We start from the raw sequence: 72089 nt of genomic DNA on the forward strand, positions 1-72089 counted from the left end.
TTCTATTTGGATAGTATGCGAGGAACAGTAATTGAGTTATCTGCAACATATTTTATGTCCATATTTGCATTCCACATCTTCAAAATGACTGGATTGTAATCATTAATGTACTTCGATTCTTCTGTTCCTTTTATATTATAGGTATTTTTGAGTGATTTTCGAGTGATAGTATGCCTCACTGCTGACATAAAGCTGTTCACTCTTCCTTGCGATGACTTATGGTGCACTGGGTTTGTAGTACCTTTGGTGCTCAGCGTGTATGTACCCTGCGATGATGCGTGGTCCGGGGGGGCTGCACTCGGAGAAATGTCTTTTGTCTATTGAATTCTGCCTCAGTAAGGCCACATGTCGATGACTTGTGGTGCACTGAGTTAGTGGTACCTTTGGCGTTCAGCGTGTGCGCACCCTCACATGATGCGTGGTCCGAGAGGGCCACACAGGGAGCAATGTATCTCTCGTACTGGACTGCATCATATGCAATCGCTACTCCATGTGAATTGTGATGCCTGCTGTCTGCAGTGTAGATCAAAGGCAGTAGTCGGTACAGACATAAGTCTGTGGTGCTGTGCCGCTGGGTTCTCAGGGGGCCTGTGTCGAGGAGACCTGCAGTCATGGTGGCAGCCTTGTGGCAGGGTGAGGCCTGCCGCTGTGGCACAGTTGTTGGTCTTCACAGTTCACAAGTCAACCTCGCCCAGACTGAGCCCCAGCCTATTTATTCACACTCCTACGCTGAAGTGGCGTACGTCGGACCAGCCCACTCTGGTTAGGTTTATGCTTACAGGGGGGACGATACAGCTACATGACTGAGATCGTCCCTAGTGTTTGACGTAACATGGTTGGGTCCACTGTCCATAACACTACAGCACCAGTAGTATTTGTGCACATAGAGAGGTGTGTGTTGCATTGTGTACATTGTTATTCATGGGTGAATTGCTTCCTTCACATATAGTTTGTTCACACCTGTCCCAATATTTAGCTATTGTGTGGCTGAGGGGCCATGCAGTTTTCAGACAGTTTGCTGTCTTGTTCTGCGCTGCCTTGGTGGTTGGGGGGTCCTGGAGGTGGTGGTGGGGGTTGTGGCATTCTTGGGTGTCGGAGCTGCTTGATCAGTAGGTCTATGACATGTGTTGGTCTTCAGATGTGGCTCTGGGCTGGGCTCCCTTTTATACTGTATGTAGTTGTTTAATATTTAAAAAACAGGAAGACATTAAATAATACATAAAAAAATACAAAAACAATTTTTAGGATGTTAAAGTTACAAAATATCAATTTTTTTTTCAAAATTACTGAGATAAACATAGGTTTTACGAACATTATAATTAGAAATTAGTATTTAAATAACCTTTGAAATTCACAAAAAAAATAGGTCTCAGGAACGTTAAAATTAGAAATTTGCATTTAAAAAACCTTTGAAATTCACTGTAAAAACCATAGTTTTCAGGCACGTTATAATTAGAAATTAGCTAAAAAAACTTTGAAATTCACTGAAAAAAACCAAAGGTTTCAGGCACGTTATAGTTCGAAATGAGCATTTAAAAAACCATAGGTTTCAGGCACCTTATAGTTAGAAATTAGCATTCAAAAAACCTTAGAAATTCACAGAAAAAAACATAGGTTTCAGGCACGTTATAGTTAGTTGGACATTTGACTCATATAAAACCAGAGTGATGACATCACATATTACATTATTCATGACGTGGTCAGTGACATCACTCATGAAATCACTCATGACATCTCAAACGACATCACTCACTACATCACTGATGACATCATCCACGTGATAGTCAGACACATCTCCTCACACTCTAATATAACCTTTGATACACGTACTCTAAAATACATGCTACCATTTTCGAAACCATAGACACACCAATACCAGATACTAGATACCCATCCACTGATTCTTATCTATATATTGTGAGCTAGACATACACTCATACAGTCACTCATACATGCTGTCACTCATCATTACATCAGTATTATATCCACTCATACACCTATACATACATTCACACAGTGCTACTGATCCATAGAGTTACTCACATATCTACTCAGTCATGCCAAAAATCAATCATACACCCATGTACTCACCTATGCAGATATATACACACCAACTGACTTATTTATACACACATCACCTCCCTTATTTATATAGATACTAACACATACTTACTCTCTTACACAATCACTAATAAAAGTATACATTTATGTATGTAGACCCTCTTGCAATCACTCTCTCTCACATATAGTCAATTATACACCCCAACACTCACATATACTGTCTAAAAACATATATAGCTACTCACAAATATGCAACTGAGACATCAATTCACTAATCTACACACCTGTGCACATAGTCTGCTACCCATACAGCCCTTCCGAGATGCACTTTTAGATCCATACAACCAGTAAATCAGCAATTCAGACATGTATACACAGAGTCAGATACCCCCCACCCACCCACATAGAAACTCAGACACCCATACAGATACTCATACAATCAATCAATAACCCATATAGACAATGATGTAGCTACTCACCAACCCATGCACCTGCTTACACATCAAGTGAGAGACTAATATAGACATTCATAAAGTTTAGTTACTAACCCATGCATTCAGTAACATACGTTAAATCAGTGACATAATCCATTCGGGCACTTCTACTTCCACTCACTCTTCAAAAGACCTTGGCGTAGATATATATGAAAAATATGTAAACTTTACAGAAACACACATTCACTGGATGATGTCATCAGTGATGTCATTTGAGATGTCATCAGTGATGTCATCACCAGTGCATTGCAGGTGCACAAGTTTTAGTTAGCTCAACGAACTATAACGGGCAAATTTATTTGGTTTTATATGAGTCAAATGTCCAACTAACCTATGTTTTTTCAGTGAATATCTAAGGTTCTTTTAAATGCTAATTTCTAACTATAACGTGCCTGAAACCTATGTTTTTATTCAGTGAAAAAAAAATTAATATATATATATATATTCACTGAAAAAACCAAAGGTTTCAGGGGCGTTATAGTTAGGGATTGGCATTTAAAAAACCTTTGAAATTCACTGAAAAAACCACAGATTTCATGCATGTTATAGTTAGGAATTGGCATTTAAAAAACCTTAGAAATTCACTGAAAAAACCATATGTTTCAGGGGTGTTATAGTTAGCTGGACATTTCCCTCATACAAAACCCTAGAAATTCCCCTGATATAGTTATTTCAGCTAACTATAACTTGTGCCCCCGCAATGCACTGCTGATGACGTCACATATTACATCACTCATGACATGGTCAGTGACATCACTGATGACATCACTGATGACATCACTGATGACGTCATCCATGTGATAAATTAGTGCATCTTCTCACACCCTAATATAACCTTTGATACACCGACTCAAAATTTCAGACGGCTATTTTGATAACCATAGATACTCCAATACCAATAACTACTCACCCACTCATTGACTTTTCAGTGAATTTCATTACAAGACCGGAGGCTACCATTATGCTTTACACTTTTAATTGCGTCACCAGGACAGCCACATACATCACAAAGGAAGTATTCCAAATAGAACATTAACAACAGTAAAAGGCATGAGCCCACAGTATTCTGCCTCTTTTAAATGCGGCTCCAGGACAGATAATTTCTCTTTTGTGATCCTTATCTAACTTGCTTCTATATTGTCTTGTTCAATTTATGCGATGCTCTTAGAATGTTTTAATCCATTTTGATGTATTTTACATGTACCCGTTGATGTAGTTTACTGGGTGTCTTTCCCTATACCCTGCGCGCTCGCAATATGGTGTTATCGTGCCTCTGCACCTTTCATACGCTGTTTCGGGACTCCCCCCCCCCCTCGCGCTTCCGCACCTTTCTCACGCTGTTTCGGGACTTTTTCTCCCTCCCTCAGCGCCGTTTCTATCCCTTCCGCCTCCAATTTATGGAGGTTGGACCCTACCTTGCACTGGTGCCGTTTCCCGACGCTCATAGCCGATTTGCGATTTTCGATTTTACATCCTGCAGTCCGCCCCACGGTACACTCCGTTACTCTGCATGTTCTGTCCTTTTGGGGGCTTTCAGCGGTACATTTCCCCTCCTTCAATAGAGGAATGAACCTTGGCAACGCGTCGCTAACGTCGTCGTGTGGCCAAGTAACATTCCTCTCTCCTTTCAGCCTGTATTACACGCGTCATGCTCGTCATGACAACCAGGCCATAAACAACCTCCGGTGATCGCGCTCGAGCGCATTTCGATCACCGGAGGAAGACAGTTGTTTACCAGATAGCGTTTTCTCTCCAGCCTACGCTCCCTCTAGATTAATAAGCAGACTGCACTGCGGATTTAAATTAACAGACTGTTGAGCTATTCCCCAATCAATTTATGTTTCAACCTTATTTTAAAAAATTAATTTAAAAAAAAAAAAAAAAAAATCTAACTCAATATTATTATTTACATCCCCATCATTATATTTATTAAAAAAAAAAAGAGAGAGAGAGAGTGAGTATTTTATTTATTAATATTTAATTATTAAGTTAATATTAGCCCTACCTTCATCTATCATGTCTGAGTTCGACTCAGACGAAGCAGAGGCTAGTGCGCCTACCCCCAATTTAAATAATGAGGCTTTTAAAGACATCATTCACGAGAAAATGAGATCATGTATGTTGGAGACCTTGTCCAAAGTGATGACTTCTAAAAGATCTTTCCTATCTGATGAAGAGATTAGCTCCCTTGACCAACATACTCTCTCTAATGATGATCTCACTCACACAAGGGGAAAAAGAACTAGGCCTGGGCAAAATTTCCGTTCCGTTCGCGGAATTTGCGATAATTTGGCATTTCCGCGTTCCGCGGAGAGCGCGGAAATGTCAAAATTTCCGCATTCCGCAGCTTTGCGATAATTTGGTTCTTGCTCGCGCTGTAAAATAATACATTCTCGCGCGCGCGCGATCGCCTTACCTGAATCCCCGTGTTCGCCGACAAGTTTTCCCGATCCGGTCGCGTTCTCCATGAGATGTTGTATTGTTTTAGCCATTTGCGCTGTCTCGCGACAGTTCGCGTCCGCAGTGACGTCATGCGTCGCGCGATCACGTCTTTTTTCTCGCGATCATGCACCGCGAGACAACTGAAAACAAGATGGCCGCGCCCGCAAGCAACCACATGGGTAAGTTGGCGACCCGCAACCATGCAGAAAATCTCGCGAACATGCCGGAAAAAAACTTCTGCATCTTCGCGATATTTCCGCTTGTTTGCGGAGATTTTTAACATTTTCGCGATAATTTTCAGAAGTCGCTTCCGCAAATTCCGCCCACCCCTAAAAAGAACCAAAAAAAGTAAGAACATAGAATTTTTCCCCAAGAGCACTGAAGGGGCTAGTACCTCTACTTTTACGGGAGGTCATCGTACCTCTTTTTCCCTGGGTGTCCCTAGCGGCACAACATATAAAGGTGTCCCTAGCGGCACAACACATAAAGGTGTCCTCAGCGGCACAAAATATCATGGTGTCCCCTGCGGCACAAAATATCAAAGTGCTCTAAACAATGACCTCGCTACTGATGATGATCTCTACATTGATGACGCCTCTGACTCTCCGGACGAATATGTCCTAGACCTAGATCAAGACGATCTTGAATTCAACTCTCTAGATGAAGACCTCTCTCACTCAAAAGATACCATCTTAGACCCTTTGGGCCAAGAGATGTTTTTCTGCTCTCAACATTAAACACCCCAGGAGCTCAGATTGGTTTCCTCACGACCATGTGAGCAAATTTATAAACAAATGGCTGAGAAACCCCCTTGATAGAGATGCTCGGAATCTACTAAGAGCTGAATGCTCTCGTCCTTCCATTGCAGATAAGACTTGCCAGACTCCTAATAAGTACCTCTTCAAACTCGGAAGAGATCCTAGAAAGGGTATGGAGAGGTCCTTAAAAGGCTGCCAGGATAGGGTCCTTGACATTCTGGACCCACTGGCAAGAATCATCGATATTTCGGAAGAAAGCCATATTAATGGCACTCCCCTCGACACAGAACTCATTAGGGCACTTAGTCAGAGAGCCCTTGTTCTGTTAGGCAACGCTAATGCCAGCCTGAATTCTGAGAGGAGAAGAGTGGTCCTAACCAAGATTAGCCCGAAACTCAGTGATCTAGCAGACAAAGAGCCTTCTGCCAACCCTAAAGGCTTGCTTTTCGGGGAAGACCTGATTAAGACCCTAGGGATATACGTTTCTACGTTCACAGCCCTTGATAAAGCACATCAGAATATGAAGAGAGTGTTTAACTCTAATAACCTTTTCGGAAGGGCCGGTAGACGGGGCCAGTCTTCCGGCCGATTCAACAGAAGGCCCTATCCTAGAGGAAGAGGATATGCCGGAAGAGGCTTCTTCAACCCAAACACTCCCCAATTCTTTCCGCAAAGAGGAAGAGGGTTTCGTTCAAGAAGCTTCAGATCCCGCGGACCATCTACCGACAACAGCAACCAAAGTGAGTATAATTTCTACCTTTTCCCCTCACTCCCCTATCCCCAAAGTGGGTGGAAGACTCAAACTCTTTTTCAACAACTGGAAGTTGATAACACAAGACCCATGGGTTTTAAATACCGTGAAGGGATTCATGATAGACTTTATCCAAACTCCTTACCAATCTTCTTTCCCAAAAGAAATGCCTCTTTCCCTAGATCAGGAAAAGATTATAGAGGAGGAGATCTCCTCTATGCTTCAGAAGGGTGCTATAGTAGAAGTCCCCTTAGAGATGCTAAAATTCATAAGCACCCTGTTCCTTGTCAAGAAAAAAGACAAACGGTGGAGACCCGTCATAAATTTAAGAGCCCTCAACAAATTCCTTGTCTACAGACACTTCAAGATGGAAGGTATTCACCTTCTGAGGGATTTACTTCTAAAAGACGACTGGCTTGTAAAGTTAGACCTAAAAGACGCCTACTTCACGATTCCTATGGCCAAAACCCACCAACCCTTCCTTCAATTTCTTTGGAAAAACCGTCTTTTCCAATTCAAGGCTCTCCCCTTCGGACTTTCTTCAGCCCCCTGGTGTTTCACCAAGGTAATGAGATCATTCGCTTCCTGTTTAAGAAAAAAAGGTATTCGCATGATAGTTTATCTAGACGATATCCTCATCCTCTCTCAGGACCATTCTCAAATTCTCAAAGATCTAAATACTGTGATGGACCTTTTGGAAAACCTGGGGTTTATTATAAACAGAGAAAAATCCATCCTTTCACCTTCAAAAAAACTAGAATTCCTTGGTTTTTCAGTTACTACCACAAGTTGTCTACTACTCCTTCCTCCAAAAAAGATATCCAAAATAAAAAAAGAAATAAGACATATCCTAAAACTTCAGAGTTTTCCCCTAAGGGAATTAGCCAGATTACTAGGTCTCCTTTCCTCTTCGATTCGAGCCATCTTCCCAGGCCCTCTAAATTACCGTGCACTTCAGAGGGTGAAAGCGAGGGCCCTTCAATCGGGCCTCTGGTACGGAGACCTTATCTCGCTAGACCAGGAGGCCAAGGTAGAACTGACCTGGTGGTTAGACAAAATAGAGGCATGGAATGGGAAAGCAATTTTTGGCTCAACTACATAATTCGTTTTAGAATCAGATGCCAGCCTTCATGGCTGGGGAGCATGCTTTCAAGGCCAGAACACTGGTGGAATTTGGTCTCTGGAAGAATCCTTACATCATATAAATTTTCTGGAATTGACAGCTGGTCTTTACGCCTTGATGAGTTTCAAGCAATTCATTCAGGGCAGGTCTATCATCCTGAAAATGGACAATATTTCCGCCGTCGCCTACATAAATCGGCTAGGTGGAACCAAATCTGCCGACCTCTCCAATCTTGCCAAGAAACTTTGGATGTTCTGCTTGGAACACAAAATCGCCTTAAGAGCCGAATATCTCCCAGGCAAATCCAATGTATCGGCAGACTGGAATTCAAGGTTCCTTATGGACTTCAGCGATTGGAAACTCAACGTCTCCGTCTTCAATTCCCTCAACTTCTATTGGGGACCTCTGGTTTTAGACCTCTTTGCCAGCAGACTAACCTTCCAAATCGAGAATTATTACAGTTGGATGCCAGATCCGGGTACTCTGGCAGTGAATGCCTTCCTCCAACCTTGGCAAGGCAGAAACAGCTACGCCTTTCCCCCCTTTTCCATGATTCAGAGAGTGCTTCAGAAAGTCAGACTCCACCAATGCTCAATCGTGTTAATCACTCCCTTCTGGCCCTCTCAAGCCTGGTTCCCAACTGCCCTAGAGATGAGCTACGACTCCCCATTCCTAATTCCCTTCCTTGCGGACCTTCTTACAGACATAGACGGTCATCTTCACCCCATGGTTCAATCAGGGAAACTGAACCTTCTTTCCTGGAGAGTGTCAGGAGATCCAATGATCTCTCAGGACTTTCGTCAACAGCTTCAACTCTCCTCGGCGAATCCTGGGCCCCTGGCACACACTACCGTTACAACAACATTTGGAAATCGTGGGTTCGTTGGTGCTTGGAAAGGAATCTGGATTCCGTTCAGGCACCTATCGTTGACATAATCAACTTTCTAGTGGAACAATTTGAAAGAGGCCTTAGTTATAGATCTATCAATTGTTATAGATCTGCCATCTCCACCGGCCACTCCCTCGTCAACGGTAAAACTATTGGTAAAAATGCAATTATTTGCAGGGTTCTTAAAAGTATCAGACTCAGAAGACCTCCTAGACCCAGATATCAATCCTTTTGGGATGTGAACCTAATCCTTGTCCTTTTTTCAGATTGGCCCATTAATTCACTCTTAGACAATAAAAAACTTTCTATTAAACTAGCTACTTTACTTTGCTTAATTTCCTGTCGTAGAGTCTCTGATGTCAAGGCTCTGGAGATATCTAATAGATCTTATAGCATGTTCGGAGTAAACTTTGAGCTCTTCAGAAGAACAAAGACCATGTCCAATTCTATTTTTTACCCTCGTTTTGATGATTATCCCAAACTCTGTGTAGTTGACTGTATGAAATAATACAACTCTAGAATGAATTCTCTTCGACCTCCTAGTGCAAACCAATTGCTCATTTCCTTCGTTAAACCACATAAGCCTGTTTCTTCCAGTTCTATCTCTAGATGGGTTAAAATTGTGATGAACCTAGCAGGTATCGACCTTATTTTTTTAAACCACACTCTATCAGAGGAGCTATGGCCAGTAAGTCCTTCTTGTCCGGAGGTAAGTTGGATGATATCCTCAAGGCTGCTGATTGGTCTAATGCTCGGACCTTTGCTCATCATTACTGTAAACCTATCCCGCATGTGTCTGACGTAGTATTACAAAGCTACCAATAAGCATAATGGTAGCCTCCGGTCTTGTAATGAAATTGCGATTCTCCTATTAACAGGACCAGAGAATCTGGATTTCATTAAAGACACGGAGGCTAACATTATCCCCCCCTCCTCTTTCCCTTTGGAGGTTGTTATGCTTCTATAGAAATTAATCTAATGTTTATTATTATATTCTATAGATATTATATTGTTGACTTGACTTGTTATTGTTGACTTGACATACTCTTCATGCCTTTTATACATTTTTGTTTTACATGAGTCTTTTGCTCTTATTATACTTGCACTAATTCTCTCTCTTTTGCAGATGCTCTCTAAAGAATTTTTGGATTTGAGTTTCTTCTTCTTCTCCACCTTCGGTGTCCTTCCTTCTACGAATTCCTACATTTCACCAAGACGTTTTTTCTTCACTTACTAAGTTCAAAGGATTTTATCGAACTTTTCCTGTTGTTTTTCGCGATTTAAAAGAGGCAGAATACTGTGGGCTCATGCCTTTTACTGGTGTTAATGTTCTATTTGGAATACTTCCTTTGTGATGTATGCGGCTGTCCTGGTGACGCAATTAAAAATGTAAAGCATAATGTTAGCCTACGTGTCTTTAATGAAATCCAGATTCGCTGGTCATGTTAATAGGAGAATCGCAATTTCAAAGGTTTTTAAATGCCAGTTCCTAACTATAACGTGCATGAAACCTATGGTTTTTTCAGTGAATTTCAAAGGTTTTTTAAATGCTAATTCCTATCTATAACTTATCTCTAAAGATATCATGTTTAATGATTTTGATTGGATTTCTATATGTTTCAAATTCAGTGTGTCAATTTCATTATTTTTTTTTTTTTTAAATACTTTTTTATCACCATTTTTTAAACATATTTCTTCAATTAATTCTTTTAAAAATTCAAAAATAATATTTGAACTTAATGGGTTTTTCAAACATACTTTTTTATATTTTTCAAAATATTTTTTAAACTATAAGTGCAAAACTTTATTTTAGATATATTTTTTTTCAATGCTTTTGGATTCGTGCACCCTAAGCTCACTGTTCACGATCCGTACGCGATAGCATCCGCGCATGGTATGCGTTGGGTACGTTTTTAGTGCGCGATCGCTATGCGACCGGTATGTGACTCCCAGCCTACACGCGATACGTTCGATGTACGTAACGCGACGTCTACGCGCTTCCGCGATGCGTCATATGCGTCCGAGTAACCTCTTTAATTGTAGTGTGCTGTAGTACTTCCGAAGCACAGGGATGCAACATATGTACATAAATATGTTGCAAATCTATGCTTCTCTCTGCACGGCTGCTTAACCCCTTGTATGCCCATGACGAGCTGGACTCGTCATAGAGCACAGTCGCGCTGTGCCCATGACGAGTCCAGCTCGTCATGAGGCATACCCTAGGGAATCCCTCTGGTGCAGGCACCAGAGGGATTCCCTTTCTGCAAAAATAGCCTCGGGAGCTGGGGAAGAGCTTCCCCAGCACCCGAGGCCCCCCCCTTTCACTGTAATGACGATCGGCGCGCACGTCGCGCCGACGTCATTACAGTGAAAGTGAAACTGAAATGAGCCAAGAGGCTCATTTCAGGTTTCACTTTGTACATGCTCAGGGGGCTTTCTCACCCCCCTGAGCACGTAGAAAGACGGGAGAGGTATCGTTGGAAAGGGGAGAATCTCCCCAGTGGATCCCTGCTTGGGGATCGCCACAGGAGGGCGATCTCCAAGCAGGGATCCAACCACTAGACACCAGGGAGGGGGGAGCGGCCCCTTGGGCAAGGGCCTTTGCTCCCCCTGTTTATTTTTGGCAATTTTAGTCTTTTTGCCCCCCCTGGGGGGCGTATTCGGGCATTAGCCCCCAATCTGCCCCCCCGGTGGGGTAAAAGCCCCCTAGACACCAGGGAAGTTTTGTAAAAAAAAAAATATGGGTGGGGGCTGCCCAAAACGGGCAGGCTCATGCTCTCAGCCCCCCCAATTACTACAGTCTTTCTGCCCCCCCCGGGGGGGCAGATGGGGCATTGGCCCGTAATCTACCCCTCCAGGGGGGCAAAAAGCCCACTAAACACCAGGCATTAGTTTTTAGTTTTATTTTTAGGGTGGGGGCTGCCCGCAATGGGCACGCCAATGCCCCAACCCACCCGCCACCATTACAGCCTTTCTGCCCCCCCGGGGGCAGATGGTGCATCGGCCCCCAATCTGCCCCCCGGGGGGCAAACAGCCCACTAGACACCAGGGAATTGTAAAAAAAAAAAAAAAAATAGGGGTGGGGGCTGCCCAAAATGGGCAGGCCCATGCCCCCCCCAATTACTACAGTCTTTCTGCCCCCCCAGGGGTAGATGGGGCATTGGCCCCTAATGTGCCCCTTTGGGGGGGCAGAAAGCCCACTAAACACCAGGGATTAGTTTTTAGTTTTATTTTTAGGGTGGGGGCTGCCCGCAATGGGCAAGCCAATGCCCCCACCCACCCGCCACCATTACAGCCTTTTTGCCCTTCCTGGGGGGCAGATGGGGCATCGGCCCCCAATCTGCCCCCCCGGGGGGGCAAAAGGCCCACTGGACACCAGGGAATTGTAAAAAAAAAAGAAAATAGGGGTGGGGGCTGCCCAAAACGGGCAGGCCCATACCCCCACCCCACCCCACCCCCCAATTATTACAGTCTTTCTGCCCCCCCGGGGGGCAGATGGGGCATTGGCCCCTAATCTGCCCCTTCGGGGGGGGCAGAAAGCCCACTAAACACCAGGGATTTTTTTTGCGCAATTGTTTTTAGGGTGTGGGCTGCCCGAAACGGGCCCGCCAATGCCCCCACTCTCCCCCCCACAAAAATGTCAGTCTTTCTGCCCCCCAGGAGGCAGATGGGAGCTGTAGCCCCCAATCTGGCCCCCCCTGGGGGCGCAGAATGCCCACTAGAAACCATGGATTTTTTTGTTTTATTAGTGTAGGGGTAGGGGCTACCCAAAATGGGCATGACAATACCCCACCCCACCCCCAGAGAAATTCCAGTCTTTCTGCCCCCCCGGGAGGGCAGATGGTGGCAGTGGCCCCTGATCTGCCACCTGGGGGGCAGAAATCCCAGTAGGCGCCAGCGAGTATGCAGGCTTTTTTTATGCATGGCGTGGGGGCTGCCCAAAATGGTCATACCAATGCCCCCACCCCCACAAAAAATAGCCACAGTCTTTCTGCCACTTTGGGGGCATATCAGGATGAAACCCCCTTCCCGATTCCCCCCCAGGGCGGCAGAAAGCCCACTGGGCTCTGATTTTTTTTTAGCAATGTGCATACCTGTGGATTTTGGGACCTAGCGCAGTTGGCACGTAGGCAAACCTTGCAAAACTGTACATTCTTTAAAACTAGACACCGAGGGGAATCCTGGATGGGGTGACTTCACTGGCTCTCACCAGGTTCTGTTACCCAGAATCCATTGCAAACCTAAAAATGTGTTCAAAATAACACATTTTCCTCACATTTCTTTGTCGGAAAGTTCTGGAATCTGCGTGGGTCCACAAAATTCCACCCACCCTGCGTTCCCCAAAGTCTTCAGTGAAAAATGGTACCTCACTTGCGTGGGTAGGCCTAGTGCCCGCGTCAGGCAAGGGCCCAGAACCTATTGAGGAGACATCAAAATTACCTATCACAAAACAACCTGGTTTTGCAAAGGGGTCCCATGCGTTTTTGGCCCCGGGCTTGGTGGCTATCTAGGGAAACCTACCAAACCCACACATTTCTGAAAACTAGACACCCGGGGGATTCCAGGGAGGTATGGCTTGCGTGGATACCACCCAGCGTTCCCCCGGGTCTCACGATAAAAACGGTGCCTCACTCGTGTGTGAGGCCCAAGTACTCGCGACAGGCAAGGCCCCAAAACGTATAGAGGCGACATGAAAATTGCCTACCTCAAAACGACCTGGTTTTGCAAGGGGGGTCACCTGGGTTTTTGGCCCGGTACTCGGCGGCCACCTAGGGGAACCTACCAAACCCACACATTTCTGAAAACTAGACACCCGGGGGATTCTAGGGAGGTATGGCTTGCGTGGATCCCCCAATGTTTCCTTACCCAGAATGCCCTGCAAACCTCAAATTTAGCTGAAAAAATCACCTTTTTCACACATTTTTGTGTGGGAAAGTTGTGGCATCACCGGGCTGACACAAATTTCCTACCACCCAGCGTTCCCCCGGGTCTCCTGATAAAAACGGTGCCTCACTCGTGTGGGAGGCCTGTTGGACTTGGCCCTTTTTTGCAGGGTCATCCCTAAACTTTTTGCCTTCCTCCTGTATTTCATCTGACCTGTTGTTGGCTGTTTTATGACTCTGGGCACCTTACCACTGCTGATCAGTGCTAAAGTGCATATGCTCTCCCTATGGTAAAATGTATACATTGATTGGTTTCCATGATTGGCTTATTTGGTTTACTATCAGCCCCTAGTAAAGTGCACCAGGAGTGCCAGGGCTTGTAAATACAAATGCTGCTGGTGGGCTTGCAGCACTGGTTGTGCCACCCACAGAAGCGGCCTAGCAAAATGTGTCTAAGGTCTGCCACTGCATAGCCTGTGTGCAGTCTGGTACTGTCGCGCTGACTGCGCAAGTGCACCCACTTGCCAGTCCCTACACCTTCCCTTACCTACATGTTAGTCACCCCTCTGGTAGGCCCAAGGACAGGGTGCATTGTAGGCATAAGGTAGGACATGCCCTGATGTGTGTGGCTTGTCCTAATAGTGAATTACAGCCATTTTCGTTTTTCACTATTGAAGGCTACCTGCTCTCCATAGGCCAGAATGGGCTGCTGGGGTTACTACACGCTGTAATCACAGTGGACTCATAGAGCATGGTAGAAAGTCAAGTTTAGTATGCCTGAACTCAGAATAATAAAATACTTCTTTTAGTAAAGTTTATTTTAATATCCTGTGTTTGTAAATACTACTTTTAGAAAGTTAGTATTTCCTGACCTGGCCATTTCAGTCCGCCTCTGCTTTGTGTGTGTGTGTGCTGCCTAGTTTCATGGGGAGCAGGGCTGGGGAATTCCAGGAGACAGGCTGGCTGCCAGGTGGTGGGTAGAGAGATTACACCAGGATGGGTGGGAGGAGTACACCTTGACTCTGAATAGACCTGTGCTCTGCCACCACAAAGCTGGCTCCGCCCCCTGTGGAGCGGCTGATGTCTCTGCCCTGCTGCTGAAAGGAAAGAGCAGAGTCACCATAGCAAAGTGCTCCAGAACTGGACTGAGCCAGGCCCAGGCCCCCTGGCGAAAAAGAACAAAAGAAATGTGATATAAAAGAAGGAGCCCTGCTCCTAATAAATCAGATCAGATCCTGCTGAAACAAGAAGAACCTCTGCCAGAAGAGAAGGAACTGGGAAAGCTGTAGGAGGAGTAACTGTCCCTGACCTGGGGGATTGGCCTGCAGTGGTTGCCTTGCTGCTGAAGGAGAGGAGAAAAGACTACAAAGACTTTTATTTCAACTTGTGCTTGAAGATCTCCAAGGGCATGAACTGAGCTTGCCCCCTGAACGAAGTCCAAGGACCAGTGGACTTCACCCCCAGCTCCCCAGAGTCTTTTGGAAGTGCCTGCTGCTGTTGTTCGGCCTTCTGAGGGACTGCGTGCCGCCGTCGGAGCTGTTGCTGTCGCATCTCGCAGAGAGTGTCGCAGCTACAGCAGATTTAAATGAAATAGTTAATTTACAAATAATAATTGATAGTTGAATAATTAATAAATACATTCATACCCTACACCCCTACTAACTGAGCAGCCCACAACTAAAACATGTGTAAAATATATAGGATTCCATATATTACATAATTAATACTCAAATAAATAATACATTAACACTTAATAATTAATTGATTTTTATTACTTAGTTACTTCCCCACCTAAATTCCTACAATCCTAAATTACATAATTTACATAATAAATAACAATCCTTTTTTTAAATTGGTACAGTGCTTAGGTACATAACATGGAACAAATAAGAAAAGAGATCCGATAACTCATTCAGAAAGTGGGAGAGGTCAGTGCATAATATGTATACATACTTGATTTACCATCTCAACAATCTGAAATACGGAGACTACAATGTCTAAACAATCCGTTATCTTTCTAAACCAATATATTCGAAACAAAACCCAACGTACCGCTGTTTACAATTAGACTAAACCTCTTTTTCCGCCCTCCCTCTAGTCCTGTGTAGGAGAAAAACATATATGTTTATGTAATGTCTTATTCATGACACAGACCAGCAATGCTCATCACTGTATCTACAGTTTAACAGGGTAAACATCATCTGTACATGATATTTGCATACATTTAGTTCGGGTGGGTTGTCCCTCTTTTATGATTGTGTATTAATATGGGTATCGCTAGGGTCTAAGTCTAGTGTTTTTAGGGCTTCCAGCATGATGTCTCATTCCATAGCTATTGGGAGTTTACGTAAACCTTTAGCTTCCTCCCGTCTTATTGGAGCACTTTTGGCGCTGCCTCAACGGATTAGCTCGCTATGCCAAGCTTGTTCCGCGGGCAGTTTCTTTGATTTCCATCGCATAGTGATGGCTCATTTCGCTAGAACGAGTGCCAGATTCACAAATTTGTATTGTACTTTGAGTTTGGATGAATTTTTATGTAGGCCCAGAATACATTCCTCCATTTTGTTGCCTATTTCTCTTTGTGTGGCAGCCCGTATATGTCGCCTAATAGAGTCCCAGAACCCTCGTATGAATTAAAATTATACATTTCTGGATACCTTCTTGGGGTGTTCTATGATTTTTTCCCATTCCTTATCATCTAGATCCCGCTCCATGTCCTCTGTCCAAGTGTTGCGCAATGTATTAAGTTTTGTAGCTGCATGTGCACGTATCCCTATGTAAAGCCACTTGATTAAGTGTCTGCCTCTACCCATGTGGTATAATATTTTTACTAGTTCATGCGTGGGGGTTCCTGTCGCTGCGGAGCCCATTGTGTCTTAATATAATGTAATGTATAATGTAGACATGTGCATTGTAACGTCGCTTTCTAGCGCTGCAGTGCTGTGTGCAGTAACGGTGGGAGGTTCTGGGGGTTTTGCAACGCAGTAATAACAATGTATGCAGGGCTCCCCGATCTATATCATGTGTGGTGTATTCTAATTCTTGTAGATTACGTCCAGCTGTCAAATACGAGAGCCACTGCAATTGGCTTGCATAGTAATAGGCTCTAAGGTCCGGTACTCTCAAGCCTCCCCTGTCTGCCGAGTTGTAGTTTTTTAAGGCTTATTCTCTGCCTACCGGCCCCCCATATAAGGTCTATAAGCATGGTGTACAATAATTTAAAAGTAGTGTGTGTTATGAGAATTGGTAAATTGGTAAAATAATATATCAGTCGTGGGAGGACCACCATTTTGGATATGGCTGGTTTGCCAATGACTGACAGCTGTAAGGTAGTCCAGAAGGCAATACTAGAGCGTGTAGCTCTGATCGCTCTGTTGAGGTTGCAATCTAGCATGTCTGTATGTGTTCGATATACTTGGATGCCCAAATATTTGAAGGTGTGTTGTTCTACCAGGAGCGCATAAGATCCAAACGCAATTTCTGTAGGGTACTCATTCTCCTGAAAGAAGGCATGAGACTTTGATGGGTTAATGGCTAGACCCAAAATTTGTTCAAAATGTTGAAAAATATTGGAGATAGGATCTAGGGTGGCCGGAGGTCTCAGATATACAGACTAATGTCATGTGCATAGGCGGAAAACAAATGTGTTGTGGCCTCTACCTTTATACCCAGAGCACGTGTGTCTGTGCGTTCTAATGCCTGTATGAACAGGAGTGTGACAGTGGGCGTCGCTGTCTCGTGCCCCTGTGTATCAAGTGTTCTGTCAAAATATGTCCCCCTGTGCGAGCGCGGGCAGTAGGGGCATCATAAAATAACCGGAGCCATTTAAGGTATTCCGCGGGTAGCCCACATTTCTTCAGAGCCTTGAACATGTAGTCCCAGTTGATTGTGTCAAACATTTGACACAAATCCAATGATATACAACCTGCATGTTCATGTTGCTCTGGGGCAATTGACATGAGATGATGGAGCCGTCTAGTGTTCAGTGATGTGCTTCTGGCAGGGAGAAAAACATTTTGGTCTGTATAAATCTGTTTATGTAGTGTTGGCAGACGTCTATTAGCTAGTACCTTGCTGAGTATTTTATACTCCATCGCCAGTAATGACAGTGGATGGTAGCTTTCCATTTCTGTGAGATCCCTACCGGGCTTCGGGAGTGATACCACCAGAGCCTGTGCCATAGTAAGGGGTAAGCTACCCAGTCCCAGTGCTTTATAATATAGGATTTCTAATTGGGGGATAAGGGAGTCTGCATACGTGTCATAGAATTCCGCCAGCATCCCATCTAGACTGGGGGTGTTATTGCGTGGGAGTCCGTTTATTGCAATTTTAACTTCAGATCTAGTAATGGGGACTATTAACTCCTTCTAGGCTGCCACAGTCAGTTGTGGGTATGGAAGGACAGACAAGAATTCTTCTGAGTGTATGCTCTCTGTTCTATCAGGTTTACTATATTATGAGGCGTAATAGTGGCGGAAAGCGGCATTAATGTCCCATTGGGTATGGGCTTTAACTCCCGTGAGGGTGGTGACTTCGCTAATGATAATAGTGGGGGGTTGTTTTGTAACAGTTTGGCCAGGTGTGTACCAGATTTTTCAGCTTCTGTGTGGCACATCTGCGTATACATTTGGTGGTCTATAACTCAGAGGGTCTCTAATAATTCTCCGTGTTGGATTCGATCTTCTTGTAGTGGGGCTTGTTTGTCAGTGTCATGTGTGGCTTCCTGTTCCAGCTTATTCATTTTGTGTTCTGTATCAACAAGATTTCTGTGTACTTCCTGCCTGGCACACACGATCGCACTAATTGCCTTTCCCTGTATAACCGTCTTGAAGGCGTTCCTTTCAATCAGGCTATTGAATGCAGTGTTACTATTTTCCGTGAAGTATTGAGTGATCATGTCAGCTATGGTGATGTGGAATACGGCATCCTCTAGTGTTTGTGGCCACATTCTCCAGGTGGGTACCGGGGTAGGTATTCTGCCCCAGTTTATGGCTATATCCAATGGATTGTGGTCTGAGAAATGTTTTGCCAGGTAGGCATGTGTCACTTGCATTGTGATTATGTTTGAACTGTAAATTCTGTCTATTCTCGTGTGTAGCCAGTGGAGCGGGGAATAATAAGAGTATTCTCTATGTATTGGATAACGCAGTACCACACATCGCATATGGCCCAGCCCACCGCCTACCCCCGGAGTGCCTTCGTCTGTTTAACCACACCCCCACCGTGTATAGGGGGTGAGATCTGTCTAATGGAACATCCATTACTGTATTACAATCGCCACCTATAATCCATGGATGCATCTCCCATCTTGCCAATGCCAGATTAAGGCTGGTCAAAAATTTGTCTTGCTCAAAGTTTGGGGCATAAATATTACCAAGGACCACATGTTGACCATCTAACGACACCCGTATAAAAATGTATCGACCCTGTTTGTCTACTCTCTGTTCCATCTGTGTGAAGGGTACCCCATGCCTGATCCATTTTGTGACTCCCCGTGCGAATCCGGAGTAATTCGCGTAGAAAATCTGACCTAACCATTTCTTACAGAGCTTCACTGCCTCCTGTTCTACAATGTGGGATTCCTGCAGATATACCATCAGTGCCTTTCATCTCAGCAACTATGCGTGTACCCTGTGTTGCTTCTGCATGGCACCTAAATCACGAACATTCCAAGTTATTATGTTATATGTATTAGGTGTATGCATTACAGTGCGAGGCCAGACCGCTGTTCAGCCTGTGATATATAAGTGTCTTTGTGTCTTTCTGGTCTAGTATGTATGTCAGAACTATCTCCCTCCCTAAAGTTCCCAATACTAGATCCAGTTGGGAAACTGTACCGGTCCATACAACTTAACACAACGTGTAAAATTGTGTTATGTACATAGAGTGCGTTCGCAAATAGGAGGTCATCGTCAACGCCGTTCATGTCGGGCAGTCTAACACTACTATATTCAGTTGAGCTCTATCGGAGCCCGAGGCTATGAAATAATGCAAAAGTACCCCACTATAAGACACATAATTAAAGTGCTTTGAGTTCCTGTATCGGGGCCAGCAGTGTTATTGTCTTCTAATCGAACAAACCATACACCGTCTCTGGGGTTACACTAGGGAACAGTGCCACACTGCCCTCAGAATCCGATCTGTTCATATTTTCGTCTGAGGAGACTGAGTCCTCAGCGCGTGTGTCATTTTGGAAGGTGGAAGCTGCCGCAAGCGTCTGTTTTCTGCTCTGTTGCATCTGCTGTTGCGTCGGGTTGGCCAGCTGAGTTTTCCTGCTCGTCTGCCTGCTGCGGAGGTAACCTGTTTCTTCAAAGTGTCTGAGGCTGTTAGATGAACTTTGAGAGGCGGCTTCCATTAGTGTAGATGGCTCCGTCACCTCCAACCACTCCTCAACATCTTCCGGGCTCTCAAAGAAATGTGTTTTCAGTTCGTGAATTATTTTCAATCAGGCCGGGAAGAGTAGTGTATACTTCAGTTTCAGGATTTGTAGTTTCTTCTTGACTGACATAAAAGAAGATCGCTGTTTTTGTATTAAGAGCGCATGTTATTATTATTATTTTTTTATATAATCAGTGTATAATCAGGATAGAGCGATATTGCGCTATTCTCAAATCTGATCAGAGATAATTCTCATGCCTTTTGAAGTAGTATGTCCCGGTCTCTGTAGTCCAGCAACCTGGCTATGAGAGGTCGAGGAGGGGCATCTGGCTTTGGCCGGCCGGCCGGTTGGTATTCTGTGCGCTCTTTCCACGCAGTATTGACTAGAAAGTCCCTCAGAGGTGATGTGGTCTCTAAACCATGTATCGTGGTGCATCCGTTCCTTCGCTACTTCCTGGTAGGCCAATGACGCGGATGTTATTTCGCCTTGCTCTCCCTTCGGCGTCTTCGACGCGGTCCATTAGGCTGGTGACTTGTTTCTGTAGTTGTTGTATTTGAGTTGCGTTCCGTTTATGTTGTGGAGACAGTTCCTCCAACTTGAGGGCATTAGTTTTCACCTTGTCTGCCAGCTTGCCATGGTCTGCATTGAGCAGGGTGAATTCGGTTGTGAGGGCACCAATTTGTTGCTCGATAGCCTTCCTGGAGTCCCGCACTTCTTGTAGGATTAAGTCTAGTTTATCCGCTGGACTTTCTACATTGGTAGGCTGTATGTAGCTGGGTGGCAGAGAAATGGTGATTTGCTCCGCATTCTCCAGGGTTTGGTCAGTGTTGGGGGCATTGTCTTGCTGTTTTCCTTTTCAGCACCCCATCACTATGTTTCGCAACTATGCACGAGGCTTATGACTGTCGTGCTGTTCGTTAGGGATGTGGATTCACTGGAGCACCGTGGTTCTAGTGCTTTGTAGATGTGTGACACACTTCAGCAGGGTGGCGCCTATCCCTCGACCTGGTGCTTGCTTAATGCTTTCTCCCGCTATAGGTAGTGGCCCTCTGTTTAGGCATGCGTCCGTCTGCAAGCACAGCTCTCTGGTAACCTGCTGCCCTTTCAATGTACACTCATGTCGATCGTCCAGTAGCTGAACCATGCGGTAGAATTTAGGTGCCTTCTACACAATGCGCTCCATGCAGGCCCGGGTATGTGTTTTACCATCGCCAAGATTTCCTTCTGCTCTTCAGTCAGTCTGAACTGATTAAGACTATGTAATTATTTGTAGTGTTTGAACCAAAAGTTTGAGGGTGCCTCCTTTTACTCTTCGATGAAGTCTGTATACTTGAGGGTGATGATGGTTCCTCATGATTACAAGGGCATGAAATCTAAAGAGTAAAATACAGAGCCTTGGGAGTGAGCTGTGTGTATGAGGTTTGAGGTGAAGTGGTGAGATGTGTATGTGGTTTAGGTCATGTGTATATATACCTTTCACAAGTAAACAACTAGAGAGTAAGGAAATTAAACAGGAGCTTGTCCCTTTCCCAGAGTTATACACAAAAACAATGTGTACAAGTCCTTGAAGGGTTGTGGTGTTTGTTGGGGACCTTGACCCTAGTCGAGGAATGCAGACAACTAGTGGTTATTTTAGAAGACCCCTCACCCACCTACCTAGTAGGTGGCATGCTTCATCATTGGGACCCAGCTGGACTACCGAGTGCAATCTGTGAATCTGTGCTTCAACGCCTGATTTACAGCGGAGTGGGTATTGGTGGAAAGTGAGGTGCTATGTGAAGTGTGAATAAATTATAAAAATGTCTCTAGGAAATGACCTTATAAAAGTTTTAATCGAAGGGTCCTAGGACATTCGCGACCCCATCGCGTTTTCCACATGAATTATTTTTAAAAATACTTTTTTGGGCCCTGGGGATCCTTGTGGGACCCCCTGAACAGGCCTAGGGGGTCAGGGTGATTATACCCTGTCACCTTTTCTTGTTTTTTAATAATTATTTTACTGTTTTCTTGTGGTTTGGTTCTACCGAGTCACAAGATGGCTGTCAACACTTCCTGGTTTGGAGTGTTGGCAGCCAATCAGAGTGAAGCTCGTGCTCAGGAGGGGTTGTGACTTCACCGCATCCCTAGATATCGAAACTTTTTCTTTTTCAAATTTCTCAGCTCAGGAACTACTGAACAGATTTACACCATTTAACAAAAAGGGCTCTTTCTGAACCAAGGGCTACCTTTTTGCCAAATTGGGTGTAATTCTGTTCATCGTTTCGGGCTGTAGCTTCGTCTAAAATTTCCTATGGAAAATAACATGGGGAAAACGTGTTTTGGGACCCCCTTTTTTCTCGGCCCCCGCTTGGTGAATCACCCTGAAACTTTCAAGACAGGAGCTGACTGGAGCAGATCAATAGTTTTGAAAATTTTGTTTGATTTAAATAAGGCCCCCGGGTGGCACAGGTCCCGGGGGCATTGCCCTATTCATAATTGCAGGGGCCCACTGGGCCCCCGCAGCCACCACCTCCCTGGGGCTTCTTTTTAATTAATCTGTGGGGGGCCTCCAAGGCCCCTCCAAGCCCCGGGGACCTCCACCCCCTGGGACTTTTCTTAAATATTCGTAGGGGAACAGGGCCTCCCTGCTTCCCAAGGACCGCCAGCTCCCTGGGGCTCTATTTTTAAGAAAATAACCTGTGTGGGGTGGCTCAAGTCCCTCCATACGGCCCAGGGACCACCTACTTACCCGGGGCCTTGCAATAATTAGGAAGGGGGCCACGCGATCGACCTCCTGAAGCTTTTGATGGCCCTGGGGTTTGCCACCCCCTGCAGTGTCCCCACACCGGTAACACTGCTGTTTGCTATGACAGGGCAGGAGCTGTGAAGCTCCCGCCCTGTCATTGCAAACTCTGGATTGTATTTTGGAAGCAAGAGCAGGTTTTCTGCTCTCGCTTCCAAAATACAAAGCAGATTGCTTTTCCACATGGGAAGCTGCAAGTTAGCAGCTCCCTTTGTGGAAAAGCAATTCCGGCTCTCGCAGGAGACGGGGAGCAGGCGGGACCGTGGGGGATTTGGGGCTCCCCCCATGGTTCCTAACCATGAGGCCAGGTCCTGGGGATGGGGTCCCCGGGGGAATGTAAATTAATGCTCAGTGCGGCACCCTGGTGTAAATGCGGGGGGTGTGTGGCTCCCAGCACGGCCCCCTGGTGTGATTGCAAGGGGTGTACGGCTCCTGGTGAGGGTGTGGTGTGAACGTGAAGGGTTCGAGGGGCGTGGCACTTAGCGCGGCCCCCTAGTGTGAACGTGATGGGTACACGGCCCCCTAGTATGAATGCGCTGGGTGCGTGGTGCTCAGCACGGCCCCCTAGTGTGAAAGCGATGGATGTACTGCACTCAGCATGGCACCCTAGTGTGAACGCGATGGGTGCGCGGCACTAAGTCATGCTGGGTGCGCGACTCCAAGCAAAAATAATTACCTTTTTTTATATAAACCTAGGTTATATGTTTGGTTATTGGGTGGCTCTAAAAAGAGCCCTGGTGTTTATTATGCGTTTCTTGCAGCTACATTTAAGTGCGGACGCAGAGCTTTAGGTTGGTGAGAAACACTCTGTTCCCTTCATCAGTGAAGTGTACTCCATCACTCCTGTAGATGCCCTCCATATGGAAACGTAGAATGTTGTTATATGTGGAGCCCATTTAATGGTCTCTGAGGTAAGCAGAAACAGTTTTATTGACATTCTTTCTTGTCTTCTCAATCTGAGGACAAAATATATTGGACCACTTCCCTTTCTATCTTTGGCATATGTTAGAGTATACAAAGGCAGTTTGGGGGAAAATCAACATCAATTCTGCAAAGGTGTCCTTCATTAGCATTTCCAGACCTACTACAGTCAATGTGCCTAGGTCATTGCAACCACAGTGCACAATCATGAGGTCAGGGGGTTGGAGATGCAAACATTTTTTAACCACAGGCTTCAATTGGTGCCACTTTAATCCTCTCTGTCCAATCCATTTAATGTCTAAATTTTACAAAGCTAGGTCTTTGTCAATACCTCTGTGTTCAGCATACCTTTTTCACCAGAAAACTTAGCTGTGCTCAACAATCCACACTGAAAGCATCTTGAAGTGATGACTGTAGGTAATGGAAAGATGTCTGTAGCTGAAGTAGTCAGTTGGTAGAATGAGAGATATGTAAAATGGTGGACAAGATTCTGTTTTAAAGAAATTAGAGATTTGATTGGCTGTTTAAGAACATTGTACATTCAAAAATAGGGTGCATATTACTTTGTTAAAAAAGCAAGTTTCTTTGTGGTAGTAAAACATGTTTGAAAGGTACAAAAGAAAGGATAAGGTCATGTTTTGCAACACCAACCACACTTGCTGTTCTCATTTGCAACATTGTGTGGTGAACTTGTGACCTGTGAGTTAAGTTGAATGTTGCATGACCTGTTGCTATGGAAACTGACATTAAGCAGAAGGGGTGAAGAAGTCAGTTGATAAGGGTTATTATCTCTGAACAATGGAAATGTGTTTTACAATTTGAAAATCTCTGGGAAGCAATGTCATTTGTTGCTCATGTGTATTTGTATGGAAAAAGAGAGGGAAACCTTGCCATTACTGCTTTCACCTAGCAGAGTCTGGTGATTTATTTTGACTGTGTGCAAAAGAAAATCCCGTCTGAGCGTGTGAGATTTTTCATTCAACAGATTAATTTGCAAGGTGAGTTATACATGTTTGAGGTTTATTTAAAAAAGATTTGACATTATTCTAAAACTGTGTTGTTTGAATTATATTATTAAATGTAGAGATGTATATTGGAATTAATTTAATTGTACTTGAAGTTTGTTTAAAAAACAGTCTGTACAATAATATATATATTAAGTCTGTTCAAAGGTATAGCTGAATGATGCCTCATATTTTTAGATAGTTGGTTGAAGATGTGTATTTTGAAAGATGTTCATATAAGGTGTAGTTTATTAGGCATCATTTTTAATTCTCTCTACAAAGGTATAGTTTAATGACACTGCATAATTATAGATACTTTTGAAAAGATGCAGCACAACTGTGGTGTTTGAAAGATGATCTTATAAGGTGTTATTAATTAGGTTCCTGTTATTAGTTTGTACAGAAGATAAAGTTACATTGTGGCATATAATTAAAGATAGAATGGTGAAATAAGCTGCTGTTAATTAGGTTTCTGTTTGTAGTTTAAGCAAAAGTATACTTGAATCATGCTACACAATTTTAGCTACAAAGCTGAAGATATATGTGGTTTTAAAAATGATCATTAAATGTGTTGTTAATTGCTCTTCTTTCTTAAGTCTGTTGTGAGGTATAGTTTAATGATGTTGCATATTTGTAGAATGAATTGTCAAGATGTAACTCAAAAATAAACCACCATATATTACCCTTTGTGGCATGTTGAACTTATCTACTTAACTAGATAGTATGTAATGAGTTATCTATGTGTTCAGATACTATTTATACAGTTGCATGTATGCTTAGTGTACTCATGAAATGACCCAGGCACTAACTCATGTACTTCTACAATCCAGTGAGCACTACCTATACAGTTCAGTAATTTCCCTCTTACTACCTATGCACTCCTCCAATCACCCAGTCAGTCTTATGTCCTTATCTAATCACTGTGCCAAAATCCAAGCACTTATAAATTCACCATGCACTCTCCTTGCAGCACACTAAGTGTGAGAAGTTGGCCTGGTAAATGTTGTCCACTAGTTATAGTGGCCACATTGCACCAGTCAAAAAAACATATTGATGATAGGTTAAAGGCAACCTTTATTGAAGGCTATTCTAGTGGTAGCTATGGAGAGCAGCCTTCAGGCTAAGTCTAGACGGAATGTAAATCAGCTTGTTTTGCCAGTCTATAATCTATTGAGTAGCTAAAAGTGAAAGAAGACCACACCAGGTATATGTATAAAATATATGTATTTACTACTAAACATACCCCTCTAGTCTCTTTATGAAGCTAGAGGCGAAAGCACATAAGTTACACTTCCAATACTACAGTAAATTAGCAAAATACACGTTAGGCCCTAGGGGCGGACCAAACCATATACAAAGAAACTGGTATAAGAACCACAACTTAAGTGAACACAAGGCCTAGAGCCTGTAGAATCTCTGGGACCCCAAGGAACCACCCAAGGTAGTGACACAGGGGACCCACAGGGACCGTGTGTAGTGTGTGAACACAGCCACGAGCTCCCGTTAGCTTTTATGTGGAAAGTCGTGGTTAGAATTTTAAAGTTTAAGGACAATTAGAAGTGGACGAGAAACAAACCCTTTTGGAATTAGATGGTTCTAGGGCCAACACCCACGGGAGCACCGGAGTACTCATGTTACCTCACCCAGGTAAGCCGGGTGCATAGGTGTCAAATTATGTTGGGTTGCGTCATCGTTTTCAATGGCAGGAGACTGAAAAGTGCTGATGCTGGGAAGAGAAGTGTCCGAAGAGATCCAAGCCTGGATCGAAGATGTGAAGAACCTGAAAGCAGAAGGGTCAGAGTCTGGGTCACTTGCCATTGACCAGTAGCAAGATAGACGAATGCCCATCGATGTCGGGTGCTTCAGGCGCGAAGAGGGGAAGGTTGACTCTTCAGTCACGAGGACTAGGGGTGGGCGGAATTTGCGGAATTAACCTTCGCAAATTATCGCGAGAATGTTTAAAATTATCGCAAACAAGCAGAAATATCGCGAAGATGCGGAAGTTTTTTTCCGGCATGTTCGCGAGATTTTCTGCATGGTTGCGGGTCGCCAACTTACCCATGTGGTTGCTTGCGGGCGCGGCCATCTTGTTTTGAGTTGTTCTCGCGGTGCATGATCGCGAGAAGAAAGACGTGATCGCGCGACGCATGACGTCACTGCGGGCGCGAACTGTCGCGAGACAGCGCAAATGGCTAAAAACAATACAACATCTCATGGAGAACGCGACCGGATCAAGAAAACTTGTCGGCGAACGCAGGGATTCAGGTAAGGCGATCGCGCGCGCGCGAGAATGTATCATTTTACAGCGCGAGCAAGAAACAAATTATCGCCAAGCTGCGGAAACCGGAATTTTTGACATTTTCGCGCTCTCCGCGGAACGCAAAAATGTCAAATTATCGCAATTTCCGCGAACGGAACGAAATTTTTGCCCAGGCCTAATGAGGACCAGGAGGCATTGAGGATGACCAGGAGCTGGATACAAGCTGTGCCACGAAGGATGTTGAGTGCTGCAGCTTCGGTGCCCTGATTGGACACAATAAGCCTTGGCAACAGCATCCCACGCAGGAAGAGAAGAAATGCTTTGGTGCGGACCAACAAGATCCTGGGGACTCCCTAAGTGATGGAGAGTCAGGGCACATCTGGAGCAACCAGCCAAGCCCAATGGAAGTAAGAGTTGCCATCACAGGGACCCACCAGTCAACGGACCAGGGATTGCAAAGGTACCTCGAGCGAACACACAACGAGCGGGCTCACGGAACACTCGTGGAGAGTAGGCCAGCAATCTTCAGTGGAAAAGGTGCTCATGGTCTGGGCTACAAGTAATCCAATACACAGCCTCAAAGGATGTCGAGAAGCTGATGCACTTGCAAATGAGCACGTTGTCCAGGGGTTCCGGCTCCACGGTACTCACAAGGTCTACAGGTCTCAGCTTTGCTTGGGATTCGGGTCAGCCTCTGGGAAGTCTGGAAACCCACCTCCTGGGTTGCAAAGTCTTCGGCGACCGGCGGGACCTTCAGAAATGCAGACCGGACAATGCGCCTTTTGTGCCTGACAAGCAGGGGAGTAACTCCTCTACTCCAATGGGAGATTCTTCAGTCATCTAGTCGTGTAGATCATCGAAGTTCCGGAATTTCTGTATCAGAGTTTCATCCAGGTATAATCTAAAGTCCTGTAGTCGGGGGTTCCTTCTTTATACTCAAGGAAGGGGTTGGACTAACTCTGAGGACCCACCTATGGCAGGGTTTGGAAAGAGGGGTGGCTACACCCATTTCCTTTATCCAGTTTTGTGCCAGAGCAGGGGCAGTAGCCCCTGCAACTGGTTTGAGCTGGACTAAGCACAGGGACACGAAATGTGCCCCCAGTGCAGACTTCAAAGCACTCCTGGAGTGCTCCCACACAGCCCTAATCCACTAAGGCCTGTTTGGGAAGTGGTCACACCTCCCTGTAACAGGAAACCTATTGTCCAGGCCTCCCATGCCAGAGTTCCGGTCAGCAGCAGGAGGCCAGACCTGTGTCTGTGGCATCCATTTTGTGATGCCAGGGCTCTGTTAGCTGGTACTGGGTATACCAGTGCTGTCATGTCTCTCCCTCTATAAGGGTGGGATCATACTCCCAAACCAGTTACTGCTGTGAGGTTATGATTCCAAGGTATTTCGCATCAAACACGACATGTTTCCGTGCAGCCAGTCCAAAGTTAGCATTTACCGTTTGGTCATAATGCACTTAAGAGTATACGGTCAGGCTGCATCACAGACAACCCTGGAGAAGAGACTCTGAAGGCTGCAGAGGGGCTCTGCTCATGCATGGGCACCCTCTCATACAAAACCAAGCACCCTGCCTTCAGAATTGATAAGGCCTGCCATAGAGGTGACTTATATGTTTATATGTGCTTTGATTGGTGAGATATAGTGAACCTATACCTCTGTAAGGGGTGCATGCACAACCTTACCCAGGCTGCAGTAGCAGACTTGTGGTGTCATTTTGGAGGGCTTCCCAGGGGTGGCATAATACATGCTGCAGTCCCTAGTAGGCCTCTGGGGTACCTATGCCCTGGGTACATAGTATATCATATACCAGGGACTTATAAGGGCAACTCATAATCCAATCTATTGTGTACCTAAGGTACTAGGAATCCCTTTAGAGAGGAAGTCGCTAGGCTGTCCAAGCATGGTCTGGGTAGTGGGAGCAACCCAGTTCATTATGGTCTGGATTTTGCTCTGTAATGTTTGAACCTGGCCTCCACCTACAAGGTGGCCCAGGTACACAACTTGACTCTGCCCTATCTGGCACTTAGTAGCCTTGATAGTTAGGCCTGCTTTTTGCAGGGCCACCAAAACATTCCTTATGTGGATCAGGTGATCCTCCCAGGTGAAGCTAAAGACAGCAATATCATCTAGATATGGCACACTATAGTCTTCCAGGCCTGTAAGGACTTTATTCACCAACCTTTGGAAAGTGGCATATGCATTCTTCAAACCAAAGGGCATTACCACAAATTGATAATGCCTACTAGGGGTAGAAAATACTGTCTTTGGCTTTGCATCATCAGCTAGTCTGATCTGCCAGTAGCCAGCTGTCAAGTCAAATGTGCTTAGAAACGTGGCTGAGGCAAAAATGTCTATCAGCTCACCTGCCCTTGGGATGGGATGGGAATCAGTCCTAGTGACTGCATTGAGACCCCTGAAATCCGCAAAACAAAACTCATCTCTCTCTTTCCATCTTTGGTGTATGGTTTAGGCACAAGGACTACTGGACTAGCCCAAGGGCTATTTGAGGGTTGAAATACTCCCCAATTGAACATCTTTTGGACTTCTATCCTGATACAGTCCCTGACATGATCAGGTTGCCTGTAAATCTTATTTTTAACAGGGAGACCGTCCCCAGTGTCCACTTCATGAGTGCACCAGGTAGTCTGACTTGGAGTCAGTGAAAACACATGTCTAAACTGGCTGAGAACCTTTCTGTAGTCAGTTTTCTGCTGGACAGTGAGGCTGCCTGCCAAGGCTACACCATCTACTGATCCATCATCAGGGTTCTGAGAGAGCAGGTCAGGGAGTGGGTCACTCTCTTCCTCCTGTCCCTCATCAGTAGCCATGAGCGAGCCCATGTCTGCCCTGTCAACATATGATTTTAGTCTGTTGACATGGAGTATCCTATGGGGACTCCTGGGGGTTCCAAAGTCTACCAAGTAGGTAACCTCCCCTTTCTGTTCAACAATTGTATGGGGGCCACTCCATTTATCCTGGAGGGCTGCTGGGGCCACAGGCTCCAACACCCACACCTTCTGTCCTGGCTGGTAAACAGTCAGCACAGCCTTTTGGTCATGCCAGGCCTTTTGCAATTCCTGGCTAGCCTCAAGGTTTTTAGTTGCCTTTTTCAAATATTCAGCCATCATGGTGCGGAGTCCAAGTACATAGTTCACTATGTCCTGTTTAGGGGATTTGAGAGGTATCTCCCATCCCTCTTTCACCAGACACAAAGAACCCCTAACAGGATTCCCAAACAACAGTTCAAAAGGGCTGTAACCAACCCCCTTTTGAGGCACCTCCCTGTAGGCAAATAAAAGGCAGGGCAAAAGGATGTCCCATCTGCGCCTACGTTTTTGTGGGAGTCCTTTGATCATGCCCTTTAAGGTTTTGTTGAACCTTTCAACTAAACCATTGCATTGTGGGTGATATGGTGTGGTGAATTTGTGATTCACTCCACACTCCTTCCATATTGCAGTCAAGTAACTAGACATGAAGTTTGCATCCCTGTCAGATACTACCTCCTTAGGAAAACCCACTTTTGAATATACACCCAAGAGGGCCCTTGCCACCACAGGTGCTGTATTGGTCCTAAGGGGAATGGCTTCTGGGTACCTAGTGGCATGGTCTACCACCACCAGGATAATTCTGTGCCCAGATGCTGTCTGGGGATCCATGAGACCAACTATGTTAATCTTCACCCTCTCAAAGGGAACCCCCGCCACAGGTAGTGGCATCAGGGGGCGTTTGTGGTTCCACCTGCCTTCCCACTGGCTTGACAGGTTTCACAGGAGTGACATAACTCCTTGGATTCTTCAGACATGTGGGGACAATAAATGTGAGGATCAATTCTGTACCAAGTCTTGTTTTGGCCCAAGTGTCCTGCTAGGGGAATATCATGGGCTACTGTCAATAGCAAGTCCCTAAACTTCAAAGGTATTATCAACCTCCTGGAAGCACCAGGCTTGGGGTCTCTACTCTCTTAATATAGGAGTCTGTCATCGCAATAAATGCTATGGGTGCCACTGGCATTCCCAGCAGCCTCACCAGCAGCTTGCTTTCTGAGGGGGTCAAGAGAGGGGCAGGTTTGCTGCTCCTGGCTCAGATCTGCCCTGGAAGGGCTTCCTGTCCCCAAGAACTCAACCTGGTCGGGCTCAAGCTCCTTTGGGACAGTTCCTTCTTCAGGTCCAAGATCATCTCCCTCAGGAGGCTGAATTGTATTCTGAGTCAGGGGGAAAGGCACTGCCTTAAACCTACTGCTCCTCCTCTTGGGAGGCACCTGGTCCATTCTTCCAGAATCCAGGGCCTGTTCAGTGTTAGACTTTTTGGCCTGTGACCTGGTCACAGCAAATACATGTGCAGGGATCCCTAGCATTTCTGCTTGTGTCCTGAGCTCCACCTCAGCCCAAGCTGAAGTTTCTAGATCATTGCCAAGCAAGCATTCAACAGAGAGGTCTGCACTTACCACAACATTTTATAGGCCAGTTGACCCCTGTCCAGGAGAAATTAACAACTGCCAAGGACTGGTCTGTCCTGATATTGCTAGCATTGGTCACTCAGGAGCCACAAGATCTTGTGTCACCATTGTGACACTTGCTTCTGTATCCCTGAATGCCAAAGCCTCTTTTCCATTAATCAAAGGCTGCTGTCTGTATTTGCCCAAGTTACTGGGACTCACAAAGGAGAACATATCCATGCCTCCATCACAGATCAGGACAGCCTGAGTTGGAACTCTGACTAGGCCAGAGTCCATCTCAGAACCCAGGGTTCACCCTAATACACCCTTATTCTGAGTACCATCAATTGTAGCTGCACTAGGGGGAACAGTTGCCTTAGGGGCAATGCTGGCTGGAGTTGAGTCTTTGGAGTTTTTACAGTCGCTAGTCCAATGGGTTTTCTGTTTACAGATTTTACATCATGGTTTCTTTTGGCCTTTAACTTTGTTAGATTGGGACTCCCCCCAGATGCAGATTGTTGGGGACCTTGAGAAGACTTCTGGTCTTTTCCATTTTCCCCACCCTTGTCAGAGTTCTTGGAATCTTGTTTTTTTGGATCACCACCTTGGTTCTGAACCTTCTGCCTCACCCTGGTTCTGACCCATTTGTCTGCCTTATTTCCCAATTCATGGGGAGAGGCCAGGTACTTATGCAACAGACTCTAATAAGGCCGCCTCCTTGTTCCCCGGGCGGCCAGACCTCTATCAAGAAACTGCTTCCTGTGCCCAGTCCTTTCGTTCAGTGACGACGAAAAAACACCTCACTGTTACACAGACACAGCTATTTTAATTTCTTCCTCAACCCCATACACGATGTTTGCCAACGTCTTTGGCGTTTTAGAGACAGCGCTTTGTATGCTCGGGTTTTAGCTTAGCTTCGTCTCCTGGCCATTTGCAGCACCGGCATCAGCAGTGAAGCGACGGCGATCACCTGGGCTCTCTCTCCCTGCCGCCTTTCGCCATCAGAGGCTGCCACAGGGGAAGACTACAGTCCCCAGCAGCCCCCTCTTGCACCGCCCATTTCCGGCGGAAAGCGCGCCCAGAGGCGCTACTTCGGCAGCGGCTCCCTCGGTGGAGCGGGGGGTCTCCTGGCCATTTAGCAGTGAAGCGACGGCGATCACCTGGGTTCTCTCTCCCTTGCCGCCTTTCGCCATCAGAGGCTGCCACAGGGGGAGACTACAGTCCCCAGCAGCCCCCTCTTGCACCGCCCATTTCCGGCGGAAAGCGCGCCCGGAGGCGCTACTTCAGCAGCCGCTCCCTCAGCGTCGCGGGACGCGCGCAGGCGTCGCCGGGCTGAGCCCGGGCAGAGGGCGGGCCGTCTGTGGCCGTCCGAGGCCGAAGGAGGCCGGGCTGGGCCACGGTCTTTGGGCCATACTTTTAGCGCTCTGGACTTGCAAGTAAAATATCATATACACTAGCGGTGTATGTTTGTAGTCTCAGCTGGGTGTATTGTTTGCATTACAGTGTATACTACCTGGTGAAGACATTGTTGCTTAATTTATCTATAGTTAGTAGCAGCTGTCCACTTCATGTCTAAGCCTAGGTCTGTAAAACTAGTCTTGTCAAAGTGGTAAATAAGATTAATAAAGACAGGAGACATTCATTTGGCAGATTGAGTCCAGAAACGTCACCAAAAAGGTTAACCATGCCCACTACTCCAATGCTCCCCTTAGATAGTGGCTGTGTTAACACTAACAATGTAAATGTAAATAATGACCTGGCTACGTTAGTAAGCACTGAAGAGCGTGTAACCTCAAATGACCCTGGTCCCAGCCAGAGTCCGGCCATTTGTCTAAAGGATATTTCTACCCCATCTCCTGTGCGGAGAACGGTGCGTGCATGCAGGAAGGTTCCGGTCAAGAGGGTGGGACCCGAAAGCCTAAAAAACAAGGTCCAGCCCCTTTAAGCAGGGGGGTTACCCCAGAGTCTTTAATTAGTGTTTCAGAGCCCATTAATAATGCTGAGGGAAGTACTCTTCACCCAGCACACATAGAATACCTGGTATCTATCCTACAGAACAAACTAGAGGCTCTGATTAGCCCACTGTTGGTGAAGCTAGATTTAGTTTCACTAGAGGTTACCAGATCGAAAGGTCTCCTAGATTCTCATTTGATTCGGCCTTCCTCCCTGACGACCCCTCAACCTGGTCTATCGGGCTCCACGGGCCATAGTTTATTGGAACCCGTATTATACACTACTGTTAACACCAGGGAGGGCGGTCCTGGGGGTAGTAGTCAGGCACCTCGGGTTGTAAATGCTTTGATTACCACCCCACCTATACAACCATCAGTACAACCATCAGTACCTGCATTAGCACCTACCTCACGACAATCGTACATAGCACAAAAAAGCCACCAGAAGAACTTATTAGAGGGAGAAGCTACTGGGAGTATTAAACCCAGGAGGAATAATGTTGTCAACCTCCCACCACAGTGTGTTCCATACACAGTGGTATTAACTAATGTTCCTGAGGTCGACTCCTGCATGTCTAACTCTAGGCTGGAAACCCATGACGCTCTGAAAAATAAAACACTTGCTTGGCTGAATAAGAATTGTGGTTTTCCGCCGGCTTTTTCAAATGACTTAATATCCACTCGTAGAGTAGGTTGGATCGGTAATGGTAGGAAAAACATAAGAGGGGATTGCATCATCGTTAACAATATGTTGCTACTGTCCTCCTAAGAGCTGCCTCTCTACCCATCCAGGATAACTTAGTTTGTGTTAGACCTCTTGGATATTTTTATAGTCATCTGACCAGCACCCAACTACGATTACCCCAACAGCCAGAGCATCTTGGATATGGTCCGATAAGGGGAATGGCTAGTCGTCTTTCTAATATGCCTGTGAATGCATCTGTGTACCAAAATGGTGGGGATTCTTATGGTCATCAACCAGTGAACAGGCAGAGGGACAACATTCTTCCCCTTTATAATCGCTACAGTGCTTTATCCTCATTGGAGGAAAATGATTGACTTTCCGACGTCACGAGGAACCCTACCCAGTTACCAGCCTCATTCCTCAAAATAGCCACCTGGAACATTGCTGGCATAAAGAACAAAATTGGGAACCCGGAAAGGCTATTGACACTCAAAGCCTTTGATATCATTGCTTTACAAGAGACCTGGGATTTGACGAATAGTTTTTCCATGGATGGCTATAGCCACTTTTGTATCCCTGCTATCAACAGTGTGGCAGGATGACCTAAGGGGGGCCTTTTGAGCTTATTTAAATTGGACATAAAAGGGAAACTTTCTCAATGTTCATCTGGCTCGGAAAATTGTCTGATCGTTGAACTTGTTTCGCAAGAAAAGGCCAAGATCCTTTTTATTAATTTTTATAACTCTCATGCTAACGATTGTACCAGTCAAAATGTAGAAGTACTGGACAAATTCCTGTCAGTCTATAGTACCAATGTACATACTTTTGAATTAATATTATTAGGGGATTTTAACATACACCCATGTTCCCTACCATGCATTAGTCAGGATGTTGATGCTCCCCCCCTCTCCTCCTTAATGCATTTAGAACATACTAGGCGAGGTGAACTTCTTGAAATCTTCCTAGCAAGATGGAATTTATATGAATCAGGCTGTGGGGACGGGAAAAATAGATCCCCTACTTTTAAAGGAAAAGACATGGGTACCATTATAGATTATATTTTTGTGACTTCTTTTTTGTTAAATAATGTGATTAAATATTATACAGAGGTATCAGTTTTTAAGTGACCATAATCCTGTTCTTTTAGAACTGATGCTTGCAGATGTAATGTCCCTAAAATCAGTTAAAGATAGAGGGGGAGTAAATCTTATGGTAAAAGACCAAAATCGTAGGTTGAAATGGACAAAAATAGTCGCTGAAACTTTTTTACAGGAGGTTTTGTCTAGGACCGAGGAAGAAGTTGCAATATGTTTAACAAATAGATCCCAGTGCAACAAGGTCATAGCGGCCTTTGATTACATTTGCATAGAAATTGATCGTAGCCTCCAGAATAAATCCAGCTCGAAGGTGTTAGTGGGTAAAAGATGGTTCGACAAGAAATGCTCAAAGGCTCACGGTGTCCTACTAAAAGCCCTGAAAGCCACTCCCAAAATCCGCGCGGAGATAGTGAGTGCAAGGACTGTATATAAAAAAACAATTCTAGAAAGAAAGAGGGTTTTGAAAGATAATGCTTTAGCGCAACTTCTAGAACCAGAAACTCTAAAAAATAGTGGTCTATTCTGGAAAACAATAAATCAGCCACTTTTTTTAGAAGACTCAAATACCCCTCTAGAGGCAAATATTCCTGATGAGGGCTGGATTAAACACTTTAACGAGATATATACAGAATCTAACAGCACTGTTACTATCGCTGCCCCCACAGAAGCGGAGGATGGGGAACTGAGTACTGCTAAGGCCACTGTCACCTTTGTAACAGCAGAAGTGGAACGGGCAATACATTTGACCCCAAAAAACAAAGCTCCAGGCCCTGATGGGGTTCCAGGGGACGTTTTTAAATATGCACCTAAGTCTAAAATTGTATGTAATGTTTTTAACGTCCTTATAACTGACAAAATCCCGGATTCATGGAAAAAATCCATTATTATACCGGTCTTCAAAAAGGGAAACAGGCAAGACCCATCCTGTTACAGACCGATTTCTTTAATCGATTCATCGGTGAAAATACTGGGTAGGGTCATTTTATCAAGACTGAATGATTGGTTAATTGAGAAAGGGGTATTATCTAATGTTCAGTATGGTTTTAGACCTAAAAGGAGCACAATTGATCAAGGTCTCAATTTGCACTTACTGGTTGAAAAATACACGAGGGCTAGGGAGGGGTCCATGCACCTGGGGTTCATGGACCTCTCGTCCGCCTTCGACCTTGTAAATCGCTCTAAGCTGTGGAATATTCTGCTTAACATAGGCTTGGACAGGGCTCTTGTTTGTCTCTTAGCTGACCTTCATTCTGATCTAATAGCTGCGGTCAGAGTTACTTCGGAAGGGCGTTGTACAAGTAATTTTAAGTCAGAAAGAGGGGTGAGGCAGGGGTGCATTTTGGCACCCCTCCTCTTTACTGTTTACATAAATGCCCTGGAACCTTCCCTAAAAGAGGCAACTCTTGATGTTCTGCGTATAGGTGAACTTGGTATTCCAGTTCTCCTATACGCGGATGATGCTGTTTTGCTCTCCCGTACTGGTGTGGGTCTTCAACGGCTATTGGATGCTTTTGAAGTCTTTATGGGTACTCTGGACTTAAAGATCAATGTCAAAAAGTCCCAAATCATGATAATGGGTAAGGGAAAAAATAATAAGTTAATAAAATCATTTACATGTGGGAAACAAGAGCTCTGTAGAGTAGCCACTTTCCCCTATTTAGGGATAACTTTTGATGAGAGAGGTACCTGGGGCCCCCATATAAAAAATAGAAATATTGCTCTCGCCAGATCTTCTTCTGCCCTCCAGAGTTTTACTAAAAAATTGGGAGCAAGACCAATAGTTACTCTGCTAAAAATGTATAAAGCCAAAAGCCTGGCCATTGCTACATATGGCAGTGCTATTTGGGGCAATTGTTCCATGGAAAGTATGCAGATTACTGAAAATAATTTTTTAAGATCAGTCCTTTCCGTTCCCCGGTCAACTTCTACATTCATTGTTCATTCTGAACTTGGCATGGGATACATCTCAGACCTGATTAAAGTGGCCCCTGTCCTGGCCTGGCTTAGGATCTGGCTGAATCAAGAAATTCCCCTTAACCACACCATCCTAAAAGACTGTTTGCAGCTAGACAGGGTAAGTAAAATACCGTGGCTGGCCTACATTAAAGACAGTCTTGTAAAGCTAGGGAGACCAGATCTCTTTTTATCCCCGTCCACAATAACTGTAAAAGACATAGTCCTGATTAAAGGCTTGATGGGAGATATGTTACGACTAGACAGGGAACAAGTAGAACTTGAAAAAGCAACGGTAAGGTCGGGTATTATCCTGTGTACTCATGTTGGCCCGGAACCATACCTAACTATTGTTAACTTGCCTTACCATCGCTTCCTCTTAACTCGTTTTCGGTTGAATCTGATCCATTTATCTTTGGGTCACTTTCTGACTTGGTGTTCTCCCGAAAACGTTTTGCCGTGTAAGTGTGATAACTTCTCGATTCAGAACACACTGCATTTTTTGATGTTCTGTGATCACTTCACGGCCTTAAGAAGGAAATATTTGATTCCGATCCTCAAGGAGGCTGGGTTCATACAGGTCAAGCCAGCACTTTTGTTTCTCCAGCTATTACAGACCCCAAGGATAATATCCCATGTTGCTAATTTTCTAGTGGGGGCTATTAGGGTTAAGAAAACGTTGTTGTCTGACAATCCTGTGAATTTGGGTCTCTAAACAAGATGAACCGTATATTGCCCTTTGATAATGGTTATTCCGTGAATATTTTTACACTGATGATTTTATGCAAGTGATGTGTATAGCTTGTTTTATCTTAACTGACCTCTTCTTAATGTTTTTTTAGGATTGGATTTTATAGAAAGTATATATTTTTTGTATTATTCATATGTAAATAGTAAATGTATGTATATATATCATGAATTTACTCTGTATTAATTACATTTTTGATCGAGTGTATATATATATTGTTCCTCTGTCTTTTTATGATATTGATTTATCGAAATAAAGTATTATGACTGACTGACTGACTTATGCAACAGCTGATTTTGACAATTTTTAAGGATCTGCTTCCTCATAATTAAGTTGTACAATCCTTTGAAATCACACACCTTGCTGCCAAGCAACCAGCCCTCCAGAGCCTTAGTAGCACAATCTACAAAGTCCACCCAGTCTTCATTCTGTGCCTTTTGAGTATCCATGAACTTTAACCTATATTGTTCAGTGGTTAGGCCAAACCCATCAATAAGTACACTCTTCAAGTTTTGGTAATCATCAGCATCCTCTTCTCTTACAGTGAGGAGCTTATCTCTGCCTTTGTCTGCAAAGGAGAGCCACACAATTGCTGCCCACTGCTCCTGAGGGACCCTCTGTACTTTACAGGCCCTTTCCAGTGCAGTAATCCATTTGCGGATGGCATCCCCACTCTGGTAGGGAGGGACAATCTTGTTTAGGTTTCTATGGTCATGAGACCTCTCCCTAACAATAGGGAAGTTGCTGCCACCATGGGGCTCTAGCCCCAGCTAATTTCTAGTTTTCTGAAGCTCTAGGGACTCCCTTTATAAGGTTATCTGCTCTATTCTGATCCTAAGCTGAGCTACCTCATACTTGAGCAGTCTCTCTTTTCTCTCATGAGAGGATTTCCTCCTATGGGAGGAAACAGAGGTCCCTATGGAGGTGTCAGAATGGTTAGACTCCTGAGAAGGAGATCTGGACCTTCTAGGCACATTTCCAACTCTTCCTGGTGGAATAAAGAGAGGGCCATCATGGCCATCTTCCTCATCTTCAGGAGGAGTTGTATTATCCAGGTCAAGATCATTGTCATCTTCCTGGTCAGCTCCAGAGGTCAGGTCAGGAGTGTCTGTGCCCCTGGGCCCTTCCTCATCTGCTGCCCCACCCACTCTGCCTACCTCTTCAGACCCTGAGGTCTTTCTGAGATCATCCAACAGCAGCACCTCTATGAGGCGTTGGGTATTTGATCTTTTGCCTGTCTTCAACTTCCTAGTACTACACAATGCTCTCAATTCCAAGAATGGAAGTTTGTCCTATTTGGAGGTTAGAAGCCCACTGGCTTCTGTCCGAGACGCACTGGTTCCTGGCCTTGATGACATTACTAGTGAGGTGTGGTGTATGCACTACCTAATCTAGTGCGGCCTACTAAACTCTCTTGAGTTGTAGAAAGGGTGTGCAAAGACCTTTACACACAACTCTATGTTCAGTAGAACTTACTGTAGTTTAAGCTTGTATTATATGTACCTTAGGTACCTTTCGTGGTTTTCAGTTAGTCACTCACTTGAGAATGTCTGGTAAAACAATAGCAAGCTGGAATCCCAACGCTGCCACCAATGTGAGAAGTTGGCCTGGAATATGTTGTCCATTAGTTATAGTGGGCACCTTGCACCAGTCTAAACAACCCCTTATTGATGATAGGTTAAAGGCAACCTTTACTGAAAGCTATCCTAGTGGTAGCTATGGAGAGCAGCCTTCAGACTAAGTATTGAAGGAATGTAAAGCAGATTGATTACCAGTCCATATTTTCTTGAGTGGCTAAATGAAAGGAGACCACACCAGGTATATATATAAATATATGTATTTATTACTAAACACACCCCTCTAGTCTCTTTATGAGGCTTTAGGCAAAAGCACATAAGTTACACTTCAAATATTACAGTAAATTAGCACAATACACGTTAGGCCCTAGGGCCAGAACAAACCATATACAAAGAAAGTGGTATAAGAACCACAACTTAAGTAGACACAAGGCCTAGAGCCTGTAGAATCTCTGGGACCCCAAGGAACCACCCAAGGTAGTGACATAGGGGACCCAAGTGTTGAAAACTAAAACAGAGATATGATTAAGCATTCACTAAAGACATGAATTCTCTCCAGTTAAAGCATGTTTCTTGTCTTATGCTGACTAATGTCCGGACTCCATTTAGTATTGTCATGTCTCCACGTGCTTTGCACGAGAAGAGTCCTACCTTTTTGCTAGTTGCTCTTGTAATCTGCCTAGTAACAGTCTATAAATAGCTCCTATGTCCGTCTGACGCATGTCCAGACTTGACCACATCTGTTATCAGTTAGTCCTTGTTTGACCATGTTTTCGCGGGCTCAGGAAATTGTTAACTCCGCCCATATATTGATCCTGTATCGAAAATGTCCATAAATGGTAATGAATTTTGCTCTATGTTGTATCCACCCACTTACGAGCCCCTCTGTTGTGTATAAAAGGGACCCGCGTACGCAAGTTCTTTGTGCTACTCTATGCAATACTGAAGAGGGTTGTGTAGGTTTTAGAACCACCCTTAAGGGTTAATAAACTCTGTCTTTGTATTTGCAGTTTCCGTGCCAACTTCCTTCTAGCTTTTGTTACAGGAGAGCGAACCCTTGTATTCTGCGGGCCTAGCTGGGGCCTGTACTCATCAATTGGCGCCCGTCACGTGGGGCTCATCGGCGACTCGGATGCTCGAAGGACTAGTCGTGACGAAGGTGAGGAATTTGGCCGGGGATGTGATCACTGCCAGCGGCGACTTTTAGTCCTGGCATCCCGAAGTTTTCTTCCTTCCCTTCCGAGCTGACCATCTGGGTGGCGCCGGTCCTCGACTGAGACCTCTTCTGTCGGTTTGCCGTGTAACAGCCGTTTGGGCAAATTTTGGAACTTGGCAGTTGGAATATGGACACTCTTGATTGGTAAGAACCGTTGTACGGTACTTGCTCCGAGTTTTGAAGCCTGGGTTGGCTATTTGTGTTTGATGTGTGATGACCGGTCATATTTTGTATTGATTACTGTGAGAATATATGCGTTGCAACACATATAGGCAGGTAATGTGGAGATATTTCTCTGGAGTTGTTTAAATTTGAACGGCGCAAAGTTTAAGTGCCATTTTTTATAATACTGCATATTTTGCATTATTTTTGAGCATGCCTGCTTTTAGCGCACTCCGTAAGTGGTGCTGCTGCTTTGGAAACCGGTTAAATCTTGAGGAATCCGCTCCAGCCCCCCCAGAGGGGACTCCTAATAGGGATATGTATGTGAAACATGGTCTTTCCTCTATAATGTACAGCACAGTGTGGAGGAAATACACCAAAAAGGATCCTGAGTTACGATGGCTTTTGTATGGATCGTTTGATATGCGTAAGATTGAGTATGTGGAACAGTGTATGTGTAAACGGGGTGCTCGGCAAGACATGTTTGAATGTGTACGGTTATGGGTGAAGGAAGTGCGTGAGCGAGAGAAGCGGGAGAAAGCGTTGATTGATAAAGAGCAACAGAAAAATGATCATGTGAGAGCGCAGGAAGCAAAGCGTCGGGAGGAAAGGCAACTGGCGGAGAGACAAGAGAAAGAGCGTAGGTTGCAAGTCTCGGGTCAATATGCTGTCCGCCAGCCACTTTATCCTGTCCTTACTAATCTCGAAGATGATTTTCATTTATTAGATCGCTCTCCGCCCCCTTATGTTGGCGCGTCTGCCCCGAGGTCACAGGACTCTGGATCGGTTTCGGATAAGGTAGACACGCGGTCCATGTTATCAACTGATCGTATGGGTGAGCTTCGGAAAATTTATTTTCGTGCGCTTAAAGGCAAGCTATCTCTTACTGAATTATTGGAATTTTTGGAAAGTTGGCAGGATAGAGAGAAGTTGTATTTTGTTGAAACTTTTTCTGAGGAAGTGATTACTGCCTTTCGGAAATATTCTGATGTTTTTGAGCCAGATGAGGTAGTATCAGATTCTAAAGCATTACGTACCGGTGTCTTTTCTCCCTCCAAGGTACCCGATGCGGTTCGACGGCTGTTTACATTGCGGGACGCGATGCTTGAACTTAAAGAGCGAGCGCGCCAAAAGACAGGGGTGAAGGAGAAATCGGATTCACACGTCGGCGGAAAACAATCATCTACCTCCCATTCAGATAAGAGCGAATTAGTGCATGCTAAACCAATGCGAGAGGCGGAAACTTTGTATGTTCCTCCTAAAGGAGCAGGAACTAGTCTAGACATGTCTTCCCCCGATGCTAGGGGATATTTTGTGTATAATTGGGTTTATACTCCCTGGCATAGGACTGATGTTATGGCATTAAAGAATGCATTGCCTGACCCCCGCAAGAATCCAGCGGCCTTTTACGAAGAGGTCGAAGGGGCCTTGAATTCTTGTACCATGACCTTAGCGGATATAGATTTGTTCTTTGGGCTTATTTTACCACCGGATATGTGGCGATCTGTGCGGAGGGTGGAGGATCAAGCCGCTTTTAAGGCTAAGTGGTCTGAGATTGAGGATGAGGATAGGGAGAGAAAACCCGCGCAAAAACCGCCCCAGCTTATTTTAGATCTTCCTGCCGCTATCTTGACCAAGTTGAAAACGATTATCCCCCCTAAAAAGATTGACTGGAATATGTTAGCCTCATGTAAACAGAAGGTTGATGAATCAGTTTCAGACTTCTTTACGCGCTTTGAGGAAACATTTCATGATTTCAGTGGTCAGTCGCTTACGGATGATACGGGTCGACACCTTTTTGTTGATAAATATGTGGCGAATTTATTACCGGGAATAGCAGCTCGATTGAAGGCGAGTGAAAGTTCTTGGTCCAGCTCGTCTCCGGCATCCCTCCTGACTATGGCTCAGTATTATGAGCGTCAGGAACAAGAAGCGAAGGGGAATGAGGAGAAGAAATCGAAAGATTTGAAAACTAAGGTGATGCTAGCACAAGTGTATGGTCCGCCTCGTCGGGGTGTCGAAAGAGGTAGAGGAGGATTCTATGGTCCCCCTTCGGGTCGGTCAGATGTTAATAGAAATCAATGTGCGTATTGTAAGAAGCTGGGTCATTGGGACAGGGATTGTCCGGTACTATATGCACCCCGTCAGGGACGTGGTCAGGGACCGTCGAGAGGTACAGGGGGCTTTTCGAATTTCAGAGGGAATTCCAATGATCGTGCTCGCTCTGAGCCTACCGTACAGCAACGAGATAGACCTAATGTGTTTGATCGGCAAAATCAGTATCAAATGTCTGGGAATGACCGTTCTGGGTACCATGATTCGCAGCATGCGTAGGATTGCGTTGGATGGGGGTTGGAATCAGTTGAAGTGCCGGTTGATCAGAGGGGTCCTTATGTTTCAGCAAATGTTCTGGGTTCTACTGATCAGTTCCTAGTTGATACAGGAGCTACTCGCAGTGCGCTGTCCAAACAATTGGTTCCGAGGGCTCCCCCATCTGGCTTAATGGTTACATCGGTAGGGTTTGATGTTACACTCTCTCGAAGCCCTCTATCCCGACCCCTTGCATTTCGTGTTGAACACCTTTCTGCTCCTTGCCCGTTTTTGCTTGCTCCGAACACGCCTGACAACATTATGGGTCTTGATATGCTCAAGCACTTCAGAGCTACGATCCGCTGCTCCCCTACTGGAGTACGGGTGATATTAAACAATAATCACCATATGACAGAACTGATGTGTGTGGTTGCAGAGGATACTGTATTAGCTTCTCTCCCTCGTACTTTGTGGGCCACCTCAGATACTGATGTGGGACAGATGGTGATTCTGCCTGTCCACATTAGTGTCCAGGAGGGTGCGGTGTTACCAAGCCTCCCTCGGTATCGTATTTCCCAGGAGGGGGAGGAGGCACTCATACAGATTGTGCAGGATTTGATTAAGGTGGGAGTAGTGGAGGAAGTTCCCTACAACATCTGCAACAGTCATATTTTACCCATTTTGAAAAAAGACACTGATACTAGGGTTTATCGTTTTATTATTGACTTAAGGGAGGTGAATAAGATAGTGATACCTCAGTATCCAGTGGTTTCTGATATCACGACGTTACTTACTCTAGTCCCGCCAACTGCGACCACATTTTCAGTTATCGATTTGAAAAATGCTTTCTTTTCAATTCCTATTCATCCCGATAGCCGATACCTCTTCAGCTTTACTTTGAATAATAGGTCTTATAGATTTTGTAGAGTCCCTCAGGGTTATACAGAGAGTCCTAATATTTACAGTCAAGCATTGAAAAGACAATTGGATTCCTTTGTTCTGCCTGATGGTGTCGCCCTTATACAATATGTCGATGACATCTTGTTGGCGGCTGACACTCCTGAGCTGTGTGAGAAGTGTACGTTATCCTTGCTTTCCTTTTTGGCATCCCACAAACACAAAGTGTCGAGGAAGAAATTGCAATTCTGTAGAACAAAGGTGACTTATTTGGGTCACCTTTTGTCTAAGGAGGGGCGTGCACTCACACGAGATCGTATTCAAGCAATTTTGGACACGCCAGTATCTTCCACACAGAAGGATGTGCGTGCATTCTTGGGTCTTGCTTCTTTCTGTAGGCAATGGATATTGGGGTTCTCACACATAGTTAAGCCATTGTTAGCACTTTTGACAAAAGATACCCCAATTCCTCTTCCCTGGTCGAATGAGTGTGAACTTGCCTTTCAGCAATTGCGACAAGCCCTTTGCTCAGCACCAGTGTTGGGGACCCCTGATTATACGAAGCCTTTTACACTGTACGTGCATGAGAAAGATAGATGTGCATTATCAGTTTTAGTGCAGATGCACGGCGACAAGCAGTGCCCTTGTGCATATTTTTCGGCTGTACTTGATCCTGTTGCCCGAGCATTGCCTGGTTGTTTTCGCTCGGTTGCGGGGACAGCTGTGTCAATACGCCAAAGCGAGGGAATTGTGTTATCTCATAAGCTGTTGGTATTAGTTCCCCATGCTGTTGATGCCCTGCTTAACCAGACAAAGACGCAGCATTTGACCAGTGCTAGTTTAACGGGATATGAGTTGACGCTTTTGGCTCCTCATATTACGTTAAAGAGGTGTGCAACGTTAAATCCAGCCACATTGTTGCCGTTTCCGGAAACTCAGTCTGAAGCACGAAAAGCACATGACTGTATTCTTGTGACTGAGGAACAGACAAAGGGTCGTATTGATCTCCAGGATACGCCCTTTACAGATGTAGATGGAGAACTGTGGGTGGACGGATCATGCCTGAAGCTACCAGATGGCACGACTTCAGCAGCGTATGCAATTACCACATTACAAACAATAGTGAAGACAGCACGCATACCGCAGAAATCAGCTCAAGCAGCGGAACTGATAGCATTAACACGAGCATGTGAGCTCAGTGCAGGATTGTGCGTGAATGTTTATACAGATAGCCGCTATGCCTTCGGAGTAGCGCACGATTTTGGCCTACTCTGGAAGGAGAGAGGGTTTCTAACATCACATGGAGCACAGATAATGTACGGGGAGTTAGTTCATAACCTTTTGACTGCATTAACATATCCAAAGAAGATTGCTATAGTTAAATGTAGTGCCCATAAAAAGGTGGTTGATAAAGTTGGAGAAGGGAATGCTTTTGTAGACCGGGTGGCACGAGAGACAGCGATGCAGCCTGGCTCTACTGCAATGTATGGTGTAAAGTCACAGGCAGAAAGATGGCACGATGCTAGGAGAGAAGTGCTGGAGATACAGAGGACCGCTTCCGATAAGGAACGGGAGCAGTGGTCTAATGATGGAGAATTAGATGACGAAGGGTGTTGGAGAAGTAAGCAGATGGATAAATGGAAGTTACCCACAGCTTTTGTACAACCTATGGTTCAGATGGCACATGGACTAGCGCATGTCGGAGCTTCCGCAATTGTAAAATTACTCACACGAGTTTGGGAGCATCCGGAGATCGCTAGTACGGCAAATAGGGTAGTGCAGACCTGCATGATTTGCCTGAGGTACAACCCAGGAAAGGGTACACGAACTCCAGCAGGAGGATTTGCAACACCTACTGCACCCTTTGAGGTTTTGCAGATGGGTTACATTCAGCTTGAGCGCTGTAACAATTTGAAGTATGTTCTAGTTGTGGTTTGTGCCTTCAGTAAATGGGTTGAGGCATACCCTACGAAAGACAATACTGCAATGACTACAGCTAAGATGCTATTGAAGGAGTTCTTCCCTCGATATGGTGTTTGTAGATTGTTGTGGAGTGATAACGGACCTCATTTTATAGCAGACGTTATCAAGTATGTCCTGAAAGGACTGGGAATTACCCAGAAATTTCATGCAGTGTTTCACCCTCAGTCTGCTGGATTGGTTGAGAAATATAACGGTACTTTGAAGCTTAAGATCGCTAAGATCCAAGCTTCGACTTCTTTGACTTGGCCAGACGCTTTACCGCTGGCATTATTGTCAATTAGATCGATACCGCATTCTCGGACCGGTCTCACACCCTATGAGATCGTGTTTAGATGCCCAATGAATATTTGGGGTCCACCGAAGCCGAAGTCAGTGTATGATGTACCTTGTGTAATGATGAATGATTATCTGGCACAGTTAACGGATAATTTGGTTTCTATTCATCAACAGGTTCGAGAAGCGCTCCCTGATCGGTCCACAAGTGAAGGACATAACCTCCGGCCTGGAGACCATGTTATGATCAAGGTGTTTGAAAGGACGAACAGTCTGGAGCCGAGATGGGTTGGTCCTGAGCAAGTCTTGCTCGCAACGAGGACAGCTGTGCGAGTCTCCAATCGCAAGAACTGGATCCACTCCTTTCACTGTCGTAAAGTGCCGCCTGGATTAGTGGAGCCTGCTGTATTGACCGACCATAGAGAAATCCTGACGGCAGAGACAAGCAGTGCTGTGGAACCGAACGACACTGAGGAGCTCTTCCCGGACCAAGCGATTCCTGGAGGCAGAAGATATCATCTCAGACCGAGGAAGTGATTTCTTTCCGTATCAGGACACGTTGTCAGAACGGCCCTTAGGTTAGTGAAACGGAGAGCCAATGAGGCAAGGGGGGGGGATCAGCCCTGCATTAGTGTAATGACACCCGTCTTGGCCCGCTGGTGAAGAAATCAACGGCTGCCTAAGGGGAAGAGTTCTGACAACCTTTTAGTTTCAGGAAGAGATTGACTTTTACTACAAAATGGAAAAGAAGAAGATTTTTTGTGCGACAAGTTTTATTATCATTGTAGCTATTGTTGGTATAACCACGTGGTTTGTTGAGGATGTGACTCCTGCCCGTGAGTTGCTTGTTTTGACTACTCCAGTGCCTGAGGAGCACTACTTTTACACCCTTCCGTATCAAGAATTGAAGCATCATCAGTCTTATTTGAATAATACTTTCATCCAGATCTTGCATCATACCCATGTTGCTACAAATGCTACGAACTGTTGGATATGTGGTATGATGCCAGCTCATCAGAAGAAAGGAGGAACGCCGTTTATACCTCTTCCTTTCTCTCATAATGGCTCTTGTAGAGCATGGTACACTTTGCTTTTTGCCACACGGAAACCTACAGTGGGACGACTACTTTTTAGACTTAACATGGAATGTCATCAAGATAAAGAAGGCTATCCACAAGCGAATGGGACAATATGGGAGTGGGAAGAATATCGACCAGACAATGAATCAATCCCCTATATCTTCACGAACACCAGAGACACTGCTGGGAATGAACAATTTGTGATTCAAGTGGCACAAGCTCAAGCGGACCTGTGTGTTCAGAGTGTGGGTCATATTCCTGTTGGTGTTAGTGACTGTATTATTGTTTTGAATATAGATGGATTAAATAATAGTACTTTCTTAGCTTCCCATAATACATACTTCGTATGTGGGAATAAGGGTTATTATGGCTTACCAGCCGGCTGGTCCAGAGTATGTTATGTAGCGTTTTTATTGCCCCTCTATTCTTAGCGCCTGCATCCTATCATAAAGATTTGAAGTTATTGAACAATGTAACTGTAAATAGGTTTAAACGTACTTTATCTATTGATGATGTTGACCAAACCGACACTAGCTTACAGCAGTATGTTGATTTTAACTTAGGATTGTTTTTCTTTGTTGGAGCTGCCCTAAAAAGTAGGAAGGTTCGAAGATTAACAAGAGTTGTAGAGGCTGTAACGAATCAAGCTGCTGTTGCTCTTGGGAATCTTATGGAAGAATTGCAAATCACTAGAATTGTTGCGTTACAGAATCGTATGGTATTAGATGTTATGTTAGCAGACAGAGGTGGAGCATGTAGAATTATCGGAAGTAGTTGTTGTGTATTTATTCCTGACCGCACGCCATCAGTCTATAACGCTATTAATAAATTGCATAAAATCGCAGCTGAGATTCATACAGAAAATGGCACTTGGACCTTTTCTGGATGGTTTTGGGCATTGATCACTACATGGGGATGGAAAGTCTTAACTGGTCTCTGTATTATTGTAACAGTTCTGTTTTCCTGCTGCATCTGTGTTCAGTGTGGTCCCTTAGTCTGCTTTTTATGTGTGTCATTTTGTATTCCTGATAAGAAAGCTATTGCCAATGTCACCTATCAGAAAAACTTAAACAAGGAGGTGGAAGAGATGATAAAAATTGACATATATGATGATTATCCTAATAAGCCGAATGTCTTCAGTAAATGCTGAAAGGGTCGTCTGTTGAAAACTAAAACAGCGATATGATTAAGCATTCACTAAAGACATGAATTCTCTCCAGTTAAAGCATTTTTCTTGTCTTATGCTGACTAATGTCCGGACTCCATTTTGTGTTGTCATGTCTCCACGTGCTTTGCACGAGAAGAGTCCTTCCTTTTCGCTAGTTGCTCTTGTAATCTGCCTAGTAACAGTCTATAAATAGCTCCTTTGTCCGTCTGACGCATGTCCAGACTTGACCACATCTGTTATCAGTTAGTCCTTGTTTGACCATGTTTTCGCGGGCTCAGGAAATTGTTAACTCCACCCATATATTGATTCTGTATCGAAAATGTCCATAAATGGTAATGAATTTTGCTCTATGTTGTATCCACCCACTTACGAGCCCCTCTGCTGTGTATAAAAGGGACCCGCGTACGCAAGTTCTTTGTGCTACTCTATGCAATACTGAAGAGTGTTGTGTAGGTTGTAGAACCACCCTTAAGGGTTAATAAACTCTGTCTTTGTATTTGCAGTTTCCGTGCCAACTTCCTTCTAGCTTTTGTTACAGGAGAGCGAACCCTTGTATTCTGCGGGCCTAGCTGGGGCCTGTACTCATCACAAGGGGGCCGCGTGTAGTGTGAGAACACAGCCACGAGCTCCCGTTAGCTTCTATGCGGAAAGTCGCGGTTAGAATTTTAAAGTTTAAGGACACTTAGAGGTGGACAAGGAACAAACCTTTTTGGGCTTAGATGGTTCTAGGGCCAACACCCACGGGAGCACTGGAGTACTCATGTTACCTCACCCAGGGAAGCCAGTAGCATAGGTGTCAGATGGTGTCGGGTCACGTTGTTGTTTTCAATGACAGGAGACTGAAAGTGATGATGCCGAGAAGAGGAGAAGTGTCCAAAGAGATCCAAGCCTGGATCAAAGATGTGAAGTAACTCAAGGCAGAAGGGACAGAGTCTGGGTCACTTGCCAGTGACCAGGGGCACTATAGACGAATGCCTACCGGTGTCGGGTGCTTCAGGTGCGGAGCAGGGAAGCTTGACTCTTCAGGCACGAGGACATGAGGATAGCTCTCAATAAAGGTTTTCTTTAACCTTTCATCAATAAGGGGTTGGTTGGACTGGTGCAAGGTGCCCACTATAACTAGTGGACATCATATACCAGGCCAACTTCTCACATTGGTGTGCGGCGGTTAGGATTCAAGCTTGCCATTGTTTTACCAGATAATCTCAAGTGAGTGACTAACTGAAAACCACTGAGGTACATATGAATCAAGTTTAAATTACAGTAAGTTCTACTGAACTTAGAGTTGTGTGTCAAGGGCTTAGCACACCTTTTCTACAACTCAAGGGAGTTTAATAGGCCACACTAGTGTAGGTAGATGCATACACCACACCTCACTAGTGATGTCTTCAAGGCCAGGAACCAGTGGGTCCCTGCCAGAAGGCAGTGGGCCTCTATCCTCCAAGTATGACAAACTCCCATTCTTGGAATTGAGAGTATTGTGTAGTACTAGGAGGCTGAAGACAGGCAAAAGTGCAAACACCTAACGCCTCATAGAGGTACTCCTCTTAGATAATCTCAGAAAGACCTCAGGGTCTGATGGGGTAGGCAGAGTGGGTGGGGCAGCAGATGAGGAAGGGCCTAGAGGTGAAGATACCCAAGACCTAACCTCTGAAGCTGGCCAGGAAGATGACAATGATCTTAACCTGGACAATGCAACTCCTCCAGAAGATGAGGAAGATGGCCGCAATGGCCCTCTCCTTACTCCACGTGGAAGAATCGGGAGTGTGCCTAGAAGTTCAAGATCTCCTTCTCAGGAGTCTAACCATTCTGACTCCTCCATAGGGACCTCTGTTTCCTCTCATAGGAGGGAATCCTCTCATGAGAGAAAAGAGAGACTGCTCAAGTAGCAGAAGAGAGCAGATAGCCTTAGAAAGTGATTCCCTAGAGCTTCAGAAAGCTAGAAGAAAATTTGGACTTGAGTCCTGTGGTAAATAAAATATACCGGACTGAATTTCATACGGGATCTTAAATAAAGTAAAATAGCTCAAAATAACAAGAGGCAGAATCCGTGGTATAAGAGGTTTTCTAATGGGCTTTATTCCATTCAAAATGGCCGACTCGAGTCGCGGCCTTCAGGTTCCGTCACCACGAGGGTTCAGGAAGTGAAGTACAATAATTTATTGACAGACATGTATTTTTATAATAAGTGCATTACAATGAAACGAATGTAAAAGGCGTAACATTTGATAAGAAAAATGACGTGACAGTGACATAATCGAAACTAGGCGTAACAAGGAATAAAAGAAACATGATTGGTTTGTATTATCAGACATAGGTGGATCTATAAGATAATACTTGGCATAGATGCGCGCGCAGCAGCATGACGTGTAATTGACGTGCAACTAGGGGGTGAAGGGGACTTGACATTTAGCTCTACATGTGGAGACGAGAAGTCTGGGGGGTCAAGTCAACCTAATCCCAAATCATATCTACCATCCTATGTTTGGAGAACTATGTTATCCACAAGGAAGGACTCTCGGACAGAATCTATTCTATACTAACTGTGTGTGCGTGTACAAGCGTCTAAGTGTCTATATGAGATGCGAGGGGCAGAAAACTTTCCATGGCAGCAGGGCTATGAATCACTTGCAGGAGGACGGAAAGGCTGAGTCCTTGCTTGTGAGCTAAAGGAAATGTTTACCTAAATCACTTGACAGGAATGCATCGGCTGAAGAGCAAAATAGATAATTCGAAGGTGAAATACAGCTTCTTGGCAGGCATGCGAAAACTGGCCGAGGCAGGCACCGTTAGCTGCACAGGGAGTAGGACAAAGTTCATGGATACAGATGCGAGCTCAAGCTGAAGCTGTCAAAGACAGAGAGCAGGGAAAGGCTTTGAGGACAGAATCGGGCCTACTTGCCTGAACTGTAAAAATGGAGTAACTTAGCCATATAAAGTCGGTGGCCTTTCATACCTAGGAATCGAATATCCAGCCCATCAATGGCGGATCTGACAGAGAACATGTCGACGGTAGACACACATATGTTTGCGTCTTAGAAACTGGAACTGGAGGGAACATACATGTACTTGTAACATGCATATAGAACCGTTGGGGTCCAAGATAGGGGACATAACTGATCAGGAAAATCCACATTTCCACATTCCCTCCTTGTCCCCTTCTTGCCCTTCAAGAGACATCAATCTTCATCATTCCATCGATTTGCTCATGGAGCATCATTTCTTCTTCCTTCTTCTTCCGGTATTTTGAACGAGAACTGTGATATGGAATGCACGATGTGGCACACAGACCACAAATCGCTGGTCCACATTGTAGACATAGACAGCAACTGAATAGTATGAGAAGGCCAATACCTAGGAAGGATAGAACTCTCCATCCCCAGGCTGATATCACACTCCAAAACCACCCGGACCACGTCCAAGTGCCTGGATTCTCGTGTATCTGGCTTACAATCTTATGAAGGCGTGTTATAGCTTTATATACAGATGGCGAATTTTCTGGTATGAATATGCAGCAGCTGGATCCGATGACCCTGCAAGCTCCGCCCCTATCGGCCAGGATGACGTCAAGGACAAGACGATTCTGGAGAACAACAATTCTCATCGCTGATTGTTCCTCTGTCAGATTGCCTAGGGCGGCTATAGTCTCGTTTACTACAGCTTCAAGAGTCTTGGTGAGTCTGCGTATCAGCTTACTATTTGATATAGTACCTATATAGGGAAAGATACCTTTATTGAAATCTACATATTTGTCCCATGCTGTCTCAGTATAATCGACAACTGGGAGATCTCTTCGCTCTCTATTGTGTACTAAATGAACATTTCGATAATAATCAGGGGGAGCTAGGAAAACAGGTGGCAAAAGGAATGCTATGTAACAGGTACCATCCCAATCTAGAGGCAGGCGCATATATGCCGTCTGGCCACATATGAAGTAAGAATGGCGAGAAGCTCTAAATGAAGATTTACCTTGATCACTATATTCTACTATAGTAACGCATTGGCTATGGCCCATATGTATGGAACCAACTTTTCTCACACATAATTCACCCTTAACTGGAAATACTGACATAGTGGGCAGAATTAGTTCAACTTCGGATTTGACATTCAAAATCATAAGATTAGGCGTAAAATTACCTAATTTATACACTTCATTTTCTAAATCAGTTCCTGTTCTACTGGGGTGACCCTCCTTATTAGGGTGACAGACTTTGAATAAAACTAGATTCAAATTTCCCCATATCCAATGTTGTTGATAAACTGCTGTGTCTGGGTCTATGGAATTTAATAAACTAAACCATGCTCCACAGGAGCCATTGTGTGTGAACGGATGTGGAAAGAAAGGCAGAACTCCTTTGTTATTCTGATAGGGAGGGAGTCGGCCACACACCCAACAATTGGTGGCATTACTAGTCTGATGGAAATGATGTAACATACTAATGAATGTGTTATTACGCAGCGCAAGTCTATAGGACAACTCATGTGGCGGTAGGTCACTAAAAGAATGTTCATCAGTTATATTGAAAGCACGTTTAGAAACAGGATAATACATATGCAACAATATACTTGCAGTAACTATTAAAAAACTCAAGAAAAACAAAATTAATAAAGTCACAATACAGTGGCTACGCAGTGATTTACAATAAGCATGTCGTTTCATTATGATTCTGGACTCTACATGATTCAGACCTAAGGGATACATGTCGGGACAGATTCAACCGCTTCACCTTGGAGAGGACTTAAACAATCAAATCGTCCGACAGTTTAGATCTGGACCTGAGTTTCTGTTTATAGAGTTCGGTGCTACTGGCCTCAGCCAAAGGTAGCTTTGAGTCAATGGGGGAAGACACACGGGAAGTACTGTCTGTGTCAGGAGGAAGTCCATTAAATTTTTTTATATGGGTGGAATGCACCCATCCTTTTCTTCCTTCGATCTTCACAGCTGTTCTGATCGTCAGCAGGACCAACTTAGGAAGCCTCCACCTTGGCTCCAGTTGGGTTTTCCGATCAAAATTCCTGACGAGAACATAATCACCGGGAATTACATCATGAGGTTTCACCTCGGTGTTGTCGGGAAAAGCTGCGACTACCTGTGAACGACAAGATTGTAGTGCAGACATCAAGGAAGCCAGGTAATCTGTCAGCATATTACAGTCAACATCAGTTATTTTACGGGGTATAGGCGTCCCCCACATATTCGGTGGCCTACCAAAGATCACCTCATAAGGCGATAGCCCTGTTCGAGAGTGTGCTACCATCCTCATGTAAAATAGCGCAACTGGTAAGGCTACTATCCAGTCCACACCCTTTTCCTGACATATTTTAGACAATCTGATTTTTAAAAGTTGATTATGTCGTTCCACGAGACCTGCTGCCTCGGGGTGTCGGACACAGTGGAATTTCCACTGATATCCCAACAAAAGTGAGACATGTTTCATTAATTCGGATGAGAAAGGCTGACCGTTATCTGAATATACAACACGTGGTAAACCGTACCGTGGGAAGAATTCTCGAACTAGCTGCTTGGCAGTAGTCGAGGCAGTGTAATCTGATACGGGATACGCCTCTGTCCAACGGGAGAGAGCGCAGACAACTACGAGAACATATTTGAATCCTCGACAACGTTCCATCTGAATATAATCCATCTGGAGGACTTCAAAAGGATGGTCAGGAGGCTGAAATCCACCCTGCTCTACGGAAACACTCTTTCCTGGATTAAACTGACAACATATCATACAGGTACGAACTTTTTGTTTAGCTGCTGCTCGTAAATGTTTATTGAACCAAATGTGTTGAATGCTGTCTAGCATAGCCTTCTCTCCTAAATGTGCTGGACTGTGAACTGTAGCTATAATGACTTGAACCATGGAATCAGGGAGAAACCATACAGATTTCTCCTTCGTCATCCATCCTTGATCTGTCTGGATCCCTCCTAGTTCAGTCCACTTCTTTATTTCTTCTGCTGTGGCATGTGTCTGTATGTCAATTACGTCAAGTGCGGGATCCTTAATTGTCATACACTGTGTTGGTGTCTGAACTATTGGCTTTGTCATGTCTAATGTGCGATTCTGAGCAGTCTGTTTAGCTGTTTTGTCAGCTAAATCATTGCCTTGAGAAATGGTATCAGTAACCTTCGTGTGTGCTTTACATTTCATAATCGATATAGCAGTGGGTAGATGTATTGCGTCTAACAAAGCATGAATGAGGGGTCCGTGCTGAATGTGGGCACCATGGGACGTTAAATAACCTCTCTCTCGCCACAGCACGCCGAAGTCGTGTACAACTCCGAATGCATAACGTGAGTCAGTGTATACATTAACTTTCTTATTTGTGGCTTGAATACAGGCTTGTGTTAGAGCAATAAGTTCTGCTGCTTGGGCTGACAAAGTATCTATACAATTTGTTTCAATAACTTCAGTGTCTGTTGTGACTGCATACGCGGCCACTAAATCTCCTGTACTTGTTCTCATGCACGATCCGTCTACATACAACGTCAGGTCTGGATCTAACAATGGAACGTCTGTCAAGTCTTGTCTAGGTTTCGTCTTTATTTCAATGATTTCAACACAATCATGAGCTAGTGGGTCTGTTCCAATTACAGGTAATAGTGTAGCAGGATTCAATGTATTACACCGTCGGATCTCTATGTGTGGTTGAAACAATGTCAGTTCATAACCGGTAAGTCTTGCTATGGTCAAGTGTTGTGTTTGTGTTCGGTTCACAAGAACCTCTACTGCATGTGGTACTTGTACTGTCAATGGGTGTCCTAATACTATGGCATCGCTTTGTCTGATTGCTAAAGCTGTCGCTGCCACTGATTTCAGGCATGCAGGCAAAGCCTGAGCTACGGGATCTAATGTACTGGAAAAATAAGCACATGGCTTGCGTGATCCTGCTTGATCCTGAGTGAGTACTGACAAGGCAGTACCTTCGCGTTCTGTAACAAAAAGTGTAAAATGTTTGCTATAACATGGCGTTGCTAAAACAGGTGCTTGACATAAAGCTTTCTTTAAGCTTTCAAAAGCTTGTGTATGTTCCTGAGTCCAAGGGAGAACAGTCGATGTGGCTGCCTCCTGTGTGGTTAACTGAATGAGTGGTTTTGCTAGAAATGCGTACTGAGGGATCCACTGCCTACAATATGAAGTGAGGCCTATGAAAGCCCGCACCTCCTTCTGTGTCTGGGGTATTGACATGTTAGCAATTAACTGAATGCGATCTGGTGTAAGCTGCCTTCCCTCCTTGGACAGCGAGTGACCAAGATAAATAACTCGCTGAACACAGAATTGCAGCTTAGAAGGGGACACCTTGTGCCCCTTGTCGGCTAGGAAATGTAAAACTGTCAGAGAAGCCTTTTCACATTCTGGCTCGCTTCTTGCGGTGATCAGCAGATCATCGACATATTGAAGCAGTGCAGTATTGACTGGCATGTGGATACTGTCAAGTTCTCGTTTCAGTGCTTGGCTGTAGATGCTGGGGCTTTCTGTAAATCCTTGGGGAGCGCGTGAGAATTTAAAGCTGCGCCCATTTAAACTGAATCCGAACAAGTATTGGCTTTCCGGATCTATTGGGACGCTGAAAAAGGCATTCTTGAGATCGATTACAGTAAAGAATGTTGCTTCGGAATCAATTGCTGTCAACAATGATGATATATCAGGGACCACAGGGAATTGTGGTACAATACACTTGTTTAGTTCACGCAAATCAATAACCAATCGGTATACTGGTGGGGCAGTAGGGTCAGTTCGTTTAAGAATCGGAATTATCGGTGAATTACATATATTGGAGTCTGTTTCTATAACTACTCCCTGGGCAATCAGCTCATCAATGATTTTCAGCAAAGCCACTACAGCATCATGCGGTAACTTGTATTGTCGCATTCGTGGTAGTACCACTCCTGCTTTCAATGTAACTCGATAGGGTGTAATGTTCATGCAGCCAACATCCGTAGGGCCTTGTGCCCATAGATGTACTGGTAAAGTCTGTAGTCGGGGATCCATGTCTCTAGACACATAGTGACCTTTAAAATCACGCAAAAACAACCTTACTCCTTCCGGAGAACAACATATTATGGCTCCTAGTGCTTTCAGAGTTTTAATTCCTAACAGATTTTCTGGGCATGATTTAGTAAGCAATAAATCTGTAGTTCGTGTCAAAGGTCCTATCGTAAGTGGTAGAGGCTGTGATACTTCATTAACAATAGGTTTTCCTGAAAAACCAAGGGAAACATTTTGAGAGCCTGAGAGGGGTGCCCCTGGAACTTCACTACGTTTTATAGTTGTTCGACTTGCCCCTGTATCGAGTAAGAATTTTCTATCTTGACCTAATAATTCACTATGTACATAAGGTCCTTCTTGATCTACAGGAATCTCGATAAGCGGTAAGTCGACTTCCCTCTCTAGGCTGGTTCATGCGTAGCGCTGATATTCAGGGTATTCATACTGTGCAGTCTGATACATTTGTCGTGTTGTTGTTTGTGTGGCAGGAGCAGGCAACGGTGGTGCAGCTGGCACAAACTGTATGGGTTGCTGTGAGGCTGGCATTGCCTGTTGCTGAACTGGCATGGACGGTCCATGCTGCATAGCTCCTTGTTCATTCTGATCTTGTCTAACTAATCGTGGTCTCTCTTTTGCAATACCTGTAGCTATATTACGTTTCAGGACTGGACAATCATGTACATAATGGCCTAGTTGTTTACAGTAATTGCAGGTTCCTTTTACAGGAACTGCAGAATCACCAGAATGTGTCACACCCTTTTTGTGACCATCTGCTGGTACTGTCTGAGAAACTAGCATTTTCATTTTTGTATCCTTCATGCGTCTATGCTCGTGTTCTTGTTCATCCCTAATTCTATTGTGATGATACTGTAACATTTGTAGCATTTGCGACGGAGTGTTACTTTGCCAGGTACTCTCGAATTTCAATATTCTATTCTTCACTGGAGGCAATGCATTTTCCACCAATTTTGTCACAAATAAATGTGGATATGAGTCACTACTTGCTTTTATACCACTATTTATACCAAAACATTTTTCAAATCGAGCATAATAATCGCTTGTGTCTTCATCTTGCTTTTGTTTGCAGGCTGTGATTGCACCCCAATCTTCCTTTTTTGTAGTTAATAAACGTGGCAGTACCTGTACTAGTAAACCTGGTAACAGTTTAACTTTATCCCCGAGCCCCGAACCTGCAGTTCGGCTCCTTTCTTCCTCTGCTAATGCTGTCCAGTCTATCTTTTGGTCTCCTACTTCCCACTCTTTTTCTTTCAGTTTTTCATAAATGCCAGCAGGCAAAAGCACCTTTAATATCGTCATAATATCAGGAAAGGTGTACTCTCCCATCAGTAACATGTCTTTAATTTCTCGGTGGAAACCCGCTGGGTCTTTGTCATGACTAGGTACTACTTTCTTCATTTCTAATAATTCCATTTTTGATATGGGTGTGTAAACAAATACACGGTGAAACTCATTGTCTTCGCCTTTTATTGGGTGCACTTCTCGTAAAGGATTTTGTCTATCCATATAGTACGGCGTTCTTTCTCTGTGGGGCAGCGAGAGAGAATCCGGACTTACAAAAAGGACATACTGTTTACGTGACACTAATATCTCTTTAATTAGCTTGTTACTAGAACCTCTCCATTTGTTTGTGAGTAGTTCCGTTAATATATCAGGTAAAGGACCAGGGTCAGCATGTTGGCACTTATATAATATGAGGAGTTGCTGAATCATATAGATTCCAGCTAAGCGTTGTTCATCTGTACTGAGATTGAGAAACGTGTGTGCTACGGTCTCATCACCGTATTTTTCAGGACTGTCAATCCAGTGAACGGCTGATCTGGCTAATTCTTGCTCATCCATGGAATCGAGGAGGTGGTAACCCCTTCGTTCTCGTAGTATCTTATCTGCGGCTTGAAACGAATGTTCAGGAGACTTCAGATTTATTACAGGCGTCGGATACGTTCTGCTGTTTTTTGGGCATACAGAATGTATTGGATCAGGAAAACATCTAGTATTTTCACAGGATCTTCCTCTGCCTACATAGGCTATGGTCTCTGACTGTCTTGCGGAATTCCCTGATTCGGACACTTCATCTTGCTCAAACTCGTCTGTTCCCAATCTTTCTTCATGAATACGCTCTATTTCTTTACGTATTTTTCGGCACATGGCTATTATACAATTTTGCTTATCGTGTCTCCCTTCTGATATATTCTGACTCCATCTTGTAAGAATAAGCATTGCATTCGGGTCTACCCCCGGACGATCTTGATTTCTGATCATACAGTTTATGAGGAAACGTAACAGTTCCCCCTGTATCTCTACTTTCTGGAATTCCATAGCTCTGTTAATACATCCTGGATCTCGTCCTGTTTGAACAAAATGATATATGTTGTCTAGATGCGTAGTCATCCCTGGTAACCTCGCTAAATACTCTGCGGCTCGCCTGATACGTAATGATGCCAGGACCATTTCGTCCTCTTTACCAACCACCGGGTCATATCTACAATTTACAAGGAGTTCCTTAAGCGTACGTTCACTTACGAATTTAGGTGTACGTGAATGTGCTGACTCTTGAAAGACAAGTTTATTTATTCTAGGTGGTGTAAAAGTACTGCTAGCACCTCCCGTGGCCCTATCTGGGGCGTCGGGTGTGAATGGGTTCGTTGAACGTGACACAGCAACTATGGGTGTCGATACCCCTGTAGAGTCGACTGCGGAGACAGATGCGGAAACAGATGTGCTTGCCGACGCTTGTGTCGGAACTTGCTGTTGCACGGGGACAGATACCTGATCCTGACGTTCAACCCCTCCGCCAGACGGTCTATGTGGTGTGGCGTTAGCATACTCGGGAGCTGCGTCATCTAGATATGAGGAAAGAAAAACATCTTCTGCGGTTCTGGGAAGCCCCTTTGGATGTACCTTAATTGGAAATAATGGGGATGGCAAGTCTTTTGGTATCTCTGGAGCAGCCTTAGGTAATCCTTCGGCTAGTAGGGGATACATACCATTCATAAGAGCATTTCTTTGTCTATTTACTTGTTCTGATCTCACTCGGATACCTTCCTCAATTAATAGATTTTCTTGAACTTTATTTGAACTTTCTTTACTCCTCTCTTCTTGTCTACGTGCTTTTTCTGTTCGTCTATGAGATTCTTTACGCCATAACTCAACAGCGTCTTTCTGTGACTGTCTGACCTTTCTTTTCCATAACTCTTCCTCCACTTTCATGATGCACTCTGCATCCCAGGTTCCCGCTATGGGCCACCTTTGACTTTCCGGTAATCCCTTGGTATAATCTACCCATAGATCAAGAAACAATATGGCATCTAAGCCATGTTTATGGTACATGAAATGCCCTGGAGTGTCCCTAGGAGGAATAGGAACTGCTTCTTCAAGCACCCCTTTTCTGGTAGTAATCTGTCTTAACTTCGAGAAGAGCGGCATATTTACAACTGATCTGATACTTACTCTTGAATTTTCTTAATACGAAAAACACAATAAATGAACAGTGAACAATGAACAGTCATTCATACCACAATATGCAAGACATTTCTGAATACTTTAAACATTAAACATTAAACATTTTAACAATGATCGACAATGATGACAGTCTGCCTAACTAATCACCACGCTGAATTCTTGACAATAACTGAATACTTCGGAATACTTGATATACTGCTAAACAGTACATATACACTGCTAAACAGTGCAGACCGGATTTGTGTACCCAAATCCGTCTTGACCGGCACAACCTATGTGCGCGTCAACACGCCTCCCCGGCGATGGTACTCACCGAGTAGCTCCTTGAAACGGAAGGCCTCAGAGAATGGACAGGACTCGATACGGACAGAGGACCCTCTGGACATCGGGACTTCGGAAAACCTGGTGGGCCTCTGTATACCTCGGATCTTGCTCTCTCAGCTAGGCTCTGGTCGGGATACTTCGCACTTCTCACCGCCTCGTCTGGGTTGATCGCAGCCTCAGTCGCCCCCGCTTGACCGGAGGGAGCTTACAGGAAATCCTGCTGGTACGCGTTTATGGTCCGTCCAGCTGTGGCAGGAGACCGGGCCTGCAACGCACCGCCGGCGCGTGAGATGAGAAAGTGTCCCTGTTCGGGCGCCATTCTGTGGTAAATAAAATATACCGGACTGAATTTCATACGGGATCTTAAATAAAGTAAAATAGCTCAAAATAACAAGAGGCAGAATCCGTGGTATAAGAGGTTTTCTAATGGGCTTTATTCCATTCAAAATGGCCGACTCGAGTCGCGGCCTTCAGGTTCCGTCACCACGAGGGTTCAGGAAGTGAAGTACAATAATTTATTGACAGACATGTATTTTTATAATAAGTGCATTACAATGAAACGAATGTAAAAGGCGTAACATTTGATAAGAAAAATGACGTGACAGTGACATAATCGAAACTAGGCGTAACAAGGAATAAAAGAAACATGATTGGTTTGTATTATCAGACATAGGTGGATCTATAAGATAATACTTGGCATAGATGCGCGCGCAGCAGCATGACGTGTAATTGACGTGCAACTAGGGGGTGAAGGGGACTTGACATTTAGCTCTACATGTGGAGACGAGAAGTCTGGGGGGTCAAGTCAACCTAATCCCAAATCATATCTACCATCCTATGTTTGGAGAACTATGTTATCCACAAGGAAGGACTCTCGGACAGAATCTATTCTATACTAACTGTGTGTGCGTGTACAAGCGTCTAAGTGTCTATATGAGATGCGAGGGGCAGAAAACTTTCCATGGCAGCAGGGCTATGAATCACTTGCAGGAGGACGGAAAGGCTGAGTCCTTGCTTGTGAGCTAAAGGAAATGTTTACCTAAATCACTTGACAGGAATGCATCGGCTGAAGAGCAAAATAGATAATTCGAAGGTGAAATACAGCTTCTTGGCAGGCATGCGAAAACTGGCCGAGGCAGGCACCGTTAGCTGCACAGGGAGTAGGACAAAGTTCATGGATACAGATGCGAGCTCAAGCTGAAGCTGTCAAAGACAGAGAGCAGGGAAAGGCTTTGAGGACAGAATCGGGCCTACTTGCCTGAACTGTAAAAATGGAGTAACTTAGCCATATAAAGTCGGTGGCCTTTCATACCTAGGAATCGAATATCCAGCCCATCAATGGCGGATCTGACAGAGAACATGTCGACGGTAGACACACATATGTTTGCGTCTTAGAAACTGGAACTGGAGGGAACATACATGTACTTGTAACATGCATATAGAACCGTTGGGGTCCAAGATAGGGGACATAACTGATCAGGAAAATCCACATTTCCACAGTCCCATGGTGGCAGCAATCTCCCTAGTGGTAGAGAGAAGTCTCATGACCATGGGAACCTAAGCAAGACTGTCCCTCCCTACCAGAGTGGGGATGACATCCACCAATGGATTACTGCACTGGAATGGGCCTGTAAAGTTCAGATGGTCCCCGAGGAGCAGTAGGCAGCAATCTTGTGGCTCTCCTTTGCAGACAAAGGTAGAGATAAGCTCCTCACTGTTAGAGAAGAGGATGCTGACAATTAAAAAGTCTTGAAGAGTGCTTTGATAGATGTGTTTGGCCTAACCACTGAACACTACAGGTTGAAGTTCAGAGACACCCAAAAGGCTCAGACTCAAGACTGGGTTGACTTTGTAGATTTTGCTACTAAGGCTCTGGAAGGTTGGATATATAGCAGCAAGGTGCATGACGTTGTATGATTGTACAGTTTTATTCTGAGGGAGCAGATACTTAATAATTGTCAAATCCAGCTTTTACACCAGTACCTGGTGGACTCTGATCTGACCTCTCCCCAAGAATTGGGAAAGAAGGCAGACAAATGGGTCAGAACCAGGGTAACGCCTAAGAATCAGGGTGATGACCAGAAGAGAGATTCTACCAAGTTCCAAGACAAAGGTGGGGATAAATCTAAAGACAAGTCCTCTACAGGGCCCCAAAAGTCCTCTTCTGGGTGTGGGTCCCAAACTCCGTCCTCTCCAGAAAAGAAACCATATTACCATGTTTGTAAAAAGCCTGGCCACTGGAAAACTGATCCCAGTTGCCCCAGGATTGGCAATAAATAAAATGTTCCTTCAACTAATACTACCACCCCTCCTGGTACTACAAGTAGTAATCCCCCAGGCGGTAGTGTGGCACCCATAAAGTTAGGTGCATTCTCATGGGGAACACAGGTGGGCCCTAGTTTAGACAGGTCCCCCTCACCAGCCTCCTCAGTCTGTGATGGTGGTATGGGATTTGCCACTTTTACCATGGGCGCCAATGCATTGGGCAGGTACAGACTGGAGCCACTGATTAATGGTCAGAAAGCTGTGGCATTCAGGGACACCGGGGCTAGTGTCACCATGGTGACAGGGAAACTAGTCCCCCCTCACCAGCTCACCCTTTCTACAATTCTAAAGTGTTAGTAGGCCACACTAGCGTAGATAGTGCATACACCACACCTCACTAGCGATGTCTTCAAGGCCAGGAACCATTGGGTCCCTGCCAGAAGGCAGTGGGCTTCTATCCTCCAAGTATGACAAACTCCCATTCTTGGAATTGAGAGCATTGTGTAGTACTAGCAAGTTGAAGACAGGAAAAAGTGCAAACACCCAACGCCTCATAAAGGTACTCCTAGAAGCCATTCCCCTTAGGACCACTACAGCACCTATGGTGGCAAGGGCCATCTTGGGTAAATTCTCAAGAGTGGGTTTTCCTAAGGAGGTATTATCTGACAGGGATGCAAACTTCAAGTCAAGTTACTTGACTGCAATGTGGAAGGAGTGTGGAGTGAATTATAAATGCACCACACCCTTTCACCCACAATGCAATGGTTTAGTGGAAAGGTTCAACAAAACCTTAAAGGGCATGATCAAAGGTCTCCCAGAAAAGCTTAGGCACAGATTGGACATCCTTTTGCTCTGCCTTTTATTTGCCTAAAGGGAGGGGCCTCAAAAGGGGGTTGGTTACAGCCCTTTTGAACTTTTGTTTGGCCATCCTGTTAGGGGTCCTTTGTGTCTGGTTAAGGAGTGATGAGAGTTACCTCTCAAACCCTCTAAATAGGACATAATGGACTATGTACTTGGTCTCCGCTCAAGGATGGCTGAGTATATGAAAAAGGCTAGCCAGGAATTGCAAAAGGCCTGGCATGACCAACAGGTTGTACCACTTTGTTCGCCATAAGTTGGCAGGGTATGCTCAGATGTGAGTCCCTTGCTCACTTTGCCACTGGATTCAAGCAAGCCTGGCTGAAGATGGCTGAAATGCCAGAAACCGGTCCTAGGAAGCTTGTTTCTGATCCAGGGAAGGCATGGCTTGGCAGTTTGGGCTGGACTGTTCCCATGAGGCACAGGGTCAGACTGATTTGCATATGGCCATGTCTGAACTGGGGTGGCAGAGTGGGCTAAAGAACGGTGATGGATCAAACCCAGATCTGTTGACTGGGTGTGAGTGTTTGATTGGTTCTGATGCTCCGTCCATCACCACCCCCTTTTGTACCGCTTTGTTTGCCATAAGTTGGCAGGGTATGCTCAGACGTGAGTCCCTTGCTCACTTTGCCACTGGATTCAAGCAAGCCTGGCTGAAGACGGCTGAAATGCCAGAAACCAGTCCTAGGAAGCTTGTTTCCAGTCCAGGGAAGGCATGGCTTGGCAGTTCGGGCTGGATTGTTCCCATGAGGCACAGGGTCAGACTGATTTGCATATGGCTATGTCTGAACTGGGGTGTCAGAGTGGGCTAAAGAACGGTGATCAATCAAGCCCAGATCTGTTGACTAGGTGTGAGTGTTTGATTGGTTCTGATGCTCCGTCCATCATCACCCCCTTTTGTACTGCTTTGTTTACCAGCCAGGGCAGAAGGTTTGAGTGTTGGAGCCTGTGGCCCCAGCAGCCCTCCAAGATAAATGGAGTGGCCCCCATACAATTGTTGAACAGAAAGGAGAAGTTACCTACTTGTAGACCTGGGAACCCCCAGGAGTCCCCATAGGGTACTTCATGTCAACAGACTAAAACCATATGTTGACAGGGTAGACATGGGCTTGCACATGGCTACTGATGAGGGATAGGAGGAAGAGAGTGACCCACTCCCGGACTTGCTCTCTCAGGACCCTGATGATGGATCAGTAGATGGTGTAGCCTTAGCAGGCAGCCTCACTGTCCAGGAACAAACGGACTGCAGAAAAGATCTCAGCCAGTTTAGGCCTATGTTTTCTCTGACTCCAAGTCAGACCACCTGGTGCACTCATGGAGTAAACATTGGGGACAGTCTGCCTGTGAAGAATAAGATCTACAGGCAACCTCACCATGTCAGGGACTGTATAAGGAGAGAAGTCCAAAAGATGTTGGATTTGGGAGTCATTGAACCACAGATAGCCCTTGAGCTAGTTCAGTAGTCCTTGTGCCCAAACCTCTCATCAAAGAAGGCAAGAGAGAGATGAGGTTTTGTGTAGACTAGAGGGGTCTCACAGCAGTCATTAGGACTGATGTCCATCCCATCCCCAGGGCAGATAAGCTAATAGATACTTTGGCCTCAGCCAAGTTTCTAAGCACATTTGACCTGACAGCTGGCTACTGGCAGATCAGACTAGCTGATGATGCAAAGCCAAAGACAGCATTTTATACCCCTAGTTGGCATTATCAATTTGTGGTAATGCCCCTTGGTTTGAATAATGTACCTGCCACTTTCCAAAGGTTGGTGAACAAAGTCCTTACAGGCCTGGAAGACTATAGTACAGCATATATAGATGATATTGCTGTCTTTAGCTCCACCTGGGAGGATCAACTGGTCCAACTGAGGAATGTTTTGGAGGCCCTGCAAAAAGCAGGTCTAACTATCAAGGCTACTAAGTGCCAGATAGGGCAGAGTCAGGTTGTGTACCTGGGCCACATTGTAGGTGGAGGCCAGGTTCAACCATTGCAGAGCAAAATCCAGACCATAATGGACTGGGTTGCTCCAACTACCCAGACTCAGGTGAGAGCCTTCTTAGGCCTGACTGGGTACTATAGGAGATTTTGTCAAGGGGTATGGATCAATGGTGACACCTCTGAATGAGTTAACCTCTAAGAAAATGCCCAAATAGTTTCAGTGGACAGTTAGCTGTCAAAAGACATTTGATGACCTGAAGCAGGCCATCTGCACTGCTCCCATTCTGCAGAGTCCTGCTTACTCCAGGAAGTTTATTGTCCAAACAGATGTATCGGAGTTGGGGGTAGGGGCTGTACAGTCACAGTTGAATGATGAAGGTCAGGATCAACCAGTAGCTTTCATAAGCAGAAGGTTGACCCCCAGAGAGAAACGTTGGTCAGCCATTGAGAGGGAGGCCTTTGCTGTGGTTTGGGCTCTGAAGAAGTTGAGGCCATACTTGTTTGGTACCCACTTCACTGTTCAGATAGACCATAAGCCCCTCTTATTGCTAATACAGATGAAGGGTGAAAACCCCAAACTTTTAAGGTGGTCCATTTCCCTACAGGGGATGGAGTATACAGTGGAACATAGACCTGGGAGTAACCATGCCAATGCAGATGGACTCTCCAGATACTTCCACTTAGAACATGAAGACTCAACTGGTCAAGGTTAGTTTAATGTCCCTGCGTTTTGGCGGGGGGTTGTGTAGGAGAGTAGGATCTGCTTTATTTGGTCACCCCCACTTTTTGCTGCTGTAACACTGTTTTTCGACTTTAGTCTGGCTGGGGCCCTGCTATACAGGACCCCAGCCTAGCTGCTTCCTCTTTAAAATGATTCCTAGTACCTTAGGTACACCACAGATTGGATTCTGGGGTGCCCTTATAAGTCCCTAGCATATGGTATACTATATACACAGGGAATAGGTACCTCAGAGGCCTACCAGGGGCTGAACCTTGTATTATGCCACCCCTGGAAAGACCTCCAAAATGACACCACTGGTCTGCTACTGCAGCCTGGGTAAGGTGGTGCAAGCACCCCTTACTGAGATATAGGTTCACTATATTACACCTATCACTGCACATAGAACCCTATCAGTCACCCCTATGGCAGGCCTTCTCAACCCTGAAGGGTGCTTGGTTTTGTGTGAGAGGGTGCCCATGCATGAGCAGAGCCCCTCTGCAGCCTTCGAAATCTCTTTTCTGGGGTTGTCTGTGATGCAGCCTGACCATATACTCTTAAGTGCTTTATATCCAAACGGTAAATGCTAACTTGGCACTGGCTACACGGAAGCATGTCGTGTTTGGTGTCAAACACCTTGGAATCATACCCCCACACCAGTAACTGGTGTGGAAGTATGATCCCACCCTTCTAGAGGGAGAGACATGACAGCACCGGTATTGCCGGTACCTACTTAAAAGAGCCCTGGTATCACAAAATGGATGCTGCAGCCACAGACAGGAGTCTGACCTCCTGCTGCTGACTGAAAATACGGCAGGGGAGGCCACCACGGAAAGGCATGCAGATTTTGCAGTTGGGGGCCCGTTGTGGGCCCCCAGGATGTTGGGAGGGCACACATTTGCATGCACAACGTGGCAGGCACCGCACGGTGCCTGCCACGTTGTGCATGCAAATGCACAGTGTGCAGCCACAGCATTGTGGCAGGCGGTGCTGTGTGCACCGCCCACCACAAGGAAGTGGATGGGGGATGCCAGCAGCACTGTGGCGATGGCATCCTAATTACCGGAGAGGGACCACCGCATCACTGGCGGCCGGTCCCAGCACCGCAAGAGTCCTCCCACCAAGTATCCAGTCAATATCCATGTACTCATGCAATGATCCAGACACTAACACTTGCAGTGCTACAATTACATGTGCACTATCCATGCAGTCTTCTAACCACCTACACCAGAGATCTTCAATCTGTGGGGCGCGACCCCCAGGGGGGGCCTGGAGTCCTGGGAAGGGGGTCACGCTTTTCCAGGCCTAACGTCTGCCTGGAATTCAAAACATGCTCTTCCTTTTGAATAAACACAACCGCGTTCGTTAAAATGAAATGAATTGAGTGTCATGTGCTGCAAAACTAAGAGGCCCAGCAGACAGGTAAAACAATCCTTAAACTAATCCTTCATGCCAGGGTTCCTGCCTACCTGAATAAAGTGCAAATGTACCCTAGGAGTTAATCTTCAATTGTAAAGGATGCTTGGGAGTGGTTCTGGCTTTAATTGCATTGTGATGGCAAAATTGTGTTTTTTTGTGTGGTGGTTAGCAACTGGGCTGTGAAGTGTGTTCTTTTAATGATAACTGAATTTACACAGCGCTTAGTACCCCTGAAAAGATGCTGAAGGGACAGTTATGCAAAAAAAATGCATTACTTACAGTCTGATATTACACTAATCCACATTTTGGAAGCAAGTATACAATAATGACTTACACATTCACAGTGCTTTCTGTCACAGGCTGCGACCTCAAAGCACTAAAAATACACAAGTCACTATTTTCCACTGCACCAACCAATTTTAATTCTGTGGCTCTCTGGTTACACACAGACCTATGCAGTGCATTAAATAATAGAGGTTATATAATGTACTGTATAGTGCATTTCCCACCGAATAACAACTTTTTAAATGTATTTTTCATTTTAGCTACCCATTATTTTATATGTAGCTACCTGATGGTGGAAGACCTAAAAATGAACAAAACATTTTAGGGCTGATTTCTGAGAGGCTTGCGCCACTGAAGCATCAATTTTTTGAGCTTCGGCGGCACAAGCATCTCAATCATATCTCTATGAGGCGAGGCAAAGTCACCCTGCGTGGCTTTGCATGGCTTCAAAGATATGGAGTGAGACAAAACAGCGCAAGTCGCTGCGTTGCCTTACTCTATGTCAAGGAGGCATTCCATAGGCGTTGCGGTGGGTGTTCCCACACAACGCCCATGGATTTTGACGCTGCCCCAGTTTTACAAAACCATGTAAACCTGGGGCAGTGCCAAACCTTACGCCTCCACACAGTAGGCGTAACGAGGGGAAATGTTTTCATTTCTCCTCGTTTTTCCTCTTTCCATGTGTGCTGCATGGAAAGGGGAAAACCCCTCTCAGGACTGTTTTTGTGCAGGAACGTACACCTTCCTGCACAAAAGCCATCCGGCATATGTTGGCTCTAGGCAGCAATTTGTGTGCCAACATAGGGGGAAATTTCATAAATAATGTGCATTGCATTCCTGCCCTTTCACATTGGCGTAGGGCAGCGCTGCAAGAAGACTTGCGGCGCTGCCCTACGACAGTGCTTCATAAATGAGGCCCTTTGTTTTTAGCCACACCTTTAACCACGCCCCTAACCACTGACCTTTGGTTTGCTAAACACAGTTTAATTTATTTCCCCAATGTATAAATGATTTGCTGTGGGAATTGGAGGCATTTATGGTTGTCGATAGTTAGCAGTAATGAGGAGGCTCAAGTTCTGGAAGTTTTCGTCAGGAGGGGGGTCCTACCGCCTAAAAGTTTTTAACAGGGGGTCTCGGCATCAGAAAGTTTGAAGACCTCTGACCTACACACTACTGATTCACTCGTCCAGTCACCCAGCCAGTACCATGTCCATATCTTATTATTCCGCCAATACCCAAGCACTTGTAAATTCACCATGCACTCACCTTGCAGTACTCTTATCATCCAGTCAGTGCCCATGTACTCATGCAATTACCCAGGCACTAACACATGCACTGCTGCAATCAACTACGCACTTTCCATACAGTTTAGTAATCTCCCTGTTACTACATATGCACTCCTCCAATTACTCATCCAGTCCTATGTCCTTATCCAATCACTCTGCCAAAACCCAAGCAGTTATAAATTCACCATAGACTCTCCTTGCAGCACTCTAAGTGTCCTGTCACTATCCATGAACTCATGCAATGACCCAGGCACTAACACATGCAGTGCTACAATCACATGTGAACTATCCATGCAGTCCTCTAACCACCTACATACTACTGATTCACTACGCACTTTCCATACAGATCAGTAATCTCCCTGTCACTACCTCCAAACACCCAGCCAGTCTCATATCCTTAAGGAGTCTTTAGTGTCCCGTGTATACGAGGACAATTGCAGTACAAAAAGGAATAATAAATGGTCCACGTATCTTGATAAATTTTCTGTCAAGCCTGCTATTGTGGAGGCTATTGGTCGACCTGGTGAGCTAGTGGCATCTTTGTGAATCTTTGGTAGGTGGTAGAATGTAGAGATTCTAGGATGTTTATTCTGTAGGAAATGGTACATTTCTCTTGACAGGATTCCCTTACAGAGCTACTTATCGATCATCTGTTCAAATAATTGTATACTCAGCTTATAATCCATTTCAGTCACAGCAGTGTAGTTGTTCTTGTTCTTAGGTTATCTTAGGGCCTCATTGCAGTAGTTCTCTCTTGTCTGCAGAACTATGTTCCCCCCCTTATCTTATAGTTCCACTATCATTGTCTTGTCATCTTTCAGGGTTTGCTTTACTTTCTTTTGATTGTTTGAAAGATTCCATTAGTGAGGTGATCTCTCCTTTGACCTCCCAATAGATCTTTATTCACATTGTCAGAAAAAGTTCAATAGCATCAACCGGTGCATGTGGGTAGAATCTTGAAATGGGTTTAAATAGACTAGGGACCCCCACCTGTGCTACCCCAAAGTCTTCCGTTCTGTCAGAGGTATTGTACTCTGTCAGACTATATGTACCACAGCCGAGTCTCAATTCCAGGGTTTCAAGGTCACCTACAGTCAGGATATCAGTCTCATCCGACGCGCTGATGCTTATTGCTCTTCTTTGCCCTGGATTCTTCATTTTGAAAAATTTGTATAACTTCAATTTCCGGATATAGTTAAATAAGTGGATTTGGGTCTGTGTATACTCAAACTCTTCAGTTGGGCAAAATGTCAAACCTAAACTCAAAACTGACTCCTCAGTATATATATATTCCTCCACAATGTGTCACGTAAATATCCGCTGCCTCCCAAACAAAGTGCGCGTCACCGCATGGTACCCTGCGGGAGCCGGTGCGCACAATCAAAGTATTCCCTGTGGCAAGGATTACGATGCCACGTAGAGTTGCTTTTAGAAAGCCTTTAATCAGCCACCACTGAACGCGTTTCGGCTGCGCAGGAGCCTTGTTCACCATTGCATAGGATTGGTGAACAAGGCAGAACAAGGCTGCTGCGCAGCCGAAACACGTTCAATGGTGGCTGATTAAAGGCTTTTCCACAAGCAACTACAGGTATATATAAATATAATCAACAGTCCTGCTTCAAATAATAAACGGGCCGATACAGCACAGAATCTCTTTGCACAATTTATTCAGACATGGTTTTCCTTCATGTACACGTTTCAGCCGTGGTTCCAGACTTTTCAAACATAATAGACATTGTAGGAGAGTAGGATCTGCCTCTTATGGTTACCGCCACTTTTTGCTGCTGTAACACTGTTTTTCGACTTTAGTCTGGGTGGGGCCTTGCTATTCAGGACCCCAGCCTAGCTGCTTCCTCTCTAAATGAATTCCTAGTACCTTAGGTACACAACAGATTGGATGCTGAGGTGCCCTTATAAGTCCCTAGTATATGGTATACTATGTACCCAGGGCATAGGTACCTCAGAGACCTACCAGGGGCTCAAGCATGTATTATTCCACCCCTGGGAAACCCTCCAAAATTACACCACAGGTCTGCTACTGCAGCATGAGTAAGGTGGTGCATGCACCCCTTACTGAGATATAGGTTCACTATATCTCACATATCACTGCACACATAAACCCATAAGTCACCCCTATGGCAGGCCTTATCAATCCTGAAGGCAGGGTGCTTGGTTTTGTGTGAGAGGTTGCCCATGCATGAGCAGAGCTCCTCTGCAGCCTTCAAAATCTCTTCTCCGGGATAGTCTGTGATGCAGCCTGACCATATACTCTTAAGTGCATTATAACCAAATGGTAAATGCTAACTTTGGACTGGCTGCACGGAAATATGTAATGTTTGGTGTCAAACAACTTGGAATCATACCCCCACACCAGTAACTGGTGTGTAAGTGTTCTGGTGTGGGAGTATGATTCCACCCTTCTAGAGGGAGAGGCATGACAGCACCGGTATACCCGGTACCAGCTTAAAAGAGCCCTGGCATCACAAAATGGATATCACATATACGAGTGTGGCCTCCTGGTGCTGACCGAAACTCCGGCAGCGGAGGCCTGGACAATCAGTTTCCTGTCACAGGGAGGTGTTACCACCTCCCAGACAGGTTTTAGTGTATTGGGGCTAGGTGGGTGCACTCTGAGAGTGCTTTGAAGTCCTGCACTGGGGGCACATTTGGTGTCCCTGTGCATAGCCCAGTTCAGACTGGCTGCAGGGGCTACCAGCCCCTGCTCTGGGATCAAACTGGACAAAGGAAATGGGTGTAGCCACCCCTCTTTCCAAACCCTCCCATAGGTTGGTCCCCTAAGTTAGACCAATCACTTCCTTGGGTATAAAGAAGGAACCTCTGTAACCATAACTTTAGATATTCCTGGACGAAACTCTGAAACTGAATCCTGGACCTTCGGTGATCTGTTCAACGCCAGATGACTGAAGAATCTCCCTTGGGGTAAAGGAGTTACTCCCCTGCTTGGCAGGCACCACCAACGCATCTGTCCAGTCTGCATCTCCGAAGCTCCCGCAGGACGCTGAAGACTTTGCAATGTCAGAGGCAGATTTCCAGACTTCCCAGAGGCTGAACCGAGTCCCCAGCAAAGCTGAGACCCGTAGCCCTCGTGGGTACCATGGAACTGGAACCCCTGGACACCGTGCACATTTGCTAGTGCAATAGCTTCTCGAGGTCTCTTGAGGCTGTGCATTGGGTTACTTGTCGCCCAGACCCCGAGCAGTGAATCCACTGAAGAT

The sequence above is a fragment of the Triturus cristatus genome, chromosome 10 (assembly GCF_964204655.1).
Source record: "Triturus cristatus chromosome 10, aTriCri1.1, whole genome shotgun sequence".
Classification (NCBI taxonomy): Eukaryota; Metazoa; Chordata; class Amphibia; order Caudata; family Salamandridae; genus Triturus; species Triturus cristatus.